The sequence below is a fragment of the Nicotiana tabacum genome, chromosome 9, assembly GCF_000715075.1.
Source record: "Nicotiana tabacum cultivar K326 chromosome 9, ASM71507v2, whole genome shotgun sequence".
NCBI lineage: Eukaryota > Viridiplantae > Streptophyta > Magnoliopsida > Solanales > Solanaceae > Nicotiana > Nicotiana tabacum.
The window spans coordinates 93,804,223-93,876,311 of NC_134088.1; the positions used below are offsets into that span (position 1 = coordinate 93,804,223).

The 72,089-nt window shown below is 37.5% G+C and overlaps 1 protein-coding gene and 1 long non-coding RNA gene across 7 annotated transcripts; one reads left to right on the forward strand and one right to left on the reverse strand.

The window, feature by feature from the left end:
* Window positions 1–7,551: 7,551 nt before the first annotated feature.
* Window positions 7,552–12,441, reverse strand: LOC107759800 (short-chain dehydrogenase/reductase 2b-like). Of its 3 annotated transcripts, none has more exons than XM_016577810.2 (6): window positions 12,246–12,441; window positions 10,459–10,539; window positions 10,093–10,336; window positions 9,831–9,908; window positions 9,305–9,487; window positions 7,552–8,097 (listed from the first exon to the last, which is right to left on the reverse strand). In XM_016577810.2, exons 1-6 carry the CDS (start codon window positions 12,422–12,424, stop codon window positions 7,720–7,722), a joined length of 1,143 nt encoding a protein of 380 aa, XP_016433296.1. In that variant the 5' UTR covers window positions 12,425–12,441; the 3' UTR covers window positions 7,552–7,719. The 3 variants fall into 3 exon arrangements, with proteins under 3 accessions (XP_016433296.1, XP_016433297.1, XP_075077971.1); XM_016577811.2 differs by having other exon boundaries at window positions 10,459–10,535; window positions 12,246–12,386; XM_075221870.1 differs by lacking the exon at window positions 12,246–12,441 and adding an exon at window positions 12,085–12,208.
* A 2,042-nt stretch (window positions 12,442–14,483) lies between these two features.
* On the forward strand, window positions 14,484–17,976 carry LOC107759799 (uncharacterized). Of its 4 annotated transcripts, none has more exons than XR_012694965.1 (3): window positions 14,484–16,311; window positions 16,451–16,523; window positions 16,824–17,976. It is a non-coding gene; the product is annotated as an uncharacterized LOC107759799 (long non-coding RNA). The 4 variants fall into 4 exon arrangements; XR_012694966.1 differs by having other exon boundaries at window positions 14,484–16,270; window positions 16,824–17,975; XR_001642247.2 differs by having other exon boundaries at window positions 14,484–15,698; window positions 16,146–16,270; window positions 16,451–17,960.
* The last annotated feature ends 54,113 nt before the right edge of the window (window positions 17,977–72,089 follow it).

Genomic DNA, 72,089 nt, shown 5'->3' on the forward strand with positions numbered 1-72,089 from the left:
AAATCTTCAATTAAAGTTTATGAAGATTTCTACCATTTTCAACCCAATCTTTACCCATTTGAACTTAACAATCTTTCCACCATCTTATTGGTATGTATACATAATACTCTTACACCCAAGAATCATACTATTAATCACCCATATTTACTCCAAACCCAAAATTGAAGAATTAAGGAAAGAAATTCTTACCTCTTTGAAGCCCTAGCAAGATCCTTGTGAAATCTTCAAACCTTGAACAAGAAATTGATGGATAAATGACTAAGTCTTCACTTTCTCTCTCTAAAATGCTCTCACCTCTCTCTAAAATATCAGATGAAACCCTTCAAAATGACCCCCAATAGTATTTTATAAGAATGGGGTCGGATTTATAAAACCAGAAAAATGAAGATCCGGAACAGGTTCTGCAGCCGCATATGCGATCGCATAATGGTTATGCGGACCGCATATCGGTCGCATAATCGGTGTCCAATACTGGCAAATATTTGTCTGTGTATGCGGTTACTATGCGGCCCGCATACCTGTTCTGCGATCGCATAGTGACCACAGAATAGTTATGCGGTCGCATAGTCGACCGTAGATTTCATCCAAACTGGCCCTCTTCTGCCTCACTCCTGCGGCCATTATGCGGCCCGCAGAGTGATTATGCGTTCGCATAATGGACCGCAGAAATGCATTTTTCTGCCAAAAATTTTCCTTTACTTTTCGGTGCATTGTTCAACGCAAAAAGTCCGAGCCTACCTCGACACCACAAAACCTTAATTTTTCTGAGCAAAAATTCTCCGGGTCACTACACATACGTCAACATCTGGTCAACCTTTTCAACTAAATTTCGAAACCTTGGAACTAGGTGTTCCAAATTATTTAAAAACCTCACCAGACCCGAAATAATTACCCCCGGTAAGTTACATAACAAATGTAAAGCATAAATTGAGCAGTAAATGGGGAAACAGGGTTATAATACTCAAAACGACCGGCCGGGTCATTACAGATTATATATAGACATGTTCTCTTATGGTGGATGCCGCCATTTCAGGTTTTAATCTGAAAATACAAGAAAAACGTGATATGTGTATAATGGAAATCATTAAAGGATTTAAATTGTTCTGAAGCATATTAAGGTTTTCAAGAAATTTAGTAAATAAAGCTTTAAAAATTCTTATACATATTGAAACAATCAGGGCGCATGTGGTATAATTGTCTGAGTGAGTACTTGTTGAAAGAAGGGTACAAGAATGATTCAATTTATCCCTGTGTCTTTATAAAAAGATCTGGATCTAAATTTGTTATAATCACCATGTATGTTTATGATTTAAATATCATTGGAACTCCTAGGGAGCTTCCTAAAGCAGTAAACTATTCAAAGAAAGAATTTAAAATGAAAGATCTTAGAAAGATAAAATTTTGTCTTGGTCTACAAATTGAGTATATGAAAGATGTAATTTTTGTCCATCAATCAGCATACACTAAAATGATTTTAAAGCGATTCTATATGGATAAAGTACGTCTATTCCGACCTCATGAAAATAATGAAGAACTTCTTAGTCCCGAAGTACCATATCTTAGTGCAATTAGTGCACTAATATATCTTTCTAATATTACAAGGTCTGACATAACTTTTTCAGTTAATGTCTTAACAAGATATAGCTCTGCTCCTACAAGGAGACATTGGAATGGAATCAAATATATATTACGGTATCTAAAAGGGACTACCAATTTGGGATTATTTTATGGCAATGATTGCAGTCCCGATCTTATTTGTTATGCTGATACTGGGTATTTATATGACCCATACAAGGCTTGATCTCAAACGGGCTATGTGTTTATATATGGAGGCACTGTCATATCTTGGCGATCGACTAAGCAATCAATCGTGGCTACTTCATCTAATCATGTTGAGATAATTGCTATTCATGAATCAAGTCGAGAATGTGTATGGTTGAGGTCTATAATATACCTTATTCGAGACAAATATGGTTTGAAGTGTGACAAATTACCCACAATTTTGTATGAAGATAATGCAACATGCATAGCCCAATTGAAGGGAGGATTCATAAAGGGGATAGGACAAAGCAAATTTTACCAAAGTTATTTTTCACACATGATCTTCAAAAGAATGATGATATCAATGTGCAACAGATCCATTCAAGTGATAATATGGCTGATCTGTTCACCAAATCTCTACCGACATCAACCTTCAAGAAACTAGTGTACAAGATTGGGATGCGAAGGCTCAAGGATGTGAATTGATACTCTCATCAGGGGGACTTAATACGCGTTGTACTCTTTTTCCCTTGCAAGATTTTGTCCCACTAGATTTTTCTTACAAGGTTTTTAACGAGGCAACTAAAAGGCGTATTTCTAAACATGTGTACTCTTTTTCCTTCACTAGGATTTTTTTCCCATATGGTTTTTTCTAATAAGGTTTTAACGAGGCACATTATCTATGGACATCCAAGGGGGAGTGTTATAAGAAAAATCAAATTATGGTGGATGTCTACTCTTCCTTCATGATCTTCTCATATGCTTAATGACATATTCAATGACATATTTCTATGCTTAATGACATATTCAATGACATATATTTCTTCACTTCATGCCTATATAAAGGCCTTGTAATAGATAAGAAAATACACACAATTGAAGAAGAAAATCTCTTCCTTCTCTCTATCTCCATTTCTTATTTATGTTTTACTAAATTACTTTTATTTCATAACAACATTTCTTGTTCATGTTTTACTAAATTGCTTTTATTTTATAACAAGTACTATATTTTTGGTAAGCTACATGGCTGCATTACAAGTAGCTAGCATTACTAGTACTAGTTTGTAGCCCAATGTCAATAAGTGCATAATCGAAAAAGTTCTCCATTTTTTTATTCTTCAAATCTTCGGCGTGAAATATATGTGAGTTTCCCTTTTCCATCTTCCTCAAGTTTATACATGCCTATCCCAACTACAAAAACGCAAAAATAGACGCGAGAAACCTAAAATTGCATCTTCTCCCATGCTAATTTTTTTAATTTTCGAATATGATTTTATGAGAAATTTGGAGTGGGTAATGTTTAGATTTGTCAGGAAGTCTAAGGAGGTTGTATACAAATTTTGAAGTCATTTAATTGAGATTTGGACTAGTTTTGAATAAGAATACTACGTTTATATACTTTTATACAATGTTATACACTTTTATACGTGGAGGCACAATATGTATATAGTTGGATGAAATTGTATAAAGATGTATAAGCACAACAATGAATATGTCAGTGTAGCAGTATATAATAATAATAATAATAATAATAATAATAATAATAATAATAATAATAATAATAATAATAATAATAATAATAATAATAATAATAATAATAATAATAATAATAATAATAATAATAATTAAAAAAAATAATGAAGTGTGAGAAATTTACCAAATACCTATAAATAATGTATCAACCTTGTATAAAATAATGTATAAGAGGTGTTTATACAGTATTATATAATATTAAATATTGTTATACGAATAAAACCTATTAATGGAGCTTCACGGGCTCTTCTTCATTCTTGAGTCTCTTCTGAAATTTAACTTGAATCTAGCTCAAATCTACTCCAAATCATTTCAAATTTAAATTTGAACTCCTTTTGATGATTCTAATCAATTGGGATAACATCCAATTCAAACAACTACCAAACTCGAAAAATTTAATTTTTGAAATCGAAGCTTCAAACGACCTTTAATGGTGACTTCTATTTTTCGAGTTTTTAATTAACCACTATGATTGAAATTACATGTGGAATGAGGATAAGACTGAGAGAATGCCAACACCGTATTTCTAGTTTGATGACTAATAACCTATCAAGTGAATCTCTTTAGTTCATGACAGTAAATAACTAATTCCTTTATATATTGTTGGATCAACTTTGAATATGGAAGAAGAATTGAATAAGAATAACAATGGCACAGGAATTTAGGGGGTGCAAAGTCATGACGGGGGAGAAGAAGAATGAAGAAGAAAAAACAATTATAAGGGGTGGGCTAATGGGTGAAACGTAATATTCATGTTATGTGTAACCTGGGTCACACTTTGTGGGCTCAAACTTGGCCATTTTTTAATGGGATGTTGGACCAAGTGATAAGGCGTGTAATTTTCCCTTTAATAAATACAAAAAGTATTTTTTAACCAAATACTTATACACTAAAATCAGTCAAAACTCATAATCTCTAATATCTCTTGTCCTTCCCAAGATACTCTTTCCAAAACAAAATCTTAATTTCCTCTCCGTTCTATTTCTTACCCAAACTGTCAGTCCATAAATAATTTCAACCAAAAATAGCCCAAAATAAAATATCTACCAAAAATAATCCAAATATCATTTTATAACACATTAATTTTGCTAAAACATAAAGATAGTTGAAACTTTTTGAGACTTCAGCAATATTGCAATATTATAATTCCTTTAAGTTGAAATTCAGAGAATCGAGCACCTTAAACCGATTTAGAAATCACTATTAAACATTAGTTTATTGGATTGGATCGAAATATTAAAATGAAAATGTTATGGACAAATATTGAAGCTTGCTTAAGCTTGAATTCAAAAATTTGGGTTTCCGAAATTGGAATTTATTTTGAGTGGGTGTTGTTGGAATAGATTGGGTACATCTTAAGGAGTATGAATCTCAATTTTGGGACGACTTGGTGGAGATTTTAGGCGGTTTGAATTGAAATTTGAGCCAAATTCCAAGTATACAAGATGAACATGGAAAAAGATCATACGTGTATCACATATGTATCATATGTATATCAAATATGTATCACATGCGTATACATGTGTATGAGATATATGCGTGATACATGTATCGCAGAAGAATTTTTTTAAACTCGATTTTAACTACGAATTTTGATACCAAACCAATTCAAATTACCTCCAATCTTGCTCAAATTTTGTATATTGCCTCATCTATATGTCTTCAACGAATTCAAACCATACGCATTGTAAAAAAAATTCTTTTTTGTTTATTTTTTTTAATATTGTCTATCATTCATAATGAATTTTAACTTAAAACTAGTCTGACTCGCCTTCAAACTTCGTCACACTTTATATATTGCCTCATCTATGAGTTTCAACGAATCACAATAATACTCATTGAAGAAAATCCTTTTTTGGCATATGTTTTTTGAATGTTGTATATCACTGGTAATTGTTTTAGGCTATTTTTGATAGCATGACTAAAATGGCTAGTTGTTGGTAAATAATATTTTTTTGAGTACATTCCCGCAAGATTCCCGCTTTATTTGTGAAGATACTTTTAAATTTATATCTTTTGTTTAAATAATCTAAGAGTACTTTAGTTATTTCAACAAAAATTAATTATTAATAATTTTTTCTACACATCAATTACTTATAGGGCCGTTTGTCCATAAAAAGATTTTTTTTTTTTCGATTTATTTTTTCAAAAACGTATTTGTCCATGAAAATTTTGTAAGTTTTTGGAGATAATTTGAAAATGAGTTTTTCAAAACCACTTTTTCAAAATTTTCGGAATTTTTTTCCCCACTCACAAAGATGAAATATTTTTTCAAGTGAAATGCATGTTCATACATAATTTCAAACCCAAATATCATTTTTTCAATAATTGCAATTTTAATGTCCAAACGCCAAATTAACATCAATATCCAAAGTCCAAATCTATATTATTATAAAAGTGGGAACTTCAAAAGTTAAAAATTGAATTACTAAAATGTTCTTTTAAATAACTTAAATTCCCTACCTATAAAATTATTTATTTATTACTAAATAATAGTATTAATTAAGAAGAAGAAAATTAAGTGTCTTTTATAAAAGGTTGTGTCCTTTAATGAGTAACAATCCAACCGTTGGCCAACAAAAAGAAAGTAGCAAAGCCAAATCGAAAGTCCAGGAAGCGGGATTATGTTTCAAAGAGTTAATCATTTTGCCGCCATTGGTAAAATTGTTCTCGTGTCATTCCATTGGACATTGGTATAGAGAAACTTATTCACGTTAAGATTCCCATGAATATATTTCAATTGTTTAAGGTAAATTTAATATCCATTAATCAATGAGTTATATGACGAAATAGTCTTTCGCAATATAAATAGCTTTAGAATATGGATGTTGGACGAAAGATATCGTCATATAACTTATAACTCAGCTATTCTCTTCTTCTTTCTCTTGCAGTCAAAATTCTTATTATATTTGAAAAAGATGAAATCACACATATATCTATCGTTAATTCTGTAAGTCCTATTCTATCGCGTTTACTTTGTTGCATTCCTCAAGTAACATTAATGTAGATAATATACTTCTTACAAATTGGGGCAATACATTTTTATTATATTTGGATCGTTTTAGAAATATAAAGGGACAAAGCAACACTAAAATCTCTCATTTTAATAAATATATTAATTCCTTCTACGCTTTTTTCTTATCTAATTAATTATCAATTTTTAATTCATTTTTCACCTCTTATAAGTATTTGTTTGTTGAGTTTGTGTTTATATTATCTAAGTCCAATGTAGTTAAATGGGGGAGAGGAAGGAGAGTTCCTTGTCGTGATAAACTTTATGTGAAGAAAGTATTATCGTTATATGAGGAAGATATCAAGCTCTAAAAATTTATTAAAATATTAAAAATAAATCATTTTGAATAGTACATGTGATAGATGGATCTTTTCCTTAACTCTATTTATTTGATTACCTAATTTTCATAACTAGACTAAAAAGACTCACTATGTAATTCAATCTTTCATATCCACTTATGCGATTTGGACTGGGACACTTAGATGTATAATTAAATATCACTTATAGGTGTATATGATAGAAGTTAAAAATTTTGTGCATCACATGTACCTTAAAATAGAAAAAGAGAGACTTGAATATTTTAGAAAAGAACAATCAATCCTGAAAAGGCAATTATGCCAAAGCACAATTGATAATTCTATGTGATTAAAGGATATAGAGAACATAAAAGTTGATCAAAGAATGTTGCTTCTGATATTGTGTATTCGAGCAATCAAATTTCAAAAGGGAGATGTACCAAAATTTAATTGATAGCGTGATGACTAGAAAATGGAGTTAGAGTTTGTCAAAGAGTATGCCTTTTGACTTATTCATAAAAGATATAAAGGTTACGCGAGAATGCTAGCTTGTCAATTCAAATTTGTAACATATAACTACGTAAATATTGTTCGAACATGCACTTACAATTTTTAGTATATATATTTTGTAATAAATGATCTGAGCAGCGAGACTAGTTGTTTATTAATAAATGCAATTTCAACACATGATGCTTACCTGATATTCCTTGATATTTTGACTTCTGTGTCGGATCTTATAAGTACACTTTGTTTCTTGCTATTCGGGTATTGCTTAAGTAAATAATTTTAATTGACGATTCATGAGAATGGTCTTTTACAAGTTGTATGTACAGATCATGTCATATACACAGAGATCTACATAATTTCTAGTTTATCATCCAATAAGTGTATTAGTTGAATTCATTTTGTCCTGGAGAAGCAAATAGTAATTATGATTCAAGAAACTGATTTGTCAGACTAGAAGATTAAATCAAGCAAAAACATTAATGATGTTCTAAAACAAGTCTGGGATCAATTTTATTCTTTGCTTCCCTCATAATTTCAACTACTAATACAACCACCAGACATCATCCCAGTCCCAGCTCAGAAATCCAACCAAATACTAAGAGACAGGATCTAAAACTCGGCAACTACAGTACGATCAAAGTAGCAACCAGTAGGTCCTCCATCTGGCAAAAGAGCTAGCATAACAGGGCCTTCAGCTCCTTCTTCTACAGGCATTGTACCCGTGTGCCAGTTTATATCGGTGTTGACATATCCAGGATGGACACAATTGATACAAATTTTCGGATACCTTGTTGCAAGAATTCTGGTGTAAGCATTAAGTGACACTTTTGATATGCTATATGCTGGTAGCATTATTTGCCAGCCATTTACTTCGAGAGCATCTTGTTTCAGATCATGCAAAAAATTCTGCAGGATCTTGTCAATTTTATCTTCTGTCAGGTTTTCAATATCTCTAAGCTCCTTCCTCCTCTCCTCGTTTGGAACTCGCTGCATGAGAAGAAGAAAAAAACTCGATAAGAAATATGTCATGTTAAAATATTATGATCCCATCTTGTTGTGTTGTAATTGTTGACTGTAGTTTTGCTTTGATTATTTTCATCCGGAAAAAGAAAAGGTTTTGCTTTGATTAGCTATCAAGAACAACAAAAGGATATCTGGCGGATTTAGTTTTCAGACTGAAAATGACTCAACAATTAGGAAGTTCTTGTCCTCTGGCAGTTAATTGAAATAATTAATACAACCCCTTGAAATACAACAATCTATTATTTAGAGAAATTCCATCTTGTTCTAATTATAGGAGTAATCATAATAGAAATCAAATTCGAATGGGTAATTTCTGCCTCCCTATACTTGGGCAGATGTGAAGACTTTCACCTAGTGTCGACTCTGTAGGGATTCAAACCTTGGTTTTCAAAGTTGTCATGCGAACTCTTACCGTTAAATTCACTCCTTGGGCTTAGGACATTAATACTTATATTTTTGAACTTAGCACATTACATTTTTTTAAAAAAAATCAGGTGAACTTAGCTTAGCACATTAACTTTCAATTCCTATGCATTGAACATATTTAACAAGGTCAAAAATTGGAAAAGAAATGATTAACTCACCAACTTTCCAATTCCTCCTACCATATTTTAAGTTATTTTCTTTTTCTTAAAGCCCAAAAAGATTAATTTATGCATGTGAAAAGTGAAAACCACCATTCCCTAAAAGAGGTAACAGCGTGATTATATGGCCTAAGGGAAGATTGAGGGTGAATAAGAGAGTGGTTAGCAAAGAAGTGCTAGGGGTAGGGGAAATGAAAATTTAGTTTAATTTAAAGTTTAAAAGCTGTAACAGCAAGGATAAACTATAATCACTTAACAAATTGGAGGTTTGATAATATAGGAACCAAAATTACAACTAGCTCGAAACCTAAGACTAAAAGCACAAAAAACAGGATTTTTTTTTTCTGAATGTTAAAAGTACTATATTAACCTAAGCAACAAGTGCTGTAAAATATTTCAAAATGGGCTACATTACTGATTCTATGATGAGCACAGAACAGGAATTTGTACGTGCTGATAAGCAAATTTATGGGCACGGACTTCTAACAATTGGATACTGACTTTGCTATGGCATTTCTCTAAGGAAATTCATAAAGATGCTTTATTAACATGGATTTTTCCAGAAATGACAAGAATGATGGTCTTACCTTTAATTCACTTCTAAGGGAGGAGACATTAACAATCCTCGCTGAAGGAGAATTTTGTAGCAGCGGAAGAAGAGCTTCAGTAACATTCTTAACACCATAGTAATTAGTATCCAAGCATAATTTGGCACTCTCATAGGTTGTTTTCATCGCAACTTGAACTACATTGGCAGCTTTCCCTGCTAACTGTTTATAATAATAAGTACACAGAGTAAATCCCATTTACAACAATATAGAGTAACAGTAATTACTCTGTAAAAAATAATCGCAAGTGCATGATCACTACAAATGAGAAAGCAGGAGAGAGGCTAGAAGTGGTGCAGCGATTATAGATGAGATAAGGAGGGATGGTTACAGCATAAAACAATCCCTCTATTCTAGTTCAGAGCACAACGAGAAACCAAACAAGGGGGTTATCGTCCACCTCAAATTTAAGGATCAATATTTTAATTGGATTTGGGAGTAAATCCCATATCACCCGATTACCATGTGCAATCCATCATAAAACAACACTGAAGAATTATCTTACCCAGTCTACAGGATCTATGTTCAAGGCCTTTAGCGTATCTTCATCAACTACAACTCCAGAAGCTCCAGCGTTATTTACCTGCAGAAATTTAATCAGCAATTTTTTGCACTATTTGCTTCAAGATCGAATAGAAAGCAATACACCAGAAGTCTTAGAATCTTATGCCATAAGTTTTTTATCTCACACTACGAGCTAAGATGGGGATTTATCTCCAATAAATCTAACCAATTAGCATGAGAAATTGGTCTGTTCATAATCTTACCAGAATATCAAGCCTCCCGTATTGTGTTTGTATGAACTTTGCCAAGGACTCAATGCTCTGAGCATCTTGAACATCAAGCTGATGGAAAACAACATTTGAAAAACCTTGTTTATTAAGCAAGGATGTTGCTTCCATTCCTCTCTTCTCATTTCTGGCTGTTAATATAACCGTCACACCTGAATTTGCAAGCTGCTTGACAGTCTCAAAGCCAATTCCCTTGTTTGCTCCTGTAACCACCGCATACCTACAAGTTTCTCCCATCAATTCAGTATCAAAGTTTCTAACATTTTCTCCTTTAGAATCCTGTGCGGAGAAGAAAAAAGAACAATATCCAAAAGAAGTGATATGATAGGAAGAAAGAAGTACCTTGGTGCTGCCTTCTCTACATTAACTGCCATTGCTAGTATCCTTTGAGGTTGGAAGATCTTCTGAGGAAGTGCCTTCTGACTTTCAAAGCAAAGAGTAGAATTTCATGTAATGTTCTATATTTAGTTGTATGTGCACTTTATTCAAGGACAGTAACAACTTAAGTACTGTTGTGATATGTGTCTTCATATTTCAATTTTTGTCTTCTAGTTTTTCTTGTAAATTATCGTCCAGACTGGTAAGATTTAGACATTTTCAAGTACATGACCTCCTACAAGTTTACCACATTAACTCGCCAATCTTTACTTTTAACCAGCAAAAGAAACCTGTCGATCACTATGATCTAGACTTGCTCATTAATTTCCTTTAAGTTTGGTCATGATGATGTTCCGTCCAAGAAGTAAGAGGAAAACAAGTAGGCAAATAATGTTAAGAATACCGTACCTATATCTATAGGGCAATGTGTGCAGCTGAGAATCTAGTGAAGCTTATTGAGGAGCTTTTCCCTAGCCCATGCACTATATATGCAGGAGAATATATGGATTAAACAGTTCAACTCTTTCTAATGACTTCAAAAACAAGAAGGCATCTGGAATGAGGTCTTAAAACTAGTATATTCCTTAAGCTAGCATTTGGACTAATAGGATGCTAACCTATGATTTCTCAAAACTCAAAAGCTCGGTTTCAATCAGATCACTTCCTTATACTTCCTAAAGACTGGGTTATTTTTATGTCTAAAAATATACCATGTTTTTTAGTTTTAGAAAGTTCTATTAGGAACCACTTTGGAAGCATCATTCTTTTAGATTATAAGTTTTAGCCCTCTGCCTCACCAGGCCCCAACTCCCAAGAGGTAGACTAGAAGTAGAGGAGAGATAACAACTTGGGGACCAACCATCGAATATCAACAGACTCGGGGCTTTGGTCTAGCGTTAAGCAACTAACTTATGATGTGCGACAGTGCGGGTTAGGCTTCCGTCAAGGTTTTGAGCCCTACAACACACAAAGCCTGGTATTTAAGTGGAGAAGGTTATATGAGTTACCCATCATCCACCAAGTTCTGAACCGCGGACCACTAGCCCTCGGGATTTCAAGGTTATCAAAAGAAGGATTGAATATCAATATAGACCAAACGATGAATTCTGCCTATCTGCCTAAGCCTTGATTGATAGAATTACCCCGTACCCTCTAGGAATAGCTAGTATACGGTTGATTAGTTGAGGTGTCTATAGCTGACCCAAGCATCGCTATTATTTAACACACACAACAACAACGACAATGCCTCATTCCCAAGCAAGTTGGGGTCGACAATATGAATCCTCATTACTTTCATTTAGCTCAACTCTATTTAACACACACACACACAAAAAAAAAATAAAAAAAATCTCATCATTTGCTATGTGCTATTTTCCATCTCCGGGGTCATGGCAAACATTTTTAAAAAGGACTAGAAATACTTGTACAACTCCAATTGTTCATACTGATTTATTCTTACCTTTCTTATCATTGTAATCATACAAAAGAACCGTATTGTAATGGAGATTTCACAAAGTCAACAAAAAAACTAAGTTTTACGAATAAACATATCTGAAATGAGCATGTCTTTTCACTTAAAAATTTACTTACTAGTACTTCAGAAGAAAATGGTGAGAATCCACTTATACCAAAATGTTGACCAGCAACAGTAAACTAAACTACCAAAACAAAAGATCAAACCCCATTTCAAACAGTTCATTTTTCTCAAGATCTGGAAAGAAACCAAGGCCCAGTAAAATGTATGGACTCACCTGCAAAGGGAGTTACAGAACAAATTTGGTGCAGAATCAATTGCTAAGTTCTTGAAAAATAATAGGGAAACGGGGTTAGAGCTAGTGCCACAAGTAGAATAAGTACAAGTATTAGGAAGTGAAAAAGATCTGGTGGAGTGAATCTTGGTAGCAGTTACACCAAATGCAAATGGAGCCATCAAAACTACTCTCTTTTCCTAATTTTGTGGGCCTTCACATCTGTCATTTATTGATTTATTGAGGTGATAATATCACCGCCTAGTCAGTTTTCAGATTGGTAATTGATATTTATAAAATTATTAAAAAATAACTATTATTTTGTTGCAATACAAAAAGTTTCAGCATAATATATTGGAGATTGGTGCACCTGCATATGCATTTTCAGCATAATATGTACCTGTATATGCACTTTCAGCTCTATATGGAAAGTTACAGTATAATATACATTAAAGAACATGTTATATTGGACCACTATATTATACTGAAACTCTGGTATATTATACCGAAAATGCAATGTTGGAATATTTTTCTGATTTTAAATAGTATTTTTATTCAGATTTTACACTAAAGACAAGTGTAAAATGCAGTTTCACGTTTCCGACGGGTTCATTACAAGCAGTTCTTTTTATTTTTTATTTTTATGGATTTAATAAATACCAAAAATGCTTTATTTGTTGGTCCGCTTATAAGGACCCGTTTGTCGACAAAAAAAAATTTCTTTTTTCAAAAAAAAAAAAATTTAAAAATATGTTTGTCCATTAAATTATACATTTTTTTTGAAATTTTTCGAAAATGAATTTTTCAAAAAATAAAAAGTGATTTTGAGCACTTTTTCAAAATTTTTAAAAAAAGTTTTCTTCCACTCACAAAACTGCAACATTTTCAAGTGAAATACATGTCCAAACATAATTTCAAATCTCAAATATAATTTTTGAACTCAACTCCAAATATTATTCTTTTTCAAAATTATAATTTTTATGTCCAAATGCCTACTAAGTTGGTCAAGCATAATTTGTTGTTTATTATGGATTTAATAAATACCAAAAATGTTTTCTTACAATTATATAAACTTTGAACTTTTGTGTTACTTGCTCTAACGGACTATTATTGAAATTTAGTTCTAAATTCTTTTATTTATTATTAATTTTAAATATATATTTTTTTCAGAAAAGTATTTCTCTCTCACCAACCAAACAGTGAAAAATATTTTCAGGTGTAAGCATTTTGCAAGATAGCATTTTTCATGGAAAATAAATTTTATGATCCAAGCACACCTATAATCATTTTCTTGCATTTTGCAAGAGGTGATTTTGTTCAGGAGAACCAAATAGTAATCATGATTCATGACCATAATTTATAGGATATGATGACTAATTCAAACAAAAAAGGAAAAAAAAACTAAGAGAGAACAAATTGAACCAAAAGTTAACGATGTCTCATACTAAACAAAGCTCCCGTTTGACCATAGATTTTGGCTTTATTTTCAACAAAATTTTGAAAATATTGTTTGTTTATGAATATGATGGTGTTTTGTGGGAAAAAAATCAAAAACTTTCAAGCTAAGACAGTTTTTGGGTGAAATTTTTTTTTTCTTCCACGCACAAAACCTCAAATTTTCTTCAAATAAAATGCATGTCCAGACATAACTTTAACTTTTAAAAATTATTTTTCAACACAACTTCAAAAATCATTTTTTCAAGTTTCAATCAAATATATGTCCAAACGTTAGCTAAGAGTATGATTATATGGACAAGAGTGGGTTGCTCTAGTGGTAAACACCCTCCACTTCCAGCCAAGAGTTTGTGAGTTCGAGTCACCCCAAGAGCACAAGGTGGCGAGTTCTTGAAGGGAAGGAGTCGAGTGTCTATCGAAAATAGTATCTCTATCTCCAAAGTAGGGGTAATGTCTGCATACACACCATTCTTCTCAGATCCTCTTGTGGGATTATACTGGATTGTTGTTGTTGCTGTTGTACAGAAAATCCTAAAGCAAGTAGTAGACCGTCGACATCCCTACTTGCAGACATAGGGCAGTTTGGTCTTTCTACTACTTTTGTTGCTAGGTATAATTCCTTTTGTGTCCTTGCATTTGCTTATTTGAGTCTTCCGGAGAAAATCTAAATAGGTAATTTTGCAGTCTACATTGATTGCCACTGACGATTTTGTTTCGCTTTTGGCAGAAGTGAAATTAGGGGCTTTGCTTGGTATTTTTGCAATTCCAATTAAAATAATGGTTGAATGCTTCTTGATTTTGTGAAATTCAACTGCTTGAAGAGAAATTGGTGTTTCAGCCGACTTATCTTTTCTTTGTTAATATGTTTTTCATAACAGCTCCATCTCCATAAGTGAGGACTCAAAGAAGTCATTAAAGGGAAATTAATGGGAATGAAGACAACTGATCGGGTGAGTTAAAGTTCTTTACCAGTAACTCATGTTGGTATTAGCTACTATAATTTTCCAAACAAAGTTTTAAGCTCTATTATTCAAAACTTCAGTTTTAAAGAGATGATACTATGTTATATACTTTTGCTGTCGAGTAACTACTGCTTTGTAAATCCAAATAGAAATAGTGATACCCTTGTCATATAGTTGAAGTGTTAGAAGAAATTTCTGTTTCTTATTGATGTATCCCCTCAAACTGATGTAGACTTTGTCAAAGGCTTATTTAATCAACCTATTTATATGAGCTTTTACAGATAAATCTTTGTTCTTTTAAGTCAAACTGTAATATAACTTATAAATAAACCTTATTTATAAGTTAAACATATTTACTTAAATGAAAAAGGTCTACAAATAACTATAAATTGGGATTGCCATTGTCAGCTAGCATATACTTGTTCTTGATATAGACGGAATGACAGGCTCACTGATGCAATCCATAAAATTTGAAGCTTTACTGTTCTTGATGGTGAGTTAGTATTTGTTAAGGTTTTCATAGTCATTTTCAGCTGCAACGTATACTACAGTTCTTCAATTTCAACTCCCAGTTCTCCTATTGCTATCAGAAGAGCGGTGATCTTCAAGAGGAAAACAGAGAAAATCATATTTTAGCCGTACATGTTCTGTGATGTTCTTTCTGTAAGTAACTTATTTTTAGACGATTCGTGTTCCCCTTACATTACAGGGCGATCTTAAGAATTAGCTTGTTCAAGCAAATATTGTTTCTAACACAATATACAGCACTAATACAATCATCGTGCAGAATTAGCTTGTAACTAGATTTCTTTTCTCATCTTGTTATTAATGATCTTTCTTTCCATTTCTAGATGGGTTCAGGACTACACTGGACCTACGTACTACTTCTATTCCCCTCTTAATGATATATTCCATTAGATAGATATATGTTTCCAGTGTGATAGTTGTGTTACATATGCAGATGCAGGTTAATGGACTTTCAGGTGGAGAAAAGTTCCTTTTCTTCTCTTTGTGTTGTTCTGCATGTTCATTGAGTCAGGTAGTCCTGCAGACTGAAATGCTTCCCTATGTTAGTACTACAAAGTACTGTCAGTTGCTACAGAAAGTTGCGCTATCATTTTATTTCAACCCAAAATAACATGCTTTATAACTTTGCATTTAAATGTTAGGTTGCTTATTCTCTATGGACCGAAATTAGTACCTTCATAAGTTCACTTTTACGAACTCTTTTGGTATTTAATAAGAAAACTTTTTGTAATTTATTATGTTCTTTGTTCAATCTTACTCATTTTTACCAGTAAGTCTTGTTGGTATTAGTTGTAACTTACTTTTCCAACAAAATTTTAAGCATTGCTTACTATTTTGTATTAACATATTTATCTTTACCTGTTAATTCTTTCATCTAAATGTTCATGTTTTAAAGTATATTTGGTGACTAATTGTATGTTTTTTTTGCACAATCTTGTTGATATTGTGGATCTTTAAGCCATGACTGCTGAAGGAAGCAGGATTGGAGGTAGAATGACAGACGTGGAAACTACATCAGATTTTCACTGACAATACAACCATAGTTTAAAAAGCGGCACTGCATCAGTAGAGGATTCGACCTTGGTAGATACACTATCGCTTTCCTAGATTTTGCTTTGTTTGAGGTGCCTCAAATATTGCTTTTAGATACATTATGTTATTTCCTATGAGTTTCAAAGAATACACTTGATGTCAAACTGTCTAAATTCTGGTGTTTTTTATTGTTAATGTTTTTATCTACCGTTCCAAAATTTACATGTGCAGATAGATAACCCTGTTGCCCATGTTTTGTGCTGATTACAATATCTATAATACAACTGAATGGTATATCTCTCAGGTAAAGTTTTTCTTCTCACAATCTGATATAAGGTTTCAATTTTTTCTAGACGTGGAATGGAATTGGTCTGGCTAATGAAAAGAACTTGTTGTTAGGATTATAGGGTACCAACTTGGCAAAAACTTCAGATAGGTGTGATTGGTAATAAGCAATCTCTATATTGCTTAAATGATATAATCATTGATAAGCAGGTCATTACCACATAACTTGATACATTCAACTGAATTAGATAAAACATTGCATTTCTTTCGAGTTATGGCTTAACTATGGGGATCGAGCTATGAATTGATGGAAATTTAGTTTTTGTTCTTCACTGAGGCCGAGCCTTGGCGAAGCGGTAAGAGTTATTGCTGCGTGACCAGGAGCACATGGGTTCACAGCAAGAAACATTCTCTGGAAGAAATGCAAGATAAGACTACGTATAAAACTATATAGAAATGTGATCCAGCCTTTTTTCGTTGTTCTCTGCTCTCTATTCCTCACTGCCCCCGCCAAGTTATTTGAATCCATTTTGTGGGGACAATACAGAACAACAAATGATATCAATGTGATCTGGCCTTTCCTTAAACTTGGTGCATTAGCGAGAACTTAGCGTATCGATCGGGCATTTTATTTTTATATTCTCTGTTCCTTGCTAGCCCTGCAATTTTTTTGAATAGCGACATTATAGAACAAACCAATGATATCAGTCTGCTTATCTGCATGTACGGATACAAGGGCATACTGCTTGAGTTGCTTGAAAGAAACTAACATTTTTTAGATTGATTTGCCAGAGGTCTTGCAGATGAAAACTACTGTTCTAAAAGAGGCAATCAATGAATAAAAACACCCAATACTGACAGCAAAATCATTGAAGAGAGTAAAAAAAAATTGGTTTAAAAAGCTTCAATCATCAGATTTAGAGCTAAAGAAGAATACAATGTGGGTATTAGAGGGAATCATCTACGATTTATCACACTCTCATGCAATGGAAGTACTTAATGTTATTGCAAATAACTGTGCCTCTTGTCATACAATACTTTTAGCAGATCTCATAAACAAGCAATCAACCACAATGTGCATTTCCATTTTCCATTTCTATAGTGATTAGCCTCTTCTGTTGTTGCCATCACTAGGATTTTCTCAAGTTAATTTATGCACTACAGATATCCTTCTATGCCTTTGTAAGAAATACTTACATTTGGAATGCATAGTAGCACCAAGAAAGCTAAAAGAATGCAATACCAGCTTATCTTTGTTATTGAAGGACTGTAAGCATGAGCATATTGATCTCTTTAACTTCTGGAATTATATTCTACTTCGATGTAGATCAAGGAAAATTTCATTATCTGTGATTTCAACTCAAATTAACTCTCAACCCATTAGCAATGTATACCCTGTTGCACTCTCAACAGAGAAGATACCAACTTCATTCATATCCTGGCATGTTTTTTTTATTGCTTAGGAAGTACTATCTCATCAGACTCATGGGGCAAAAGGCATTAAATGTTAATTTTAACTTTGCAACAATAAGACGCATAACTTCTTACGTATTGCAAGTGCTCCTACTTGGGAAATGTTAGTAGGAAATGTTAACAGATCTTACAAGTGATTATACGCTGGTAAATAGTATTTATTGAAATAAAACACGTTATAATCCAAAGTGTTGAGCCCGTGCTTATCCCATCTAGTTATTATAGAATCACCAACACCATCCTGGATAGGAAATCCAACAAATACTGAGAAATGATTTACAAAATACTCAACTTTGGCTAGACCTTATTTCACGAACTAATAGTCTATTTGGTCAAGTTTTTTTTCTTCTTTTTGAATAAAAATACTTTTTTCTTAAGTAAGGTGTTTGGCCAAGATTTTAACCGGACAAAAATTATTTTTGAGTAGAAGCAGAAACAATTTTTGAGAAAAAAAAAGTAGCTTCTCCCTAAAAGTAATTTTTCAAAAAAGTATTTTTGAGAAAAATTATTTAAATGTATTTTTTAAAAATTTGGTCAAACATTAATTACCGCTCAAAACTACATTTTAAATTAATTAGTCAAATACAATTGTTTCTCACGAAAATATTTTTTTAAAGAGCATTTTTGAAAAAATATTTTTTAAAATAAACTGATTTTAGAAATTTGACTGAATAGACTATAAAACTCGACTACTACTACCACAGTACCATCAAAGTAGCAACCAGTAGGTCCAGCATCTGGCAAAATAGACAACATGACATGGCCTTCAGCAATCAACACCCTCTTTTACAATCATGGTTTCTCTTGTGCCACTTCATATTCATGTTGACATACCCAAGATGGTCACATTTGATAAAGAGAGTGTATCCGAATTATATGAATTTAAGTAGCTTTTAAGCATCAACCGCTCAGTAGTACTTTTTAAGTATTGGAGCTGAATCAATGAATAAGCACGAATGTGTTTGGATGGATGTATCGGAGCTGAAAATAAGCCATTGACGTGTTTGATAAAAAAAATATATTGATAAACACTTTTTCTGTTAAAATAACTAAGATGGCCTTGCAACTATAAACATTAAGAAGTAGTTTTTAATTAATACAAGTTTATAATGTTAAATTGATACATTTAATTGGCATCTTTACATAAATAAATGACTGAAAACTGTTTATTTTTATTAGCCAATATAAATAAATTATACATTGATAATATACAACTATACACATATTATATATGGGTTATATCCAGCATATCATGCTGGAAGTTCATACACATGTGCTCCAATTTGTAATATATTATGCTGGAACTTTCCGCGTGTTGGAGTTACAACATAATATGCTGAAAGTTCATACACAAGTGCACCAATCTCCAGTATATTATGCTGGACCGGTCCGTGTTGCAGCAAAATAGTGACTATTTTTTAATGACTTTACAAATGCTGACTATTTTTTAATTACCAATATGAAAACTAGCTAACCCGTGCTATTTTTACTTGAGGGAGAAATTCAAAAATACCATCTAACGGAAGCTGTCCAGTCGCCTAAACTAATGGTTATCCCAATAGCCCTGTACCAACACAAGTAACTTTAGTCATCGGATTAAGGACTCCATAAACATTTCCTTTAACATTTGACACCTTAGAGGCCCATAAACATGAACTTTAAATAGGGGCGACAAATGGGCGGGTTGGGCAGGTTAAAATGAGTTGCATCAATAAATGGGTCATTATCCAATCAAGCCCAAAATTTACTTGGGCTAAGATGGATTGGATTAACATGGGCAAGATAATGGGTCATAATCCAATCCGCCCAACTCAACCCAATAATAAATATTCATGCCAATCCTATAGAATGCCATCAGCCAAATCGAACTCGATCTTGGTGTAACAGTTTGAATTTTGTTAATCTAGTATTGTTCCCATTTTGTAATTTAAAGAAAAATTATTAACTTTTTGTCGTAAATCAAGACTGAACGTGCCCTATAGATTAATTAAGTTTTAGTTCCATGTTAAATTTGAAATTTCACATCAGTTTGTACTAAAATTTTACGCACTTATTGTTTTATCAAACATAATTATTGTTTTTTTTTTAGTTTTATAAAATTAAATTTTTTCAAAGATATTACTCTACCAATAATAATATAAGATCACCCTTTGCACTTTTTAGTATATATTTCCTATTTGAGCCACATTTACCTCCTATAAATAATATTGGAAGTATGAAAATCAATATGAAAATCACGACCATAATGAGTCTTTATTTGCTAATGTGCTTTATAGTGTCAATTTCAATGCATTATTATATATCAAAGATCAAAAGTAAAACATAAATAATTATCACTGTTTAAAAATTAAGGGGTTCTAATGAATTTTAACGTGAATGGACATTTGATCATTCATTATGGCTAACTAATGACCTGTGACGTGAGAAATAGTGGGTGTATGTTTTGAAATCTCACGGGTCAGAGATGGGCACTTACACGGATTAATATGGTAAAAATAACACGGACTAGCTAATTTTTGGACTGCTAATTGAAAAATAGTCAGCGTTTGTAAAGTCATTGAAAAATAGCCACTATTTTGCTGTAACATGGAAAGTTCCAACATAATATACTGGAGATTGGTGCACCTGTGTATGAACTTCCAGCATATTATGCTGGAACTCCAGTACACGGAAAGTTTCAGCATAATATACTGGAGATTGGAGCATATGTGTATGAATATGCTGGACCAGTATATTATGCTGGAAGTTCACATGTAAAACATTCGAACTCCAGTATATTATACTGGAATATTTTCCGGATTTTAAACAATATTTTCGTTCAGATTTATCTTTACATGAAAAGTGGCTAAATTTCTATTAATTTTGAAACTGTGGCTATTTTTCAATTACCACTTGTAAATCTGTCTATTTTTGAATTTCACCCGTTAATATGGGCTTACATTTTTTTTATGGGTCACTTCGGGCATATCCCAAATCAGCCCAACCAACAAAATACATGTTGTCCACCCATTCCGACTTGGGCGGATTAAACGGGTCAAATGAGTTTGGATAATTATGCCATCCCTAACTTTAAATAAGCCTTGATGGCCAATAACATGTCATTTATTTCGATAAGCCTTTACCCATGTTTCATTTGAAAACTCATAATGTCATATTATTCGTAACATAACTTGAATATCATTGAAGCCATGTCTAGTTTAACATTGTACATCTTTTTCTGTTTAACATTTTCAACTCACTCCATACCATTTCTCTCAACTTCCTAACATCTTAGCACCTTTCAAACCATATCCTACTTATACTTTAATGACCAAATTATTAACTCTCATTAGCACGCCAAACAACGCATTTAGCACACATTAATTAGCATATATTAAGGATTTTTTTGGTCACTACATAAATGTTAAGACTTTCTTCTTTTGTATGGGTTATAGGGTATTTGTTTTTCCAGATAGATCACATTTGATAATTTTTCTTAGAACAATTTTAAGAGGGACCTTTTGAAATTGAACAACTTTGTCCTTCATTTAATTTTTGGTTTAAATATTACCTTGCAAAAATATTATGTTTTCCCTTCCCCTATGATGGAGTTCAAAATTAGGCTAAATTTAAAGCATAGTAAAAAATCTAGAGGTAAATTTAGATATTTTTTCTCGAAAAATTTAGACATATGAAATCTACCTTTCACGATGGAGCACCATATTGACCGAGCAAATACAAGAGACATGCTAACAGAAAGGGCATAATGGATTAAAAGTGTAATCGAATGTAAAATTAAACAATTCCGAATAGTACAAATGTAAATTTAAACTTTTTTCCTTTTAAACTTATGCTTTCGGTTAGTTAACTTTGGATGAATTTGCCATGACAACATACACAATAAATACAAATGACATAACAAATATTTCCTGTATATAATTTGCCAAGCACACCATACAATCATGCATATTCCGTAATAGACTAGATAAAATAAGCTAACATTTCAATTTCCGAGATATATATTATGTAAAATAGATTACTCAAGATTGGTTTTAAGTTATTGCTAGTTTTTTTTATTTATACTTTAGATATTTGTTTGCTTTATTCATTTGTATTACGTGAGGAGTTAACTGAATATCCATGTATTCTCTCTCTCTCTTATATATATATATATATATATATATATATATATATATATATATATATATATATATATATATAAAAAATCATATAATCATATAATTAACAAGTGAAAATGTTTCTTCTAAATCTATATATATTTAATTGAGGGACATAGAACAAGTGATGTGGCACTCTCCTAAGGTGAGATTTCTATTTATCTTTTTTCTCAATTTTTTATCATTTTCTATCTTTCTCTTTTCTATTATCTTCTATCGAACCATTTGATCGAAACCCAAAAGACACGACCTTAAATCTAAGGAGGTTATTACGATTAGTCACAACCCAAAAGGCACAGTGTTAAACTCAACCTTATTATATGTTACTTTCTCTCTCTCGCTCTATCTTCCTACTTTTTGACCCAACCCAAAAGAAACAATATCAAAGATCACCCTTATTGGCTGTTGCACGTTACTTTCTCCATCACTCTCTTACTATTTTTCGATAAGCCTATTACAGTAGTTTCTCCCTCGCCATGTCTTCTTCTTCTTCGGTTCTTCCTCCCTTAATTTCTTTTCAATTCAATGTATAATGAATGTGATATTAATGTATTATTTAAACAATATATGATCTTGCTTTCCCTATTTAAAGTCGTGCATGCTATGCTGAGAATACTAGCAATATGTAATGCATGAAGGGATGAGATTTAAGTGCAAACTTTCTTCGAGTCAGAGCAGTTAATAAATTTTTATTTTTTTATTATCTTTATTGCTTCTTTTATTTTCTTCTATCTAAGTGATTGTAGTAATATTTTGGGATATACCAATTCTTACAACAATACTCCAACAAAGGTTGGAATTTCGTCTGACCAATAACAAGGAGCTATCTCCACAACTTTGTCTGCTTTTTTCCTCGAATGGAAAACTGAAGAAATATATGAAAAGAGTGGAATGGAAAAAGGAGATAAAATGAAAAGAAGAAAAAAAGAAAAGGAGAGGTAACAGAATAGCAAATCCAAGAAGAACGAGTTAATTTTTTTTATCATTAGTATTTCTTTCTACTCCTACTGCTCTCTTCTAACTTCTTCCTACAAATATTTGTGTTTTATTTTTGCATGTGTAGATTTAATAAAAGTTAGTGTTCTTAGCATTATATTTAAAATGCTAATGAAATCAAAAATTTTTACTTCACATTGTTTTGGTTTAATTTGGATAATTGACTGATTTTACAAACGTTAGTATTGATAGTTTGTGCCGACAGTTAAGTAAAATTTTCCCTCTCAATTAATTGGGAAGGGGGGGGGGGGGGGGGGGGAATAAGAAAAGCACCATAATAATGTTTTACTAAATTGATAGCTGAATCTCTCAATTTTCAAAATATCTCTCTAAACCTAAATGACATAATATTTATTGATACTCTTGTGTCAAACTATTTCAAGCCCTTGAGTTTTTAACAAAGATGATAATTGAAATTAAGAATGGGAAGACCCTTTTGGACAACAATATATTTTGAGAAATAAACACGCTTTTGATATGATAAAATTCCAAAAACTTTTTTTAGTGCTTTCAAAGTTTTTAGGATGTGAAAATTTTGACAAGAAAGAAAACGTTCAGTTTGAAAGTAATAGTACACATTAAGGGAGGAATAAGAATTTATCACTCAAATTATTACACAGTCCAAAATTTCTGCATAAATTTAATGAAGAAGAAGGGTATACGAAATTCATTTTATTTCCGCGAGTTAGTTATTTTTTATTTTCTAGATCCTTATTCAATTTTTAAAGGTTTAGGAAGGGATGTATTAATTTTTATTACCACTCACGCCTTTCTGAGAATAAAACTTCTTATGCTGGAGAAATACATGGCAATCATCGACATGGCTTTAATCTTTCTTTTTTTTCCCTTTTTTTTGGTGATAGGCTATTTAATGTTTAATCTGATACATGATGTTTTCCAATTTTTACAGTTTTATTTTGGCAGTTAGTGAACGAATTACTAGAAAATGATGATCATTTTTACTTTTAAGATTTAAACAACATAAATTTACGAGTTAGATATTATGGATAGGTTTGAACCATGCGAAGTGTGAATAAATTAACTAGTAAGTATATATGAAAAGAATACTCAAGTCAACACTTCTAAAGTCATTTTGTTCTCAAGATTTGTATGTTCAAGAAGTTTAATATTTTTTAAATTTACAATTTCAATTTACGATCATTTTGGAATTTAGACAGATCTTTTTTAATTCTCGTGCAGTACAACAAGAGTGGAGTAGTTAGTTACCTTAAGAAAGTACGTGCTCATCAAAGTAATTGTCAAAAATTTGATGAAGTAAATAGCAAGAAAAGGGGTTTTGGAAAGCCGTTGTTGAAGAGGTTTAGGAAACGAAAATTTTATTTTTTATGTTTTCACAAGGACACCCTAATTAATTACTTGGCAAGTAATTGTCACAACCCCGATTTTCTTCCGTAGGATGTAGTGATGACACCTAATCTCTACGACTAGGTAAGTCTAATACTTACTGAATTAAATGGTAGCGATTAGCCGACAGAACTATTAAGCAGAAACCAAATATTTCTAAATGAAGCCAACATTTCCAATATGATATAATATCCCAAAACCGCTAGTACAAATTATAAACTCTAAATTAGTAGAAAGTCTTCTAAGTACAACTGTTTCGAAATAAAAATAAACAGTGCAAGTACAATATCAGAAGGTGACTACGAGGCATGCGAACACGATGGCAGGTATACCTTGAGTCTCCACAGCAAAGTCCGAATAGCTAGCTAATGTTCAACCAACTCCATAGTACCTGGATCTGCACAAAAATATACAGAAAGCGTCGCATGAGTACACCACAACTGTACCCAGTAAGTATCAAGACTAACCTCGGTGAAGTAGTGACGAGGGACAGTTAAATTCCGGTGAAAACAAGTAGAGGGAATAAGTAATAATTCAATAGGAGCAACCGCCTCCACACAAGATTTTTTTAAAGATTTCCCCGAGGTACTTCACCTCATAGTCACATTTCACGGGTCCTAATTTGTGAACCCTAATCACTTGGCATCTCGTGCCCACATTACATTTCATAACCGCATGGACGACTCACATGCCAAGGGAGTGACAATATCAAACATTCGCACGGACAACTCACGTGCCAACAATAATAATGATTCATGACCACACAGACAACTTACGTGCCAATAGAACAACTCTCACACAGAAGGCAATTAAACGAGAGTACATGTAAATGGTCATTAACATCAGGATTCATCTTCTTAAACCGATGTGGGTGATTAATTATGTGTATGCTTGTGCAAGTGTTCTATCTCAATTCAAGTCAACAAGTAAGAGTAGAGACAATGAATGGCACATAAGAAACGATCACCACAAAATGTACAAGGTATAACTCACACAATGTAGGCACACCACTACACAAATATCAACAATAACAATGCCCCCAGGCCATCACAAGTCATCACAAATCATTCCCCGACATAGCCCACCTTGTCTCTCCACGTGTGTAACAATAAAGTAAATGTCCGCCTTGTCTCTCCATACGCGCATAATAATATTCCCACCTTGTCTCGCCACATGCGCAAACCCACATATATAACCCACCTTATCACGTCGCATGTGCAAATATTAATAATAACAACAACACGGATAACTCACGTGCAAACATCCCGACAATCCTCTCAACAATACCACGTGTGCCAAAAACATAACACAATAACATGTGCCCATATGCCACAACATTTTCTCAAAAACAGTTTCAATACCATAACCACGCATAGCCCTTGGCTCAATAACACTGATTACAACAACAACAACAACAATGATAACACAAGAGTACGACAAGTAAACCAACACAAGAACTTCATAACACAAAGAAACAGAAGAACGAGCTCACAAAGAAAGACACAACAAGGAACAATGGTCTCAACAAGAATAGTTCAACAAGTGAGAGATAATGTGTAACAATGATTCCACAAAAGTACAATTCGACGATAAGAGAGATAGCATGAATCAATGACCCCAAATAAGAACATGTCAACAATGGGAGGAATAACAAAACTTCAATTAAGGCTAAACAATTACGGAAAAAATAATGTTAACTTCAATTAAGGTTACTCAGTTACAGAAGAGATAATAATAACTTAATAAAGTTTAAGCAATTACGGAAGAAATAATAATAACTTCAATTAAGGTTAAGCAATTACGAAAAAAACAACAAGACAATAAAGAGGCAACAACATTAATTAGGGCACATAAGAGTTAAATTTGGCAACAAGGGAAGAACATGAGTCAATCAATTCCAAATAAGACACGTAAGGGTGAATTTAGTAAATGGAGGATTTAACATGCTAAAACAACTTCACATCTAATGAACGTAAACACCTAAGAGCCCTAAACGGTCAAATTTTTACAAATAAGTCTGTGTACGTACTCGTCACCTCGCGTACACGGTCTTCGCATGACACAATTAGTACAAATGACTCAAATTCTAAGGGGTAGTTCCCCCACATAAAGTTAGGCAAGATACTTATCTCAACGAAGCTAGACCGATACTCTAAAGTGACCTCCTCGTGTGAAACAACCTCCGGACGGCTCAAACCTAGCCAAAATAATTTCATAACATAATTAAAACTCATAGGAACCAATTCTGAATAATAAAACTTTGGTCTTTAATTAAAACTAAAAAGTTAACCCAAAAGTCAACCCCGGGCCCACACCTCATTACCCGATAAAATTTATAAAACCCGAATACCCGTTCCGATACGAGTTCAACCATACCAAAATTATCAAATTCCGATATCGAATCGCCCTTCAAATCCTCATTTTACATTCTTGAAAGATTTTACAAAAAATTCTATTTTCATCCATTCAATTCACTAATTAATGATATACATAGTTATGGAATCATGAAATATAATCAATTTCTGACAAGGAACACTTACCCAAATCAAACTCATGAAGAATCCCTCCAGAATCGCCCAAATCCGAGGTCTAAAACTCCAATAAATAAATAAAAATATCGAACCCTCGAACTTAAGCATTCTGCCCAGCCATTTATGCATTTGCAGACAAAATTGCGCATCTGTGCATCTCGCTTTTTCGAGAAAAATCTTGCATCTACAGATTTACACTCAACAGTCAACCCTCGCACTTGCGAAACTTCTTCCGCTTCTGCGATCAAAGTCACCGCACCTACGACATCGCCGGTGCGCAACAAAACTCGCTTCTGCGATCCTTCCTCAGCCTTCCGAATTTCGCTTCTGCGCCTTCATTTCCGCTTCTGTGACCATCGCACCTGTGCCCAATGGTCCGCAGGTGCGACCACACCAGCAATGCCCAAACCAGCCTTAACCAAAATTTTCAAAATGATCCGAATTATGTCCGAAACTCTCCCGAGCCACTCGGGACCCCGTCCGAATATACCAACAAGTCCCGTAACAATACATGGACCTACTCGAGGCCTCAAATGCCATGACCCAAAATCTACTATCGGTCGTGATGGCGCTTGACGCTGCCGTCAGGTAAGCCAATGGTGATTGATCAATTTAATTACTCATTTTATTACTTTTGAAATCATAATTCTTATTAAGGAAGGAAATTTACGCTTTTAAATCCACGGGAGCATACATAATTAGTAGTTTATAAAAGAAATGAAAGGAGATAATATTATATAGCTCCATAAGCATCAACTAGCATATCCCAAAACTCGGTGTCACAAGTGCATGAACATTTACTAAGGAGTACAATAATAATACAACTTCTGTCTAGAATTTAAATGAGACATGATAAAATAAATAGTACTATGGAGACTCTGTGGACTGCGACGCGCAGCTCGGAATGCAGCTCACATAAAGTCTCATCAACTGCTCCGCCTACGCGCCAAGATGATCACCAAATGAAACTATCAGATCCTGCACATTTAGTGCAGAAGTGCAGCATGAGTACGTAAATCAACGCGTACCGAGTAAGTATCTAGCCTAACCCCGGAGAAGTAGTGACGAGGGGTCGACATCGACACTTACTAGTGGTCCAATAAATCAATATGGCAAATCATAAACAGATAAGAAGCACAACAGTAGTAGCGAGGTAAATCTGTAACTAACACAATCTTCCAAAATTTCTTTTAATGATATCAATTTCTCAATCTCGTATTCTATCTCAACAACTCAGAAATATAAAGTGCCGATATCAATCGGATAAGGAGCTACCATATAAAGTGCCAGGCAACAGTGGAAGGATAATCTCGTGAACATTCGGACTGCTAGCGATATAATGCACGATTATGCCGAGGTCGTACAGCCTGATCCCAGAAGAAATATGATACTGCCGAGGCGAATGGCCCGATCCTATCATAACGTGTATGCTGTCGAGGGTCGAGCGACACGAACTATAGATGCATCTATTATACTTCCGAGGAGAACGAACCGCTCCCATAAGAGTGTGGTAGATGATCCTGCCGAGGCGTTCGGCCTGCTCCACAAGAAAGGAAAGGAATTTTTGAATTACGAGGCACATACTTACGATACAGTATATGAACACAAAGTGAGTATAATCTTTACTGATTCTCAAATAACTTGCCAACAGCTCAAGGTGATAAGGCTCGACCTAATATATATGTAATTTTTAAGTCAAGTTCAATTATAATTTCAATTAGTTAAGCCAGCAGAATGGGTACAAATAATTCAAATATTACATGGTAAAGTTCTAATTCTACCCGAACATAAACATGCTTTAGCCAAGTACGGACTCTCGTCACCTCGTGCGTACGTAGCACCCACAACTAGTAGCACATAATAATTACATCACCTACGGGGTAGTTTTCCCCTCACAAGGTTAAACAAGAGACTTACCTGGCTCCGAAGTTCCATAGTCGGCTCTAATGCCTCTTTAACTTCTCGACTCAAAGCCAAACGATCCGAAACTAGTCAAACAATGTGCAATTCAATCAAAATATACTTCAATGCTTATAATTAATCAATTTATAACCATTCTTAACTCCACTCGAAAAGTCAATAAAGTCAACCCTCGCACTCACGTGCCCGTATTCTGAACATTTTCGAAGATAAACTTTACCCATGGTGCCATGAATTCAAATATATGATTTATTCCAAATTCCATGTCCAATTTCGTGGTCAAAATCCAAAAATACCAAATTCTAGGTTTTCTACCAAAATACGATAATTTCTACTAATTTTCATGTTTAAATCCTTATAGAATTCGTGAATTTAACTTACAATAGTTGGGAATAACTTACCTCACAATAGATGATGAAAACCTCCCCTCCAAGAGCTCCAAGAATCGCTCAACCAAATGAAAAATGTGAGAGAAATGGGCTAAGTCTCGGATTAAAAACACCCCATTGCCCAGCGACTTTCGCACATGTGGACAAATTTATCGCACCTGCGATCTCGCTTCTGCGAAGTGCAATACCCAGCTGCTCCATCGCACATGCGGCAGAATGTTCGCTTCTGCGCAAACTCAGGTGCGAGCCACCATTGCGCTTCCGCGCTTTCCATCATTTCTGCATTGCCAGAAAATCGCGTCTGCGATCACGCATGTGTGGGGATTGCTTTGCACCTGCGACCACTGCCTTGTCCCTTCCCTATCCGCTTCTGTGACCTTCATCTCGCTTCTGCAAAGTCGCTTCTGTGACCAAGGCTTTGCAGAAGCAATTGCACCAGCAACAGAAATTCCAACAGCTTCAACAAAGCTCAAATAGATTCGAACCCCGTCTAAAACTCACCCGAGCCACTCGGGGCCTTAACCAAATATACCAACACATCCCAAAATATGATACGAACGTAGTCGAAGCCTCAAATCACGCCAAACAACATCAAAACTATTGGATCGACGATCGAAACCTTTCTTTAAACTTTCAAACATTTAAACTTCGCCAAACACATCCGAATTATACTTAAACATTCCGGAATGATGCCAAGCTTTACGCACAAGTCATAAATCACAACACGAACCTATTCCAAGGCTCGAAATTCCAAACGGACATCGATAACATCAAAATTTACTTCAAGTCAAATTTAAGAAATTCTTAAACTTTCAAAATGCCCACTTTCCATAATATGCGCCGAAATACTCCCAAACCACCCGATACTCAACCCGAACATACGTCCAAGTTCGAAATCATCATACGAACCTATTGGAATTGTCAAATACCGATTCCGAGGTCGTTTAATCAAAAGTCAAACCTTAGTCAATTCTTCCCACTTAAAGTTGTTGAATTTAGTATTTTCCATCCGAATCAATTCTGAACTTCCCGAAATTCGATTCCGACTATGCGTACAAGTCATAAAACATGAAGTTAAGCTACTTAAGGCCTTAAATCGCCGAACGACATGGTAGATCTCAAAACGACCGATCGGGTCATTACATCAAATAACGTCAAAACTACGAATCGCACCTCGAATCTAACTTATGAATTTTCAAATCTTCCAACTTCTAAAACTCGTGCCGAAACATATCAAAACAATCCGGAATGAACCCAAATTTTTCACACAAGTCCCAAATGATATAACAGAGCTAATACAACTCTCAGAGTCGAAACCCGAGCCCCATATCAACAAAGTCAACCCCCGATCAAACCTCAAAATCTTCCAAAACTTTCGGCGCGCTCCACAAGAAAGGAAAGTAATTTTTGAATTACGAGGCACGTACTTACGATATAGTATATGAACACAAAGTGAGTATAATCTTTACTGATTCTCAAATAACTTGCCAACAACTCAAGATGATAAGGATCGGCCTAATATATATGTAATTTTTAAATCAAGTTCAATTATAATTTCAATTAGTTAAGCTAACAGAATGAGTTCAAATAATTCAAATATTACATGGTAAAGTCCTAAGTCTACCCGAACATAAACATACTTTAGCCATGTACGGACTCTCGTCACCTCGTGCATATGTAGTACCCATAAATAGTAGCACATAACAATTACATCACCTAGGGATAGTTTCCCCCTCACAATGTTAGACATGAGACTTACCTCGCTCCGAAGTTCCATAACCGGCTCTAATGCCTCTTTAACTTCTAGACTCATAGCCAAACGATCCGAAACTAGTCAAACAATGTGCAATTCAATCAAAATATACTTCAATGCTTATAATTAATCAATTTATAACAATTCTTAACTCTGCTCGAAAAGTCAATAAAGTCAACCCTCGAACCCACGTGCCCGAATTCTAAAAATTTTCGAAGATAAACTTTACCCATGGTGCCAGGAACTTAAATATATGATTTATTCTAAATTCCATGTCCAATTTCGTGGTCAAAATCCAAAAATACCAAATTCTAGGTTTTCTACCAAAATCTGACAATTTCTACTAATTTTCATGTTTAAATCCTTATAGAATCCGTGTATTTAACTTACAATAGGTGGGAATAACTTACCTCACAATAGATGATGAAAACCTCCCCTCCAAGAGCTCCAAGAATTGCCCAACCAAACGAAAAATGTGAGAGAAATGGGCTAAGTTTCGGATTAAAAGCACCCCACTGCCGAGTGACTTTCGTACATATGGACGAATTTGTCACACTTGCGAGCTCACTTTTGCGAGACAAAGCTTGCTTCTGCGAAGTGCAATACCCAGCTGCTCCATTGCACCTGCGACAAAATGTCCGCTTCTATGCAAACGCAGGTGCGAGCCACCATTGCGCTTCCCATCATTTCTGCGTTGCCAGAAACCGCGTCTGCGATCACGCAGGTGCGGGGATTGCTTCACACCTGCGACCACTGCCTTGCCCCTTCCCCAGCTGCTTCTGCGAGCTTCATCTCGCTTTTGCGAAGTCGCTTCTGCGACCAAGGCTTTGCAGAAGCGATTGCACCAGCAACAGAAATTCCAGCAGCTTCAACAAAGCTCAAATCGATCCGAACCCCGTCTGAAACTCACCCGAGCCACTCGAGGCCTTAACCAAATATACCAACGCATCCCAAAATACGATACGAACATAGTCGAAGCCTCAAATAATGCCAAACAACATCAAAACTATCGGATCGACGATCAAAACCTTTCTTTAAACTTTCAAACATTCAAACTTCACCGAACGTGTCCGAATTATACTTAAACATTCTGGAATGACGCCAAACTTTACTCACAAGTCATAAATCACAACACAAACCTATTCCAAGGATCGGAATCCCAAACGGACATCGATAACATCAAAATCCACTTCAAGTTAAATTTAAGAAATTCTTAAACTTTTAAAATGCCCACTTTCCATAATATGCGCCGAAATACTCCCAGATCACCCGATACTCAACCCGAACATATGTCCAAGTCCGAAATCATCATACGAACCTATTGAAATTGTCAAATACCGATTCTGAGGTCGTTTACTCAAAAGTCAAACCTTAGTCAATTCTTCCCACTTAAAGTTGCCGAATTTAGAATTTTCCATCCGAATCAACTATGAACTTCCCGAAATTCGATTCCGACTATGCGTACAAGTCATAAAACATGAAGTGAAGCTACTCAAGGCCTTAAATCACCGAACGACGTGCTAGAGATCAAAATAACCGGTCGGGTCATTACATCAAATCACATCAAATAACGTCAAATCTACAAATCGCACCTCGAATCGAACTTATGAATTTTCAAATCTTCCAACTTTTAAAACTCGTGCCGAAACATATCAAATCAATCCGGAATGAACCCAAAATTTGCACACAAGTACCAAATGACATAACAGAGCTAATCCAACTCTCAGAGTCGAAACCCAAGCCCCATATTAACAAAGTCAACCCCCTGTCAAACCTCAAAATCTTCCAAAACTTCAACTTCTAATCTTTTCACCAAAATGCATCAAATTATCATACGGACCTCCAAATCCAAATCCGGACGCACGCCTAAGTCGAAAATCACCATACGAAGCTACTGGAATCATCAAAACACCATTCCGGAGTCGTCTGCATAAAAGTTAAACTCTAGTCAACTCTTACCACTTAAACTTCTTAAACAAGAATCCTTATTCCCGAATCATCCGAAATCCGAACTCGATCACACACGCAAGTCATAATACATAGTACGAAGCTGCTCGAGACCTTAAGCCACCGAATGGGATGCTAATTCTCAAAATGACCGGTCGGGTCGTTACCTTCTCCCCCTCTTAAACAAACGTTCATCCTCGAACGTGCTAGGAACTGTTTTGAAGTTATCAAATCACTGAATGTACTCATCACACATATACTCGCGGGTGATCCCTCGTCACCCCAATCCATATAGGCCCGACAACAACATCTCAACTAAAAATTATTCCTTCCACCCACACTGGTAAACCTTAAAACCAAATTTCTCACCCATCCAATCATTTCCAAAAGACTCGATTCCCACGTCAACACACGATATCAACCTCAACCGGCTACAACAAGTCATGCCTACCCGCCACAAGGTACCACACGACGTAACACATCACACATATTCCCATAACAACATCTCTGATTATAATAGCTGCCCGTAATCAAATCCAGCACCCACAATTAGCCCCATATCAACTAGAACCCTGATCCAAACCTTCATGACACTGACAACGATGCAAGAAACGTGAAGACCTCGTAACTATTCACCCAAATCAACAAGTCACATCTAATACCACCTGGGTACACACTTCGCGAGCTAAAACCCAATAAAAACAACCCGAAAATGACTGAGTTTGCAAAGAGAAACACATGAAAGAACTATCAAACAAGCCCGACAGGCACCACTACCTATTAGTACCATACTATGAATCAAGTTCACAAGGAGGAATCACGGTATATGAACACATCGCAAGAATCTCATCCTAATATAACTTCACCGCGGCCCGCAGCCCGGTTTAACATATTAAATCACATGAAGATGCGGGATCCCATCCTCATCTTTGAATCACAAGTAGTATACATATCATACCAACTGAAACCTTCCACTAATTCAATTATTCCAACAAAATCACAACACATACTGAACTCCCACACTAGTAGAGCATCTAAATCACAAGTCGTAACCAATCACCCAGAAATCACATTAAAACCTGCCGTAATGGGTAGCAAAAAGTCACTTCTAATCTCATAGCTCTCCATAACGAATGAAATGAAATGATAGACATGGTCTACCACTATAGAATATCCAACATGGGTAAACACATAAGTAGAGTACAAAAATCATGAAACTCACATATATGTGAAGCAAAATAGGAGGGCTCACCCCGATAAGTAGAACTGAAACAAAATACGAATGATGCTCCTCTACAACAAACCGAAACCATACATGTGCGGCAATATCTGGTGCAGTGGCCTCAACCCTACTGTAGAAAGCATATCAACGGGCCGGGCCTCCCCCTTTTGGGTGCCCTCTACCCGCCTGACCTACACCCGCCTGACCTACACCCCTAGCTGGCGGTGCAGGGATAGCAACAACTAGAGCAAAACTCATTGTCTGAATCCTGCTATGATACATCTGTCCGGAGTCTGGGACAATCTCTCACTATGTGGCTAGTATCTCCTCACTTAAAGCAACCTCTCCACTGACGTGGCTGTGGAAGCTGCTCGGTACGGGTACTCTCAGACCCATAGGTATCTGAAATACCGTACGAAGTCTGAAGTGCAAACTGAACTGGCTGACCCATTAAACCTCTACCATGCCGTACCCTGCCTCCAAAATAGGGATCAATAGATCTTCCCGGTCTACGAGGCCTCTTAGCCTCCCTGACCCCTCCTTCTTGACCCCGCATGTCCTCTCTATCCTGGTCCCTCATGCCCTCTAATCGGCGAGCGATTTCTACCACCTGCTAAAATGGCACATTCGTATCCAACTCCCGAGCCATGCTGAATTGGATATCATGACTGAGCCCCTCAATAAACCTGTAGACTTGCTCTCAAACTGTAGAAACCAAAGCAGGTGCATGTTTGACAAATTACTGAATCTAATGGCATACTTGGACACTGACATAGTGCCATACCGCAGCTGCTCAAACTCTGCGCGCCGGGAACCCCGAAAAGTCTGGGGAACAAACTTTCTCAAGAACATCTCTGAGAACTGAGTCCATGAAAGTGAAGCTGCATCGGCCTGGCTACCCACCTCGTATGCTCGCCACCATTGGTATGTCGCTCCCTTAAGCTGGAATGCAGTAAAATCAACCCTACTCGTCTCCACAATGCCCATAGTGCAGAGAATATGATGGCACTCGTGTAGGAACCCATGCGCAGCCTCTAAAGCCAAACTACTGAAGGTAGGAGGGTAATACTTTTGAACCTCGCAAGTTTAAGCTGTTCCTCCACATATGCCGCTGCCCTAACCACGGGCTGAACGAACAACATGCAATGTCGGCATGACACCTAGGATCTGATCAACGTGGACTCGCTACTCCGGAGTACGGGCGGCGGGAGTTTGAGCTCCTCCCCCGGTCTGTGAAGTAGTTGGTGCAACCAGAATCAACCCCGCCTAGGCCAATGTGACAAACATGCTCAGGAACTGTGCTAGAGTCTCCTGAAGTCCTGGGGTAACAACAGGCACCTCTGGTACCTGTTACCCAACCGGAGCTACTGGCAGCTCCTCAACTGCTGCTCTGATAGGTGCCCTAGCTGCGGCATGTGCTCCTCCTCGGCCTTTGCCTTTGCCTCAGCCTCGGCCCCTAGCAACACCGGCTCTGGGGACAGCGTCATCAGTAATTACAGCTCATGTCCTCACAATCTGTGAAAGAATAAAATGACAAAGGATCAAACTCCGAGATCAATACATTTGCACGATAAGAATGAAAGAAGTGAAACTGTTCTAATAGTTCTGTAGCCTCTCAAAGATAAGTACAGATGTCTCCGTACCAATCCGCAAGACTTTATTAAATTCGCTTATGACTCATAGCATCTATGAACCTAGAGCTCTGATGCCAACTTGTCACTACCCCGATTTCCATTTGTAGGATGTCGTGATGACACCTAGTCTCTACGACTAGGAAAGCCTAACACTTTCTGGATTAAATATTAGCGATTAACCAACAGAGCTATTAAGCAGAAACCAGATATTTCTAAATAAAACCAACATTTCCAATATGATATAATATCCCAAAACCTGTAGTACAAGTCATAAACTCTACTGAATTTACTAGAAAGCTTTCTAAGTACAACTCTTTCGGAATAGAAATAAATAGTGCAAGTATAATATCAGAAGGTGACTCCGAGACCTGCGAACACGACGACAGGTATACCTTGAGTCTCCACAACAAAGTTCGAACAACTAGCTAATGATCAACCAACTTCATAATACCTGGATCTGCACAAAAATGTGCAGAAAGCGTAGCATGAGTATACCACAACGGTACCCAGTAAGTATCAAGACTAACCTCGGTGAAGTAGTGATGAGGGACAGTCAAGACACCTACTAGATCAAATAACATGTACAAGTATGAATGTGAAACTAACAGGGAACAATATCAAAATAAAACTAAGCATGATAACAATAACAAACAATGCTTGTATTAGGAAACTAAGAGCAACAATTAGCAACAGGGAAACGACAGGTAATAACACCGTGGAGTAAGCTGAATGCAGTTAAAGTCCGGTGAAAACAAGAAGAGGGAACAAGTAATAATTCAATAGGAGAAACCGCCTCCATACAAGATCTGTTCAAAGATTTCCCCGAGGTACCTACATCACAGTCACATTTCATGGGTTCCAATTCGTGAACCCTAATCACTTGGCATCTCGTGCCCATATTACAACTCATAATCGCACGAACAACTCACATGCCAAGGGAGTGACAATATCAAACATCTGCACAGACAACTCAAGTGCCAACCATAATAATAATTCATGACCACACGGACAACTCACATGCCAAATAGAATAACTCTCACACAGAAGGCAAGTAAACGAGAGTACATGTAAATGATCATTAACATCAGGATTCATCTTCTTAAACCGATATGGGTGATTAATTATGTGCATTCTTGTGCAAGTGTTCTATCCCAATTCAAGTCAACAAGTAAGAGTAGAGACAATGAATGTGACATAAGAAATGATCGCCATAAAATGTACAAGGTATAACTCACACAAGGTAGGCACACCACTACACAAATATCAACAATAAAATGCCCCCACGACATCACAAATCATCACAAATCATTTCCCGACATAGCCCACCTTGTCTCGCCACGTGTGCAACAATAAAGTAAATGCCCGCCTTGTCTCGCCACACACACATAATAATATTCTCACATTATCTCGCCACATACACAAACCCCTATATATATCCCACCTTGTCACACCGCATGTGCAAATATCAATAATAATAACAACACGGATAACTCACGTGTAAATACCCCGACAATCCTCTCAACAATACCACGTGTGCCAAAACATAACACAAAAATATGTGCCCATATGCCACACTATTTCCTCAAAAACAGTTTCAATACCACAGCCACGCATAGCCCTCGGCTCAACAACACTGAGTACAACAACAACAACAACAACAATGATAACACAAGAGTACAATAAGTAAACCAACACAAGAACTTCAGAACATAAAGAAACGGAAGAACGAGCTCACAAAGAAAGACACAACAAGGAATAATGGTCTCTACAACAATAGTTCAACAAGGGAGAGATAATGTGTAACAATGATTCCACAAAAGTACAATTCGACGAAAAGAGAGATAGCATTAATTAATGACCCCAAATAAGAACATGTCAACAATGGGAGGGATAACAAAACTTCAATTAAGGCTAAACAATTACGGAAAAGATCATGATAACTTCAATTAAGGTTACTCAGTTACAAAAGAGATAATAATAACTTCAATAAAGGTTAAGCAATTACGGAAAAAATAATAATAACTTCAATTAAGGTTAAGCAATTACGAAAAAAACAACAAGACAATAAAGAGGCAACAACATCAATTAGGGCACAAAAGAGTTAAATTTGGCAACAAGGGCAGAACATGAGTCAATCAATTCCAAATAAGACACGTAAGGGTGATCTTAGTAAATGGAGGATTTAACATGCTAAAACAACTTCACATCTAATGAACGTAAACACCTAAGAGCCCTAAACGGTCAAGTTTCCACAAATAAGTCTGTGTACGTACTCGTCACCTCGCGTACACGACCTTCACATGACACAATTAGCACAAATGACTCAAAGCCTAAGGGGTAGTTGCCCCACACAAAGTTAGGCAAGATACTTACGTCAACGAAGCTAGACCGATACTCTAAAATGATCTCCTCATGTGAAATAACCTCCGGACGGCTCAAATATATCCAAAATAATTTCATAACATAATTAAAACTTATAAGAACCAATTTCAGATAATGAAACTTCGGTCTTTAATTAAAACTAAAAAATTAAACCTGGGCCAGGACCTCGGAACCCGATAAAATTCAAAAACCCGAACACCCATTCCGATACGAGTTCAACCATACCAAAATTATCAAATTCCGATCTCTAATCGCCCTTCAAATCCTCATTTTACATTATTGAAAGATTTTACAAAAATTCTCATTTTCATCCATTCAATTCACTAATTAATGATATAAATAGTTATGGAATCATGAAATATAATCAATCTCGAACAAGGAACACTTACCCAAATCAAACCTGTAAATTGAAGAACCCCTCTAGAATAGCTCAAAACCGAGGTCTAAAACTCCAAAAATGAATATAAATGTCGAACTCTCGAACTTAAGCATTCTGCCCAACCATTTCTGCATTTGCATACCAAATTGCGCATCTTGCTTTTGCGAGAAAAATCTCGCATCTGCTGATTTCCACTCAACAGGCATCCCTCGCACCTGCAGAACTTCTTCCTCTTCTGCGCAATCGCAGGTGGGAGACAAGCTTCCGCTCATGTACTGCCTTCCGCTTCTGCGATCGAAGTCACCGCACCGGCGACATCGTAGGTGCGCAACAAAGCTCGCTTCTGCGATCCTTCCTCAGCCTTGTAAATTTCGCTTCTGCGCCTTCATTTCCGCTTCTACGACCTTCGCACCTGCGCCCAGTGGTCCGCAGGTGCAACCCTACCAGCACTCCCCAAACTAGCCTTAACCAAAAATTTCCAACAATACACGAACCTACTTGAGGCCTCAAATCACATCAAATAACGTCAAAGCTACGAATCGCATCTCGAATTGAACTTATGATTTTTCAAATCTTCCAACTTCTAAAACTCGTGCCGAAACATATCAAATCAATCCGGAATGAACCGAAATTTTGCACACAAGTCCCAAATGACATAACAGAGCTAATCCAACTCTCTGAATCAAAATTCGAGCCCGATATCAACAAAGTCAACCCCCGGTCAAACCTCGAAATCTTCCAAAACTTCAACTTCTAATTTTTTTGCCAAAATGCATCAAATTATCCTACGGACCTCCAAATCCAAATCCGGACATACGCCTAAGTCCAAAATCAGCATACGGAAATATTGGAATCATCAAAATACCATTCCGAAGTCGTCTGCACAAAAGTCAAACTCCGGTCAACTCTTACTGCTTAAACTTCTAAAACAAGAAATCTTTATTCCAAATCAATCTCGAATCATCCGTAATCCGAACTCAACCACACACGCAAGTCATAATACATACTACGAAGCCACTCGAGATCATAAGCCACCGAACGAGACGCTAATTCTCAAAATGACCGATCGGGTCGTTATAGTAATTAACCCATTAGGAAAACAAAATAAAATGAAGGCATATTCTATATATTAAGAGGTGAAAACAACCGACTATGGTACTTTCTAAAATACTCTAGGGCATGCATTATATAAGCAAGAAGGTTTCTAACGAATTAAGTAGCCAGAGAAGTCGTCATCTACTTTTGTTAATTGTGTAAGGGTTACGTACTAAAGAGAAAGAATTTAGTCACAGAATTAAAGCCTGCATTCTATTGTCATTGCTAGGGTTAAGAATACGTTTACATAGACAGAGAAGGAAAAGTCATTAAAGAAGGATGTACTGGAAAAAGCTGAAGGTATTGGGTGCGGGTTCTTACGGAACGCTATCTCTTGCAGAAGTGAAATTTGCGGCAGTGAAATTTACGGAAGTGAAGCATTCGTCTTCGCTTTCAATGGAAGGAGGAATATTGGATGCTCTGAAAAGGTCTCCATACGTAGTTCAGTGCTTAGGGATGACAATGGGTCGGGGCGGGTGCGACGGATTGAAATGGAAAATTTTCAAATTCTAGCGGTTGCGGGTGGAAATCTATTTCTCCTACGCTAAATACAAAACTGAAGTTGCATAATCTATTCTTTCTATTTACAATTAACTTTTATAAGGGCCTGCTACCTAATTGCTAAAACCAAAGGAAAACATGTTACGAGGCTACAATGATGGAAAATAACAAGTTTGCTATAATATATTTGAATAATTTGATTCAACGACTGCAAATAGATGAAACAGAGTAATTTCTGATTGTTATTCCATAGAATAAAAAGAATAGTTTCTAAGGTATATCCATTACAACATTACATTTAGTTGAATTTTTAATGTTTGATTGAGTATAAAAGTAACTAACATATGTATGGTATATATAAATGGAGCATTATAGAAGATAAGTATTCTGGTGGTAGTTTTGAGTATTATGGTTCACAATCAATCTATTTATTGACTGAAAAAAATTATATATGGCATAATTTGAATATTTGTATAGGAGAATGATTTCCAGTAATAATTAACAATTTTTTTTTGTTAGACACACGTTGTTTAGAAGGAAACAAAGCAAAAAAAAAACGAAAAGCAAAGAAGAAATACAGAAAAAAATAATAACAAAATAAAAAAGGAAAAAAGAAGAAGACTTGATGCTGGGCGGGGGCGGGGCGGGGCGGGTTAGAAACAGATAAAAATGCTATGCGGGACGGGACGGATTGAAAGTTTTGCGGGTTCTGCGAAACCCGCCCCGCACCAGCCCCATTGCCATTCCTACTTCGGAGAAGATGTAAGCGTCGAGAAAACGGTAAACACACTTATAATTAACCTCTTGCTTGAATATGCTGCCGGTGGCATTTTGCATGATTTAGTTGATATCTACTCTAAGTCTAAGATGACACTCGAAGAATCGGAGGTCGCATACTATGCTTTTCAGCTTTTTAACAGGGATTTCTCATGTTCATCGCAAAGGGTTTATTCACTGCGATCTGAAACCGAGTAATATAATATACTTGTTTTTCCTACTATTGATCACGACTATGATAGTATTGTGTATGTGCGCCTCAAGTTGGCCGATTTTGGACTGTCTTTGAGAGCGGTAGAAAGCGAAACACATGCATATTGGGATAGAGGCTCAAAGAAGTGTCGTCATAATAGAGGGACTCTGCTTTATTCGTCCCCAGAATCTGTAACTTGTGGGATTCATTGTAAAGCTGTTGATATTTGGGCACTTGTTTGCATAGTTGTAGAGATGATCACAGGGAGACAATTATAGTCATGTTGTGAAGGTGTTGATGAATTGACTTCAAGATTACACAAGAACCTGTGATTTCGAGTAACGTTTCTAAGGACTTTCTGACCAAGTATTTTGAAAGGAATCATAGTTGTAGATGGACTGCAGATATGCTACTCAGTCGTCCATTCATCAAGAGTGCTACGTCTAGTAAATATTATCTAGAAGATCATGGGCTGATCAGTAATAAGGTTATTCTTAACCATTTTAGTCATGGCCGCAGAAGTTGGGTTTCTAAGCAGCACTAGTTTTCAACGTGTTTTCATGTGCCTTCAAGTGATAACTTCAGATCAGGATATGCTATTTTTCCAGCAGGGAATGCACAGTCTAGTAATAAGCTAGCATGCAATTGATCAGTTTAATTTCTCTTTGATGTAAAAGAACTAAGCGGGGCTCGATCAGTAATATGTTTGCTTGCCACTTCAGACATTTCGCAGGAAAAGAGACTTCTTGCTATTGTTAGTTATGGGACACTCAGCATATAGTAGTTGGCTTTTCTTTGTTGACATAAATATTTATCAACGTACGTAGTTTTGTTATTGATACTCATTAAAGCAATTAGTGGTGAATTATTTTTGATTTAGTAATAATGCAATCCTATGTTATTTGAACCACCACCTGCAGAAGCCATAAACTTCTTCCAAGTCCTTTTTTTTTATTCTGATTCAGTTGTAATTCATAGTTAATTAGCATCTTATTGGTACAGATCATTACTTTACTTTTACTAAATATTAGAAGTGAGAGTTAGGTGTACGAACATGGCTATAATAAATTGTACTATGTGCTGATGAGATCTAGAGGATCAAGGCTATTTTAGTTATTTTTTAAAAGGTTCTTCTTAGTCACTTTGTAATAAAACACGTGTGCGTTTTTCTAGAAGTAGTTCTGCATCTGTAAACCACGTGTTTTTCCATTTTATGTAAACAGTACTAGTAAGGAGTATCCCAATGCACTGTGCTAAACATTTTTTATTATAAAAGAACGCTTATCTTAGAGGTCATCTCTAAACAATCTTAAAGTTAATCTTAAATAGTCTAAAATCAGTAAAAGAAAAAATTACCATAGTATTGTTGGTCCCAACTGTTAGTTAAAATTAAAGTTTAAAAGGAGCTTGTTTCACGACAATATTGCGCTAATTAGCATGAGTAAACTTTTTATTTAAATATATGTATTGACAAAATAATTTTTCATTTACACTGTGAAGTCATTAATTAAAATAGTTCTGCACAGATACTCAGATAACACAAACTCTTGTTCTTGGTTTTTCAAAGCAACATTTATTTTCCAAAATTAATTTAGCTAAAATGTCACTTACGTTCGATACAAAGCCAAAGGGATATACTTTTTAAAGATATTTAAATATGCACATATAGAAAATAACATTATGGGCAAGGTGGATACTTGTTGTTCTTTTTCAAGTCAAGTTGGACTCTCGTTTACTCTTACCAAAATTATTTCTCAAAAAAGACTTCTACATGATTTTTATACAATTTGAATATACTATGATGGAAAAGAAAGATCACTTTTAATTTATAAAAATGAGCTTCTTTTATTTACTGATGTTGGGCATATTTCGATATGTGTTGATGTTACTTTACCCATGTTTTAACCGCTTTTTGATGCTATTTGATCTTTAAAATGCCCAACATGCTTTAATTATTGGTTTTATGACTAATTGAGTTGTGCGTGATGAATTAGGGTGTTTGGAGTACAAAAATATGAAGAAAAGGTGCTCTAGGTAGAGGAAGAGGGGTTGGATTTCGTGCACCCTTAGCAGTGAAGTCGGCCCATAGCATCCGCCATAGCATCCGCACCTGGGCAAAGCTGAGAAGGAGGAACAAAGGGTGGATGCGACGCATCCACCCTAGCATGCGAAGCTGAGAAGTGGAGGACGAGGTGGATGCGACGCATCCACCCCAGCATCAATCCCTGTAGCCAAGTCGGATTAGGAATAGGAGAACTTTGGCCCACGACTTTTGTACGCAATATATAAGCCAAAAACGCCTCTTTTAGGGCATCTAACATATTGGGAAGAGGAGAAAAGCCACGACAAAGCTGTGGAGGCCGGAATTCATCAAGTTCCATCTTTCTCCTACCAAACTTAGTAATTTTTATGTTTCTTTGTATGATTTGTTGTTTGGCTACCATGTCTATATGGAGCTAAACTTCACGTTCTAGGGTTGTGGTTCTTTCATGACTATTGTTATTCGGATATTGATTTTGACTTCTTGATTTATCATATTAGTTTATTTATTCAATCTTGCGCTTAATTATTTAATTGCTTGATCACCAATTGAATATAATCTACGAATCTAGAATTGAACTCGAAAGTGGGAATTCTATATTGCATATAGGATTGAGTAGGGAAAGTTCTTGAACTCGGACATCGGGGAACGGATTCGTGGTTAGGATAGACATATACCTGATTGCCTTGCTTGGTTGATTTGCAGAAATTATAAATGCGTTCTTGTTGATTCTAACTCCATAGACATATAGGCGTTAGGTTAGCTTGAATAGGCGAGTAAGAACTCGACAGATTCTTATGAGCAATATTAACCCTGTCAACCAATAAGCTAGATAAATTAGTCGGTCAATTCAATTGAAGAATACAATAGGATTGTTAGATAGCCCATAACCCTAGATCGTTTTCATTACATTGATATCATAAAAATCTGCTCTTTCTCTGTTCAAAGTTCATTATTTATATTTTTTTATTTAATTAGTTTAGAATCAAATATTTTTAAACTAATTATCTAAATAAGAATTAAACCTAAAAATAAATACTACAAAATAATAAAAATAAAATAAAATAAAAAGTAAACAAAAATAAAAGAAAGCAGTAAAGCTGGGTTGCCTCCCAACAAGCGCCTGATTTAACGTAGCGGCACGACGTGAACCACTTTTTGCCTCCACCTCGAACTTATGAATTGAGCCCCTAACATGGCATCCAGTTTGCGGCTACGCTCCAGTGGTGGGGCTACAAAGATAACCAGGCCAAGTAATAAATTTTTCACTCTACACTTCTCGGCCTTTAGATGAGGAATGTATTTTTTGCTTTTTGGCATGACAAATTCAAGAATACAAGCACTCTCATCCTCACTCTTTGACTCCCCCATAGGCTCAGATGGCTTGATTACTATCTTACTATCTAAACACAATGTGAAAAAATGATTGGAATGAGGACCAATACGCCCTAACTCTAGAATTGTATTACTCTTTACATCCTCATATTTACATACACAAGAATCTTCAAATATAACATTATCTACTTCCTCACATGGCTCTAGTGTACTTTTCTCAACATGGGCATCATCAACAAAAATATGCTCGAGTGATTGGCTCTCCACTTTTAGCTCCTCAATTTGGTGTATAAGCTCATTTTTAGCTTTACACAACTCATTACTGTTTTGTTGGGCGTTAGACACATCAACCTTTGTATTTAATTGAGCCTCTATGTCGTGAATAGTAGTGCCAAATTTATCGATCTCTTGTCCCAATTTGGTTCTTCCTTCAATAAAGTATCTTATCTCATTTGTAATTTCCTCACGTTGAGCCTCATATATTTCTAATCTTTCAGATTGTTCCACCAGCGACATATGGCTCAAAATCTCCACTTTTTCAAAATTATCTTCTTGATGGTACTCGCTCTCTTCATTCAATTCTTCCATATTGGCCTTCATTCTTGTGATTGCTGCCCTCATTCTTTTCATATCTTTTTTGAGTTCATCCTATTGCTCTGCTACTTGCCTCAGAATATCCCTAATATATGCATCAGATTCCATATCCTGCACTTCATTGCCCCTATCAAACTCAGAAACATCATTAGAAAGATCGTAATAAGGGCTCAGAGAAGGATGAACAGGATTAGGACAACCATCCCAATGGCCATCTTGAACACCACACATATTACAAATATTCCACTCAAAGGATTGAGATTGTGCGAATAAATCGGTCCCGAGAATATTCTGACAATTTTTCCACCAGTGGGGTCCTCTACAATATGGACAAGGATCATCAAAATAAGAATAACCATTATTCGAATAATTTTCATTCCAAGATGCTATGTTAAAATAAATAACAAATACTAACTAAACTAAAAAAAATGAATAGATAAAAAAAAATGTCTAATCTAGAAAAATAGCTAATTTCTAAGGCCCCGGCAACGGCGCCAAAAATTTATTGCGACCAAACACACTCACGCAAGTATACGCGGTCGTCAAGTAATAAAGTGACTAAAAGTCGGATGTCGAACCCACGAGGACTTATGATTAACTATTAACTAAATTAGACTATCCTAATTATCTAAACAAGAATTAAACCTAAAAATATTTGATTCTAAACTAATTAAATAAAAAATATAAATAATGAACTTTGAACAGAGAAAGAGCAGATTTTTATGAGATCAATGTAATGAAAACGATCTAGGGTTATGGGCTATCTAACAATCCTATTGTATTCTTCAATTGAATTGACCGACTAATTTATCTAGCTTATTGGTTGACAGGGTTAATATTGCTCATAAGAATCTGTCGAGTTCTTACTCGCCTATTCAAGCTAACCTAACGCCTATATGTCTATGGAGTTAGAATCAACAAGAACGCATTTATAATTTCTGCAAATCAACCAAGCAAGGCAATCAGGTATATGTCTATCCTAACCACGAATCCGTTCCCCGATGTCCGAGTTCAAGAACTTTCCCTACTCAATCCTATATGCAATATAGAATTCCCACTTTCGAGTTCAATTCTAGATTCGTAGATTATATTCAATTGGTGATCAAGCAATTAAATAATTAAGCGCAAGATTGAATAAATAAACTAATATGATAAATCAAGAAGTCAAAATCAATATCCGAATAACAATAGTCATGAAAGAACCACAACCCTAGAACGTGAAGTTTAGCTCCATATAGACATGGTAGCCAAACAACAAATCATACAAAGAAACATAAAAATTACTAAGTGTGGTAGGAGAAAGATGGAACTTGATGAATTCCGGCCTCCACAGCTTTGTCGTGGCTTTTCCCCCCTTTCCAATATGTTAGATGCCCTAAAAGAGGCGTTTTTGGCTTATATATTGCGTACAAAAGTCGTGGGCCAAAGTTCTCCTATTCCTAATCCGACTTGGCTACAGGGATTGATGCTGGGGTGGATGCGTCCTCGTCCTCCACTTCTTAGCTTCGCATGCTAGGGTGGATGCGTCGCATCCACCCTTTGTTCCTCCTTCTCAGCTTTGCCCAGGTGCGGATGTTATGGCGGATGCTATGGGCCGACTTCACTGCTAAGGGTGCACGAAATCCAACCCCTTTTCCTCTACCTAGAGCACCTTTTCTTTATATTTTTGTACTCCAAACACCCTAATTCATCACACACAACTCAATTAGTCATAAAACCAATAATTAAACCATGTTGGGCATTTTAAAGATCAAATAGCATCAAAAAGCGGTTAAAACATGGGTAAAGTAACATCAACACATATCGAAATATGCCCAACATCATTTACTCAAAAAAAGAGCTCTACTATTATTATTGTTCAAAGATGGAAGGCCTAAATTTTTGAATTTAAATTCAGGCAGATACGTTATATAATCTTTATGAGTTCCGTTTATGGAATTTGTTCTCAAAAATCCAGTTATTACCCTTTGAAAATCATACAAAGTTTGTTCTGTGTGGGGGAAATGAAAAGAATTTTCTCCCATTAAAGTAGGTATGTCACGACCCAAAATCCAATTAGTCATGATGACACCTAACCCAATCCGTCAGATAAGTCAATTAAAAACTATCCAATTTAATGAGATTTATTAAGAAAAGAAATGATAATACAACTGCTTTTATACAAAAATTTCCGAAGGACAGGTAGTACAAATCATGAGCTTCTAAGATATAGAGTTTACAAAGCTGGCTGGTTTAAAATAAAATAGATCATCTGTTTGAAATATACATGAACAAATATGAAATACTAAAGCTACCAAGATCAAGAGGCAGCTATGACTGGAACGCAGGTACATCTTCAGATCCAGCTCCCGCCATACACAGCTACATCGGCATCCAACATCTGCACGCAAGGTGCAGAAGTATCGTATGAGTAAAACCGACCCCATGTACTCAATAAGTAACAAACCTAACCTTATGTTGAAAATAGTGACGAGCAAGGGTTAGAGTCCAACTCTGTAACGACCCGACCGGTCGTTTTGAGCATTTGCGCTCCTTTCAACTATTTGAAATCTTGAATAACTTATTACGAGGTATTATGACTTGTGTTAATTGTCGGTTTTGGTTTTAAGGTATTTCAGAGTTAGCTTGGAAGAATGAATTTTCATGTTGGAAGCTTAAGTTGAAATAGTTGACCGGATATTTACTTATGTGTAAACGACCTCGGATTTGAATTTTTATGATTCCGATAGCTCCGTATGGTGATTTTGGACTTAGGAGCGTGTCCGAAATTATTTTTTGAAGTCCGTAGTGGAATAAGGCTTGAAATGCCTAAAGTTGAATTTTAAGGAAGTTTGACCGGGGGTTGACTTTTTGATATCGGGGTCGGAATCCGATTCTAAAAAATTGGAATACCTCCGTTATGTCATTTATGACTTGTGTGCAAAATTTGAGGTCAATCAGACGTGATTTGATAGGTTCCGGCGTCGTTTGTGGAAATTGGAAGTTTTAAAGTTCATTAGGCTTGAATATATGTGGGATTCGTGTTTTTAGTATTGTTGGATGTGATTTGAAGACTCGACTAAGTTCGTATGATATTTTAGGACTTGTTGGTATATTTGGTTGAGGTCCCGGGGGCCTCGGGTGAGTTTCAGATGGTTAACAGATCAAATTCGGACTTAAAACCACTGCTGGAATTTTTATTTCTGGTATTTTCGCCCCTGCGGAGATTTGATCGCAGGTGCGAAGCCACATGTGAGCACCAGCCATCGCAGAAGCGAGCTTTCCGCAGAAGCGGAGTTAGCCTCGCAAATGCGAGCCCGCAGAAGCGGCTCCTAGCTTGCAGAAGCGGCTCCAGTGGAGGCTTGACGAAATCGCAAAAGCGGTTGAATTCTCGCACCTGCGAGACCGCAGAAGCGGCTAAGTGAGTTGCAGGTGCGTAACCCCTGGACAGTATACAGGGGTTCCGAGTTTTGCCATTTTGGACCTTCAAGCACGGTGTTTGGGGCGATTTTGAGAGAGAATTTGAGGGAAACTTGAGGTAAGTCCCTGGTGATCATTTCTACTCCACAATATTGAATTATCATCGAATAATCCGACTAGATTACATGTTTTTGAGGTGTAAATTGGGGGTTTGAACTTAGGGTTTGGAAAATAAGATTTGAAGATTTGGAGGTTGAGTTGAGGTCGGATTTTGATAAAATTGGTATGGTTAGACTCGTGGTTGAATGGGCTTCCGGATTTTATAACTTTTGTCGGGTTCTGAGATGTGGGCCCCACAGGCATTTTTTGAGCTAAATTTCGGATTTTAATGGAAAATTAGCATTTTCTTATGGAATTAATTCCAATAAATTTTATTGACTGAATTGAATTAATTGTGGCTTGATTCGTGGCGTTTGGAGGCCAATTCACGAGGCAAAGGCTTAGTGGAATAAAAATTTTACGGTTTGAGGTTGGTAACAGCTTTAAATCTGGTCCTGTGTCACGACCCAACTGGAGGGTCATGACTAGCACCCGGGCCATACTTGCCGAGCACCAACGTACATTTTATCTAACCTTCCTTATTATCTTTAAGGGCCGACAAGATCAATATAAATGGTAGACATGGATCATGAACATCCAATAATGAAAGATAATGTCATGAACATACATAACATGGGACGACAAGACTGTCAAGAAACTATATATAAGGTACGAGCTACCATGAGTCGACACCTGTCTATGAGTCTCTAAAAGAACATAAGTGCTACAACATTGCCGGAACAGGGCCCCGACATACCCATAATGTCTATAACAAAAATGCATACCAAGACCACGGCAAGTCCGGAGAAAGGATCTTGCCAATAACGCTGAACCGGATAGCCTACTGTGATGGGGGAGCTGCGTCTACCCGTCTATCAGGACCTGCAGCACGACATTGCAGCGTCCACAAATAAAAAGGACGTCAGTACGAATAAAGTACTGAGTATGTAAGGCAGAATAGCATAAGTAAGAACAATAATGTAAACAGTGATAGGGAATATACAACCTGTGACATATGGGTACCTCTGAGGGCTACTGACATGAAATACATGATACATACATATATATATACATATACATATATATATATATATATACATAAACGTTTAAAACATATGCCTTTGTGGGCATCATCATCATCATATCGTACCCGGCCATAATAGGCTCGGTAAAACGTACCCGGCCATCATAGGGCTCGGTAGAATCGTACCCGGCCACGTGGAGCTCGGTAAAACCCAACTGATCAGTGGTTGCACAATAGGTGCCATACCCGGCCGACTATAGCGCGGCTCGGTAGAGTAAAATAGATACATATATATGATGCATGCTGGACTCATTGGAATCACATTTTGAACCTTTCGGAGTGACGTAAGGTCGGTATCCTTCGTACACGTTATTAGGATTAACTCTTCATCAAGAATATTATTAGAATCAGGAACTACCAACAATATTGATAATATAAGAATAAGAGAAGTAACATCAATATCAATCGTTTCATAAGAAGGGCAGCAATGTAAGTACTGCTAGCTTCTAAGAGTAGAGTATCTTTGGGAGCTCGTTCATTACATTATGTACAATCAGAGTCGTGCAAAAGAATGAAGGGGATAGCCTCACATACCTTGTATATACTGCCCAACCTCAAGCTATGCAAATATCACGACTCCTTAGTCTACAATAAGATAAATGACACTATCATTATCGTTTAAGCGTCGTAACTATTATGTATCGACCACAACCTATTTTACGATGAAACGGACAGCACCTCCCCTATTTATATGACTTCCCACAAGTCAATACAATCACCAAACAGCCCAAACAACATCATTAATAATCATATTGAGCCTCCAAAACAGTCCACCAACCAACAACATTACTACCAAGCTTTTCGATATATATTTCACAAGTTCTAGCTTCAACGACTTAGCTGCAACTTGGATAATCTTAAATATATATAGATTAAGAGGTTACTTACCTTTAAACAGAAAGAACAACTCCAATTTGACCTTAATTTTCTACGAAATATCCCTTCAATTCTGCCACAAGAACAAGGAAGCGAAACTAGCAATTAATTCGGGTTTTTCGGCACTAGAATTACTTTAGAAGACTTGAAATCACCTAGGGTTGATATTAAAAACTTGAAGGTGTATTTACAGAACATAAAGCACTTAAAACAACCTCCCACACGAGCTGGAACAACACAAAAATCAGCAACAACAAGAAAAACAAGAAACTTACTAGCACCACGGGATTCCCGACATTTGATTTGTGTTGTTTGCCCTTTGTTTGGGTCTTGGATCATGAGAGAACCTTGAGAGAATGTTTTTAGGGTTATAAGGTCTGAATATACTGAAAAATAATGACTTAAAACGGGGTTGAGTTATCTTATATATGTCCAAATGTCTTAAACCGCCTTTGTGGGCCCCATAGAGAGCAGCTTGGCGCACTCTCGCGAAAACGCGAATATCTCTCTATTCCGAGATCGTATCGACGAACGGTTTAATGCGTTGGAAACTAGACTCATAGATCTTCAATTTGATAGGTATATCACCCCATAATTCCAAGCACATTGGGAGTAAAATGCAGTAACATTTGACCTAAAGTTTAAGTAAAATTATAAACCTAAGTTGCGACAACTTTTATCGACTTTTATTTCATAACTCGCTTGACTTCAAGACTTATGATGCGGATATTATATGATTCAAATACATTAAAACAAGACCTCTTGGGACAGTTAATCACCTCTAGTGTTATCTGAAAATACGGGTTACAACATCCTTGATTAGCTTAACTTCAAATACTTGTTAACCACTCTTATACACCCTTGTATCGTTTAAGACCAATAGGATTAACTTATTATCATCTCAAAGATAATCTCTTCTTGGATTTACGTCGACTACCTTACGGCATGATCTATGATATGCGAATTTGGGTTGTAACATCCTCTCCCCCTTAGGAACATTCGTCCTCGAATGTAAGGGTTTATGGGGTGTCTAACTCATCGTGGATTCCGACGGAGATTTCTGGCTGAGTTTCCCTTATAAAATGGACACTAGCCAAACTTGCAAGCAGTTAAACCCAACCTATGGCCATACAAGACTATACAAAGCATTATGGATATGTACATTATCTGCATATCACCATTTTGTATTAAAAAAAGAGTATTCACAAGCTATTGCTTATCTCATAGAGCCGTTTCACCTTATAATGCGTCCTTCTTTCCCCCGACATCCTCGTTATCTTCACTCTGGAATAGGTAAGGGTATTTAGACTTCATCTTCTCTTCTGCTTCCCATGTCATTTCTTCTATATTCTTGTTCCTCCATAATACTTTCACGGAAGCTACATCCTTTGTTCTCAGCTTGCGGACTTGTCGATCTAATATAGCCACTGGCACTTCATCATATGATAGATCCTTTGTAACTTGTACATCTTTGATAGGGACGACCCGAGAAGGGTCTCCAATACATTTCCTCAACATAGATACATGGAATACCGGGTGGACAAATTCCAATTCAGATGGTAATTCTAACTCGTATGCAACCTGTCCAATTCGTCGAAGAATTTTGTACGGCCCAATATACCGCGGACTCAACTTACCCTTTTTCCCAAAACGCATAACACCCTTCATCGGCGAGATCTTCAGGAAAACCCAATCACCAACCTCAAATTCCAGATCACGACGTCGGACGTCGGAATAAGACTTTTGCCTGCTTTGTGCCGTCCTCAGTTGCTCTTGTATCACTTTCACCTTCTCAATGGCTTGGTGAATCAAATCTGGCCCATATAATTCTGTCTCACCGACTTCGAACCATCCAACTGGTGATCTACATCTCCTCCCATACAGTGCCTCATACGGGGCCATTTTAATACTGGAATGATAGCTATTATTGTAGGCAAATTCTATAAGTGCCAGATGGTCATCCCAATTCCCCTTGAAATCTAGAACACATGCTCGTAGCATATCTTCAAGCATCTGGATGGTACGTTCAGCCTGTCCGTCAGTCTGCGGATGGAATGCAGTGCTGAGATTTACTTGTGTGCCTAAACCCTTCTGAAAAGACCTCCAAAAGTTAGCCGTAAATTGAGCTCCTCGGTCTGATATAATAGATACTGGCACACCATGAAGCCTAACAATCTCCTTGATATACAACTTCGCATAATCTTCAGCCGTGTAAGTTGTCTTAACTGGTAGAAAATGGGCAGATTTTGTAAGTCGATCAACTATCACCCAGATGGAGTCAAACTTATGATAAGAGCGAGGTAATCCAATAATGAAGTCCATATTAATCACCTCCCATTTGTAGGTCGGAATCTCTATATTCTGAATCAATCCACTGGGTTTCTGATGCTCGATCTTTACTTGTTGATAATTAGGACACTGGGCTACAAATTCTGCAATAGACTTCTTCATGTTATCCCACCAATACTGCTCCTTAACGTCATGATACATCTTTGTCGAGCCAGGATGGATAGAATATCGGGACTGGTGAATCTCAATCATAATCTTCTCTCGCAACCCTGCCACACTAGGTACACATAATCGGCCCTGGTATCTTAGTGTCCCATCTCCTCCGATCTTGAAAGCTGTAATCTTACACTGCTGAATTCCCTCTCTCAATCTTACTAAGGTAGGATCTTCATATTGCCGTGCTTTTACCTCGGCTACCAAAGATGATTCTGCTGTATTCTGTACAGTAACACCTCCGTCATCAGAGTCCAACAATCTGATTCTCATATTGGCCAGCAGGTGAAGCTCTTTGGTCAACCCTTGTCTACCTGCCTCAATATGTATTAAGCTTCCCATTCACTTACGGCTGAGAGCGTCTGCCACAACATTGGCTTTACCAGGATGGTGCAATATCTCGATGTCGTAGTCTTTCAGTAATTCAAGACACCTACGCTGCCTCAAATTCAACTCCTTCTGCTTGAAGATGTATTGTAAACTCTTGTGATCTGTGTAGATGTCAACATGGATGCCGTATAAGTAGTGCCGCCATATCTTCAAAGCATATATTACTGCAGCCAATTCCAAATCATGAGTCGGGTAATTCTTTTCATGCTTCTTCAATTGTCTTGATGCATAAGCAATCACCTTCCCACGTTGCATCAATACGCACCCCAAACCTATACCTGAGGCATCACAATATACCACATAACCTTCTGTTCCTTCTGGGAGAGTGAGCACTGGCGCGGATGTCAATCGATTCTTTAGCTCCTAAAAACTATGTTCACAAGCATCAGACCACTGGAACTTAGTTTTCTGTGTTAACTTAGTCAATGGTGCTGATATAGAGGAAAACCCTTCTACAAACCGCCTATAATATCCTGCTAGCCCCAGGAAGCTGCGGACTTCTGACGGTGTTGTAGGTCTCGGCCAATTCTTCACTGCATCGATCTTCTGAGTGTCGACACTAATACCCGCATCAGATATCACATGGCCAAGGAATGCTACTGAGTTCAGCAAGAATTCACATTTAGAGAGCTTAGCATATAACTTATGATCCTGAAGGGTCTGGGCATAAGCCTGAATACGGGAAATATCCATGCCCTCTACCAAGGAGGCTGTTGTGCACTCATTTATCAGATGTGGTCCCAACCCGTTCACGAACAGATGCACCCTATCACTCATCTCTGACACCATATGGGGAGCATACCTTGCTAAAGAATCAAACTGTATACTATACTCTCGTACACTCATATTACCTTGTCGAAGGTTCAAGAACTTATCAGCTCTAGCTCGTCGTATCTCAACTGGCAAGTAGTGATGAAGAAAGGCCTCAGAAAATTCCTTCCACACGGCTGGAGGAGCATTCGGACCCCTAGATCTCTCCCAACTATCATACCAGAAAACCGCTAAATCCCGTAACCGATAAGAAGCCAACTCTACTGCCTCTGTATCACTAGCATGCATAACCCGCAATGTACGATGAACCTGATCAATAAATGTTTGCGGGTCCTCCTTGGGGTTTGATCCGGTAAACACTGGAGGGTCTAGATTAATAAAATCACGAACTCTCACACTAACCGGTTTATCAGCAGCACCGGTATTCTGCCTCTGAGCCTGAGCAGCTACTAAGCTACTCAACAACTGCACTGCACTGTGCATATCGTGGTCTGTAGTGCCAGAAAACTGGATGAACTGGGTGCCTCCTAATATCCTCTGGAGGAGACAGAGAGGTATGAGACGGCATCTCACTCTGAGGCTCACTTTGGCCTGCTATGGCTGGAGGCACCTGAATGTTACCCTCTCCTACAGCTGTATCAAGCCGTTTACTAATCGCTTGCTTCCTAGTCGAAGGCATCGCTAAAAGAAAACAAGGTGAATATTAGATATGAACACTTACGACTCAACTCTACGCACGATCTAGATTTAGGAAGAAGGTAACAACCCTAGATGTCATGTAGTCTCCTGATTATAAATGTGGCGCGCTACACATCCATAATCAAAACTCTACTAGACACGGCTCATAGACAACCCCTAGGACAGACTTGCTCTGATACCAAGTTTGTCACGACCCAACTGGAGGGTCATGACTAGCACCCGGGCCATACTTGCCGAGCACCAACGTACATTTTATCTAACCTTCCTTATTATCTTTAAGGGCCGACAAGATCAATATAAATGGTAGACATGGATCATGAACATCCAATAATGAAAGATAATGTCATGAACATACATAACATGGGACGACAAGACTGTCAAGAAACTATATATAAGGTACGAGCTACCATGAGTCGACACCTGTCTATGAGCCTCTAAAAGAACATAAGTGCTACAACATTGCCGGAACAGGGCCCCGACATACCCATAATGTCTATAACAAAAATGCATACCAAGACCACGGCAAGTCCGGAGAAAGGATCTTGCCAATAACGCTGAACCGGATAGCCTACTGTGATGGGGGAGCTGCGTCTACCCGTCTATCAGGACCTGCAGCACGACATGCAGCGTCCACAAATAAAAAGGACGTCAGTACGAATAAAGTACTGAGTATGTAAGGCAGAATAGCATAAGTAAGAACAATAATGTAAACAGTGATAGGGAATATACAACCTGTGACATCTGGGTACCTCTGAGGGCTACTGGCATGAAATACATGATACATACATATATATATATACATAAACGTTTAAAACATATGCCTTTGTGGGCATCATCATCATCATATCGTACCCGGCCATAATAGGCTCGGTAAAACGTACCCGGCCATCATAGGGCTCGGTAGAATCGTACCCGGCCATGTGGAGCTCGGTAAAACCCAACTGATCAGTGGTTGCACAATAGGTGCCATACCCGGCCGACTATAGCGCGGCTCGGTAGAGTAAAATAGATACATATATATGATGCATGCTGGACTCATTGGAATCACATTTTGAACCTTTCGGAGTGACGTAAGGTCGGTATCCTTCGTACATGTTATTAGGATTAACTCTTCATCAAGAATATTATTAGAATCAGGAACTACCAACAATATTGATAATATAAGAATAAGAGAAGTAACATCAATATCAATCGTTTCATAAGAAGGGCAGCAATGTAAGTACTGCTAGCTTCTAAGAGTAGAGTATCTTTGGGAGCTCGTTCATTACATTATGTACAATCGGAGTCGTGCAAAAGAATGAAGGAGATAGCCTCACATACCTTGTATATACTGCCCAACCTCAAGCTATGCAAATATCACGACTCCTTAGTCTACAATAAGATAAATGACACTATCATTATCGTTTAAGCGTCGTAACTATTATGTATCGACCACAACCTATTTTACGATGAAACGGACAGCACCTCCCCTATTTATATGACTTCCCACAAGTCAATACAATCACCAAACAGCCCAAACAACATCATTAATAATCATATTGAGCCTCCAAAACAGTCCACCAACCAACAACATTACTACCAAGCTTTTCGATATATATTTCACAAGTTCTAGCTTCAACGACTTAGCTGCAACTTGGATAATCTTAAATATATATAGAGTAAGAGGTTACTTACCTTTAAACAGAAAGAACAACTCCAATTTGACCTTAATTTTCTACGAAATATCCCTTCAATTCTGCCACAAGAACAAGGAAGCGAAACTAGCAATTAATTCGGGTTTTTCGGCACTAGAATTACTTTAGAAGACTTGAAATCACCTAGGGTTGATATTAAAAACTTGAAGGTGTATTTACAGAACATAAAGCACTTAAAACAACCTCCCACACGAGCTGGAACAACACAAAAATCAGCAACAACAAGAAAAACAAGAAACTTACTAGCACCACGGGATTCCCGACATTTGATTTGTGTTGTTTGCCCTTTGTTTGGGTCTTGGATCATGAGAGAACCTTGAGAGAATGTTTTTAGGGTTATAAGGTCTGAATATACTGAAAAATAATGACTTAAAACGGGGTTGAGTTATCTTATATATGTCCAAATGTCTTAAACCGCCTTTGTGGGCCCCATAGAGAGCAGCTTGGCGCACTCTCACGAAAACGCGAATATCTCTCTATTCCGAGATCGTATCGACGAACGGTTTAATGCGTTGGAAACTAGACTCATAGATCTTCAATTTGATAGGTATATCACCCCATAATTCCAAGCACATTGGGAGTAAAATGCAGTAACATTTGACCTAAAGTTTAAGTAAAATTATAAACCTAAGTTGCGACAACTTTTATCGACTTTTATTTCATAACTCGCTTGACTTCAAGACTTATGATGCGGATATTATATGATTCAAATACATTAAAACAAGACCTCTTGGGACAGTTAATCACCTCTAGTGTTATCTGAAAATACGGGTTACAACATCCTTGATTAGCTTAACTTCAAATACTTGTTAACTACTCTTATACACCCTTGTATCGTTTAAGACCAATAGGATTAACTTATTATCATCTCAAAGATAATCTCTTCTTGGATTTACGTCGACTACCTTACGGCATGATCTATGATATGCGAATTTGGGTTGTAACATCCTGAGGGTGTGAAACCCCGGATTTTGTATCATGTGATTATTTTGGAGATGACGCACATGCTAGGTGACAAGCGTGTGGGCTTGCACCGAGAGAATTCTAACTTGGTCCATCCCACGAAACTAGAAAGTTGATTAACTTGTTGTTAGCTATATGCTCTCTATGTGTTGAAGAAATTTGACTGTAAATCATGTTAGAAATCATGTTTAGGCTATGTGATAGTACTGTTGGGATCCGCAGAGGTCGCGTACTTGTTGAATTAATTACTAATTGTTGTCTTGTACTCGGTCATGATTTTACTTCCGTATCATACCTCAGTCTTTCTTAATTTTGTTGATACACTATGTTATCTTTGTTTGGGCTGATCTTTGTGATTTCCGAGAGACGAGAGACTAGGGAGATTGAGGACTGAGTAAGGCTGAGGGCCTGTCGGTGAGGTAAGGATACTATGGCACGTGAGTTGTCTGTGCAGGATATTATAGCACGTGAGTGCTTGGGCTGTAGGAGCCCCTCCGGAGTCTGTACACCCCCAGTGAGCACGGGTACCCATTGAATGTGAGTGTTGAGGGCTGGGAGCCCAGTGAGTGATTGTTGCCCTGAGAGGCTCGACTTGCTTTTCATTTGTTGTTACACTTAGTTGCTATTTGTCATTGTTGTGAAATTTTCTGAAAGATTTTATATCCAGATTACATGAATTTGAACTGTATAAATTGATTTGACTTAAACTGCTGGATTTGAAAGCATGTCTACTCTCTGTTGGAATTACTGAAAATGAACTATAACTGTATAACTCGTCATTATCTCGAGTTCCTTATTTATTATTGTTACTTACTGAGTTGGTTGTACTCATACTACACGCTGCACTTCGTGTGCAGATCCAGGTGTTCCCAGACATAACAGGTGTTGATTTCTTTCGCACAGTTGATTTTTCGGAGATTCAGAGGTAGCTGCCGTGTTTCGCAGACCTTGCCTCTCCTTCCTTATCTCCTTATTTACTGTATTTGGTCTCACACTATTATAGACCGTATTTTCCAGACTTGTATTCATAATAGATGCTCATGTACTCAGTGATACCAGGTTTTGGAGAGTGTTGTATCAGTATTTTTGAGATTTTGTATTGTATTTAAATATTATATTTTTTCAAACTTAAAGGAAATTGGGGGTTATTGATGTTATCGTCTTGCCTAGTATTGAGATAGGCGCCATCACGATAGGTCAGATTATGGGTCGTGACAAGTTGGTATCAGAACTCAAGGTTGAATAGGTCTCACGAGTCATGAGCATGTTTAGTAGAGTCTTGCGGATCGGTACGGAGATGTCTGTACTTATCTTATTGAGGCTGCCGAACCCTTAGGAAAATTTAACTTTCTTGTATTCTATCGTGCGTAATTGATTCAGCTTAAAACATAACTCTTTAAATTCCTTCCATGCATTTCGTATGCGTATATGAGCGCTCGGTTTTCAGCTGTGCATCGCCGTCTTGGGATTCTATGAACGAGGTTCAATATATGTATTTTGTGTTTTCGTGATGGGCCAGTCTGGAGGACTTGAGGCCAGGTTTAGACAGCAACTTAGGCTCGGTAGCTTCAGTTGTAACCTGTACATTTGGACTCATATGTCCAGTAATGTACCTACGAGAGGAATTTGTGGCTCGATGAACGGTGGAATAGCTTTGTAATGAGTATGATGTAACCGCGGGATGTGTTAAGACAATTTGAATGTTCTTTTATTCCAGCTCAGTATCTGTATTTTTTTTAATGATTTCGAGACTGTGCACGGGTTTCTACGATGGCTATGCGTTGTTATCGCACAATATTGGTGTAATGGTAAGGTGCTCGTTATGTGTTGAGGTGGTGAATGGCTCGAAGAGAGGATTTCTCAGTACATGATTAAGGGGTTCATCAATTAATTCCAACGGAGGAAAGGCAGTTGGACTATAGCTGTCCAAGTTTGGTTGTTAAAGTAACAAGACTTGGTATTTGCGAGCATGGTCAAATTTTCATTGTGATGCTGTGTCGCCGCCTTGTTTGAACGCATTATGGTCCACCAGTGTTACGGTCTTCTTGGATTTTGCCTTCGGGTCAGGGTGTTATGAAATAGTGCATGAGGGGTGGTTGCTAGAGATAGCTCTGTGCAGCGGTTCAGTATCGAATGGGCATTTCTAATGTTGATGGCTCGAGAAAGATGATCTTCGATGAGGCTTAGGGTCGGTAACAATTTATTGGTTCATGTGCTACAGAGATGCATTTTGATATGATGCAACAGTTGGGGAGCAAATTATGAGGGAAGACATGACGGGAAGTGTTTCACGGTGGTACTAGCAGGCCAAGTAGGAGAAGTAGAGGTTGAGAAGTTGCTTAAAGGAGATGGTTTTACCGAAATAAGAGTGGCAGATTAGCATATGGATTCTGCGGTAGGGTAGTCGCGCGCCTTGAGAAAGTGTAGAACGGGTTGGAATCATTATAGAATGTGATTTGGCCTAGGGACTTTATTTGGAGTTAGGGTTACTGTACGAAGAAAGATTGAATATGACAGAAAGGAGTTTGTTTGAAATGAAGAGGGATGTGAAGATCTGATTATCTTTTCAGGCGCAATATGACTTGAGTTCAGAAGGTACTGTTGAACTTTCAGTTGATGTCAATAGGGAAAGTGAAGACTTATACAAATGGTGGGCGAGCATGAGCTCAGGAGAATTTACTGATTACGTGGTCGTTGCACCCAGTGCAGCGTCGTTGGAAGGTGTCGGTAAGGAATTCCACATGTGGGTTATCTCTTGTGAGCAGTTAGCGGTGACGTGATGTTGATGAAGCTTCTGCGAGGAATATTACTTGCTACCCGGTAAGAGGTCGAGTGTGTGATTGTGAGTGGTGATTCAGAATATTCATGAAAATCTTAACAAAAGACTTCGAGAAGTCTGGCGGGTTAACGATGCACGATCATGGTAATTAAGAAGGAGAAATTTGCGGGTTCTAAGTTTATATAATTGCAGTTTAAAGCTAAGTGGGGGAGCCTGCTATTGACAATTTGATTTCATGGTTATGTGTTAAATTTTAGTTTTGGTCGGAAACATACTTGTGGATCAGTTATGACTTGCAGAGATGGAGATCGAGGATGACTCGATTAAGGAAATTCCTGAATACAGGTTATATGGCACTTTATAGGAATACGGAAATCATGGAATGATTAAATTGTTATTTTTCAGAACGTAGTACACACGAAGTATGAATTTGATTGGTGGTGTTAAGGCATGGTTACTCCTTTGGGGGTTGTAGTGCTAATGAGGCTTGTGCCTTTCGGCCCGTTTGGGCGGTGCAATTTAGATCTGAGCAAAGTGGGTAGCTCCAGAGAAAATTCTAGTGGGTTTGAGAATTATTTATAGCAATTGAGAATGTTTCCGGACTTGTGTATGGATAAAATCTGAGATTTGCATTTGAAGGTGTCAGGACTTGCGGTAATTTTGTATGACTATAGATTATATATTTCAGTATAAGAAAGGAAAGAAGAGTAATTTTAAATTCATATAAGGTATTTTTAGAGTGAGTGTTACGGTTGTGGTATTTATGGGGTAATTATGATGTTGTGAGGCCTTACAGAAATTTTGGTGGCAATATTCTTGGGTTTGGTGACCTGCGTGGCTTAGTCGAGTTAGAGGGATTCAGTTTTGATAGCTTGGTTATGTGCAAATGGATTTCAAAGTGTTCTTAATGGTTTCTACCATGGGTTGAACCAGATATTTTCTACTGGTGTGGGAAACATGTTGTGTATTGTGATTTCCTCCTGGAAGGAAGCAAGAAGAAGGTTTCTAATTAACCGGGTATGTAATTTGCTTGTGACTCAGAGTTGATAATGGGATTCTTGTTCTTGTCACATGATGGCATAATAGATGTGGTGTGTTGTGCGGGATTAAGATTTACATCTACAAGGTGACAATTCAGTCTTGAAGAGAAGGTAAAAAATGTTGGACAGCATGGTCAATTTAAGATATTTCGATGAATGTTATAACTGCTCGGTAATTTCTGAGAAGGGTGCGCATTTCAGAAGGCGCGTTGTTGTCACGCCCTGAGCCTGGGGGCAAGACCGGCACCAGGTGCCTCATACCACTTTTTTCACGCCCCGAGCCTGAGGGCGATACCGGCACCCGGTGCCTCATCTATCCTTGGGTACCAACTTGCGACTAAGGGACTCTCGACATATAATGTCATACTTTGGCCAGGGGCCACATTGCAAGACAATTTGAAAGGCAAAATATAAAACTGAATGGAAACTAACACTAACTAAATGTCAATATAAAGCTCGGCCGGCAACTCCAAAAGTCGTGGAGCTTATCGATAAAGCTGAACTCGGGAAACACCTACTGAGGAGGTCTACCCGTCTGTCTGTCTGAACCTGCACGCATGAAATGCAGCATCCCGAGAAAAGGGGACATCAGTATGAAATAATGTACCGAGTATGCAATACAATAAAATAATTGAAAGCTACAATTGAACTGATAATATAATAACTGAAGGTAACTGGGAGTCAAAGATAATCTGGAGGTATACTTACTTGCTGATACTAACTCAACTCTCTCAATATAGTAAGTAAAATAAATGTACAGCCTTATAAGGCTTAGTATATATATAACTGCTCTGCTGTAGTAGGCTCGCTCATAGGCGCTCGGCCAGACTAGGCTCTGTATCTCGACCAACTGGGCTCGCTCAGAGGCGCTTGGCCATAGTAGGCTCGGTATATAGCTTACCATCTGATCATAGGTTGCCCAATAGGGGCCTGCCCATCGATTATAACTCGATGGTAATGAAAATACTGTAATACTGCATATATAGGCTCTCTTCTCTCTTGACTAGAACAAGACAATATTCAATTGAATATGAAGTCCCGATAAGGAGAATATTGTAACTTACGAGACTAGGAAAATATACATAAATTCCAGAATATGAATTTCTCTTTATGTCTCGTTATCAAACGCATGTAATTACGTGATCTTGCCAAAATGAAGGAAGGGCTTAGCCTTAGCATACCTGGAGTAGGGAAACATCCGTGTGATATTCTTGAGAAGGATTACACCGTACTCCCTTAAAATTACAAAATCTCACGTTGCTTAAGATACTATGAAATCTCTGTTTGAATTATTGAAGATCCGTACCCTTCTACGTTAGCTTCAGATTGCCTTTTACGTTAGCTTCAGATTGCCTTCTACGTTGGCTTCAGATTGCCCATATGTAGAGCCTTTGCTATTCTGTTAAATGTTGAAAGATATGTATCTTTTAATTGCTAAAAGATATGTAGCTTTCTTTAAATTACAAGGCTTATGTTTGAATTGGTTTCCACATATCCCAATATGACTAAGAGTCATATGTTTTGGTAGTGGCTTGCTTCCACATGGAGATGGTTAATTATCGGGTAACTGGATATTACCTAATTAACTAATAAGTTATGGGATAAGATTAAAACCCCTCATCCCCACGTGGCAGCAAGCCACTACCAAAACATATGACTCTTAGTCATATTGGGATATGTGGCAACCAATTCAAACATAAGCCTTGTAATTTAAAGAAAGCTACATATCTTTTAGCAATTAAAAGATACAAATCTTTCAACATTTAACAGAATAGCAAAGGCTCAACATATGGGCAATCTGAAGCTAATGTAGAAGGTAATCTGAAGCTAACGTAGAAGGCAATCTGAAGCTAACGTAGAAGGGTACGGATCTTCAATAATTCAAACAGAGATTTTATAGTATCTTAAGCAACGTGTGATTTTGCAATTTTAAGGGAGTACGGTGTAATCCTTCTCAAGAATATCACACGGAGTTTTCCCTACTCTAGGTATGTTAAGGCTAAGCCCTTCCTTCATTTTGGCATGATCACGTAATTATATGCGTTTGATAACGAGACATAAAGAGAAATTCATATTTCGGAATTTATGTATATTTTCCTAGTCTCGTAAGTTACAATATTCTCTTTATCGGGACTTCATATTCAATTGAGTGTTGTCTTATTCTAGTCAAGAGAGCAGAGAGCCTATATATGTAGTATTACAGTATTTTCATTACCATCGAGCTATAATCGATAGGCAGGCCCCTATTGGGCAACCTCTCATCAGATGGTAAGTTATATACCGAGCCTACTATGGTCGAGCGCCTATGAGCGAGCCCAGTTGGTCGAGATACAGAGCCTAGTCTAGCTGAGCACCTATGAGCGATCCTACTACGGCAGAGCAGTTATATATATACCGAGCCTTATAAGGCCGTACATTTATTTTACTTACTATATTGAGAGAGTTGAGTCAGTATCAGCAGGTAAGTATATATCCAGATCATCTTTGACTCCCAGTTACCTTCAGTTATTATATTATCTGTTCAGTTGCAGCTTTCAGTTATTTATTGCCTTGCATACTCGGTACATTATTTCGCACCGACGTCCCTTTTTCTGGGGATGCTGCATTTCATGCGTGCAGGTTCAGACAGACAGACGGGTAGACCTCCTCAGTAGGTGTTTTCTGAGTTCAGCTTTATCGATAATCTCTACGACCTTCGGAGTTGCCGGGTCTAGAAGTTTTGTATACATCTTGTATATATGTATATAGGCTATGGGTAGGTTGGGGCCCTGTTCCGATCACAATACATCCATCAGTAGAGGCTTGGAGACATATCCTGTCAGTTAGTGCAATATGTTGGGCTTGTAGGCCATGTATGTATATTTTGTTGGCTTGTCAGCTGTAGTAGTTATGACTGCCTTTCCTGCCTAGCTTTATATTGACATTTAGTCAGTGTTAGTTTTATATTTTGCCTCGCAAATTGACTTGCAATGTGGCCCCTGGCCAAAGTATGACATTATATGTCCAGAGTCCCTTATTCGCAAGTTGGTACCCAAGGATAGATGAGGCACCGGGTGCCGGTCTCGCCCCCAAGCTCGGGGCGTGACAAAAGTGGTATGAGGCATCGGGTGCCGGTCTTGCCCCCAGGCTCGGGGCATGACAAAAGTGGTATCAGAGCGGTTCTTTCCTAGGGAGTCTACAAGTCGTGTCTAGTATGGTCTTATTTATAGATGTGTAGTGCACCACATTATATAAGCAGGGGACTACACGGCATTTAGGAGTTGATTACCCTTCTTTCAAATCTAAATCATGCTGTAGAACTGAGTTATAGGAAATTTGAGTTAAACTTACGTGTTGGCATTAGCATACACAGATGACGGTGACTAGGAAGACTACGGCTAGCCAGAGGAGAGATACAGCAGTAGGTGAGGGGACTAGCAGGGTACCCCAAGTAGATGGGGCCCAATATAAGGCCGAGGGAGAGAACCCTACTCAGCCATTACCGGCTCCTCCACCATCTGAGGAGATTCCTAGGGAGACCGCACATCCAGTTCCCCCTCTGCTTCCATCAGATCAGGACTTGAGGTGTGCGGTGCACTTGTTGACACAGTTGGTGGCTACCCAGCAACAGGCTAGGGCATCTGCTAGTGCAGGATCTTCTGAGGGTCTGGGAGTTGAAGGGTCCGAGAGTTTATTACTTTGAGTCCCCTAGAGTTCACGGGGACAAATCAGAGGGAAAACCCGCAGGATTTCATAGATCAGCTTCACAGGATCTTTCGGGTTATGCATGCCACGGAGAAAGAGGCAGTTGAGTTAGCAGCTTTTCGACTCCGAGATATAGTCATCCTTTGGTACGAGAGATGAGAGAGTTCCAGGGGACGTGATGCACCTCCAACTATTTGGGAGAATTTTTTAGATACCTTCCTTGACCAGTACTTACCGCGGGAGATCCGACAGGCTCGAGTCGATCAGTTTCTAGCCCTCAAGCAGGGCAATATGAGTGTTCGAGAGTATAGTCTCCATTTTGACTCATTGGCCAGATATGCACCATCCATAGTTGCTACTATGCAGGACAGGATTCACAAGTTTATAGCAGGGTTGGCCCCAGAGTTGACCGAGGCATGTGCCACCGCTGCATTGCAGGATAGTATGGATATCTCCCAGATTCAGGCATTCGCCCAAAATATAGAAAGGGGTAGGCATCGATATCAGGGTATAGAGAGGACTGAGTCAGGACAGCGTAAGAGGATGAGGTTTGCCAGGTCTCAGGAGTAGTCTCAGGGTAGTTATAGGCCCCAATACTTCAAACGTCCACCTAGGCCTCTGCCACCTCAGCTACAGGGTTACAAGTATGACCGCTATACTCAGTTAGGACCAGGTGAAAGCTCCCGGGCGTCAGGTTTGTAAAGACATCGAGGTTCAGGGCAGACATGGCCATTTTTGCCGCGGTGTGACATCTGTGGTAGAGGACACTTGGGCCAATGCCGAGCCGGTTTTGATGCTTGTTATACATGTGGACGTCCGGGGCATATAATGCGAGATCGCCCAAATAGAGATTCTGGGGGTATGGCACAAATAGCGAATTCAACAACAGGATCATCTATGTCCGTGCATCCTTCAGGGCGCGAGTCTCAGTCTTCGGCTGGTAGAGGCCGAGGCAGAGGTAGAGGTTCCAGTTTAGGTGGTAACCAGAATCGTAGCTATGCTTTAGCGGGTCGACAGGACCAGGAGTCCTCACCAGACATTGTGACAGGTATGTTGACCATTTACTCTCACGATGCTTATGCCTTAATAGACCCAGGATCTACTTTATCATGTATTACCCCATTTGTCACGGGGAAGTTTGGTATAGTGCCTGAAATACTAAGTGATCCTTTTGCGGTATCTACACCGGTCGGAGAATCGATTATTGCTAGATGGGTTTACCGAGGTTGTACGGTGTCAGTTTGTGATCGTCAGTCCTTAGCCGACCTAGTTGAGCTAGAGATGTTGGATTTTGATGCTATCATAGGCATGGACTGGTTGGCAGCTTACTATGCCACAGTTGATTGTCGAGCAAAGATAGCTAGATTTCATTTTCCGGGTGAGCCAGTCCTTGAATGGGTAGGTAATACAACGACACCCAGAGGTAGGTTTATTTCTTATCTGAAGGCGAGGAAGATGATCGCCAAAGGGTGCATTTATCATAGTGTGCGAGTTAGAGATGCAGATGCTGAGATACCTACACTTCAGTCTATTCCAGTAGTCAAAGAGTACGCATATGTATTCCCAGATGAACTTTCAGGTATTCCTCTAGAGCGAGAGATTGATTTTGGCATCGATTTGCTTCCGGGAACTCAACCAATATCCATCCCTCAGTATAGAATGGCACCTGCCGAATTGAAGGAGTTGAAGAAGCAGTTAAAAGATTTGCTGGAGAAAGGTTTCATCAGGCCCAGTACCTCACCTTGGGGTGCACCAGTACTATTTGTACGAAAGAAAGACGGCTCGCTGAGGATGTGTATCGATTATAGGCAACTGAACAAGGTAACTATTAAGAATAAGTATCCATTTCCAAGGATAGATGACTTGTTTGATCAGTTGCAGGGAGCTAGATGCTTTTCAAAGATAGATTTGAGGTCGGGGTACCACCAGATCAGAGTTCGGGAGAAAGATATTCCCAAGACAGCCTTCAGAACCCGATATGGCCACTTCGAGTTCCTTGTCATGTCCTTCGGCTTGACAAATGCACCTGCCATATTTATGGACTTGATGAATAGCCTATTCCGGCTATTTTTAGATCTGTTCGTGATAGTCTTTACTGATGATATTCTGGTTTATTCACATTCAGAGGATGAGCATGCGGACCACCTGCGAGCAATACTCCAAACCCTCCGTGATAGTAAATTGTATGCTAAGTTTTCTAAATGTGAGTTCTGGTTGAAGTCTGTAGCATTCTTGGGGAATATTGTATCCGATGGAGGTATAAAGGTAAACACTCAGAATATTGAGGCTGTGAAATCCTGGCCTAGACCTACCACTCCGACAGAGGTTCGTAGCTTTCTAGGCTTAGCAGGATACTACCGGAGGTTCATAGAGGGTTTTTCTTCCCTTTCGGCACCATTAATGAAGTTGACGCAGAAAGCAGCTAAGTTTCAGTGGACAGAGGCTTGCGAGCAGAGTTCCCAGGAGCTTAAGAATAGGTTGACCTCAGCGCCAGTTCTAGCACTTCCAGAGGGTCCGGATGGTTATGCCATGTATTGTGATGCCTAAGGTGTCAGGTTAGGATGTGTCCTGATGCAAAATGGGAAAGTAATTTTGTATGCTTCAAGGCAGTTAAGGAAGCACGAGCGGAATTATCCGACCCACGACCTTCAGAGTTTCCAGGTCTAGACATTTTGTGTACATCTTGTGTATATATGTATATAGGCTATGGGTAGGTCGGGCCCCTGTTCCGATCACAGTACATCCATCAGTAGAGGCTTGTACACATATCCTGTCAGTTAGTGTAGTATGTTGGGCTTGTAGTCCCTGCATGTATATTTTGTTGGCTTGTCAGCTGTAGTAGTTATGACGGCCTTGTCGGCCCAGCTTTATATTGGCATTTAGCCAGCGTTAGTTTCCATTCAGTTTTATATTTTGCCTCGCAAATTGTCTTGCAATGTGGCCCCTTCCCAAAGTATGACATTATATATCCAGAGTCCCTTAGTCGCAAGTTGGTACCCAAGGATAGATGAGGCACCAGGTGCCGGTCTCGCCCCCAGGCTCTAGGTGTGAAAAAAGTGGTATGAGGCACCGGGTGCGGGTCTCTCGCGCATTTCAGAAGGCGTGTTGTGTTTTGACTTACAGATGTTCATCGGTATTGCAGTACTCACCTGGTTGATAGACTGCTGATATTCAAATTATTGCTATGTGGCACGGAAGAATTATGAAAGTATTCCTCATGGGATTATCGTGAATGGAAGATGTGTTAGTCATTTTAGCGCTGGAGTTGGGGTCAGTTATGATGATTCATGTGTTCGATGAATTTGGATACTGGGATTTCTCAGAAGTATATTGTTTCGGGGTTGCGACCTATTTGAGGTGACTATTTTATTTAAAACTCGGTGGAGGCACTAGTTGCGCTAATTATTTTTGATAGCTATGCGCTATGAGTGCGCATATATGTGAGGTTTGAGCCAATGTGCGAGCATCAAGGCAAGTATTCATACTCGAAAGAATTCTTAGGCTATGATATGCCTAGAGTTGACTGTTAAGCGTAAAGTTATAATGTTTCTCATGTCCATACCTTTGTTGAAAACTATCTGGGCTACATTTGAGGTTACAAAGAGGCTAATTTCCTTGAATAAACGGGGTAGTTACTATTTCTGCGTTAAATTGTCGATTTGAAGTGTGATAGCGGACTTTGCACATGCTTACACTATGGCGTGTTATTTATACCAGTCCAGGAGCATGAGAATCGTATTTCATTATCATATACAAGTGTACTTGTTTAATTGCTCCTGTATGATATGCTGATACTGGAGGCCTGTGACCATGCCGGGTGATTCATATTATTGGCACGTGAGTCGTCCGTGCCATGTGTGGGAATTTTATTTCTATGATAATTTATCTGATTTATTAATTTCCTTCCTCTATAATTGTGCATATGTGCCTACGGTAATTATCTTCATGAAATTTTAGGAGTTGGTTGTAACATTGCGGTTGTAGTGGTGTTTGTTGAACTTGCAATACGGTTCTCTTCCTTGAGACATCTCCCATATTTGGGTACACAAATTGCGCAGTTGTGGCTTGAGTTATATTGATGTGACGTGTCTATGGGATAGTTGTGTTTAATAATATAAGGTCATTGGACCTAGAATGGGTACTATCAGGTTTGATTACGGTATATTCGGGAGGATAATATTGAAAGTCGACTTAGAAAGTGATTATGGTTCTAGTTGGGGCGAGAGAGCTCCATGACTTGTTGCTCTGATAAGGGGTCATGATATTTATGCATGTTTCTTTTATTATCAGTAGTGTACAAAGGTTTTTGGAACAAGGTTTGGCTTAATATGAGGTTTTATACTAGTACTTAGTTGGTTTTGAGTAGTTACTGTGATCAGAAATGGTGTTACGAGTATACGAGCTATGTAGTATGTTATGCGATTATATCTGAGATTATGCTTATGGCTGGATACATCTTGTTCAGGCTTATACGAAGTGTAGATGTGAGATTCGGGTCTTGAAAAGAATTCTGGATATTAGAAATTTGGCTCCAAGGTTTTTGGGATAAGGTAAAATTTCACGTGAGTTGTCCGTGCAGATTATAGCGCTTGGGCTGTAGGAGCCCCTCCGCAGTCTGTACACCCCCAGTGAGCGCGGGTACCCATTGAGTGTTAGTGTTGAGGGCTGGGAGCCGAGTGAGTGATTGTTGCCCTGAGAGGCTGTATTTGCTTTTAATTTGTTGTTGCACTTAGTTGTTATTTATCATTGTTGTGAAATTGTCTGAAAGATTTTATATCCAGATTACATGAATTTGAACTGTATAAATTGATTTGACTTAAACTGATGGATTTGAAAGCATGTCTACTCTCTGTTGGAATTACTAAAAATGAACTATAACTGTGTAGCTCGTCATTATCTTCAGTTCCTTATTTATTATTGTTACTTACTGAGTTGGTTGTATTCATACTACACCTTGCACTTCGTGTGTAGATCCAGGTGTTCCCGGACATAGCGGGTGTTGATTTCTTTCGCACAGTTGATTTTTCGGAGATTCAGAGGTAGCTGCCGTGTTTCGCAGACCTTGCCTCTCCTTCCTTATCTCCTTATTTACTGCATTTGGTCTCACACTATTATAGACCGTATTTTCCAGACTTGTATTCATAATAGATGCTCATGTACTCAGTGACACCAGGTTTTGGGGAGTGTTGTATCAGTATTTGTGGGATTTTGTATTATATTTAAATATTATGTTTTTTTAAACTTAAAGGAAATCGGGGGTTATTGATGTTATCGGCTTGCCTAGTATTGAGATAGGCGCCATCACGACATGTCAGATTTTGGGTCGTGACAAACTCCAATAACCAGCAACAGTTCATAACAATATAATAAAAGGGTACATGAAAATAACTTAGAGTTAAGATGCCCAACTCGTTTGCAGTTACGGAAAAATAGACATGTTGTTCAAGCATAACTGTAATCCCAAATCTTTCGCCGAAAACCCCAAAGCATATGAGTAAGTTTGAAAACTGTGATTTCTCTAAAATTCTTTCAACAATAAATAAGATGTTTCATTTTCAGATATCATGTGAAAAATACATCTCTATGCCTACATGTCAATATACAGGTGAAATCATGAACGTCACCAAAATCGGGTAGCAGAAGGGAATGCATCTCTATGCATGTATCTCAAGTACGCATGTCAAATGCAATGTATCTCACTGATGAACTCATGTACTCACACTCTCAGAGTACTCAATCTCACTGCCTCATATTCTCTCTCACCATTCTCAATACTCAGCACATTCTGTCACTCCGCACTGTACAATACCTACTGCGGCGTGCATCCCGATCCACATATAGCCATAAGGCCTGTTGCGGTGTGCAACCCGATCCACATATCTATAGCAATAAGGCTTGTTGCGGCGTGAAATCCTCTCCACACACATATAGCCATAAGGCTTGTTGTGGCGTGCAATCCGATCCAAATATATATGTAGCCATAAGGCTTGTTGCTGTGTGAAACCCGATCCACATATATATAGCCATAAGGCTTGTTATACACACACACACACACACACACACACACACACACACACACACACATATATATATATATATATATATATATATATATATATATATATATATATATATATATATATATATATATATGTGTGTGTGTGGCGTGTAACCCGATCCCCACACACACACACATATATATATAACACTCACAACACGACACTCAGGCCCCAACTCAGTCACCAATCTCTCTTGTCTCTCGGGCTCACAACGCTCATAATAAGCAGTCCTAATCAATGATACGAGATCTGACAATATATAATAACATAGACTGAGATATGATATGAAATGATGAATAAGATTAAGTACATAACTGCAATTAAGCAAAGAACTCAACATCGAAGAACGACCACTGTTGGTCCCAATAGTGCCAACATATAGCCTAAACATGATTTCTAGCATAAATTACAGCTCAAGTGCTCTAACACATAGTGTACAATAAAAATATTCAGATACGATGGCTACACAATTCCATGGAATCGACTAAATCACAATTAACACATTGCACGCCCACACGCCCATCACCTAGAATGCGCGTCACATCAACATCAATCACATAACATGTAATTCAGGGTTTCATACCTTCAGCACCAAGTTTAGAAATATTACTTACCCCGAACAAGCCAAATCCAATACCGAGCAAGCCAAGCGATGCTCAAAAAATGCCATCCCACGCGTACCGACCTCCGAACGGCTCGAAACTAGCCAAAAGCAACTCAAATACATCAAATAATGCCAAAGGAAACAAGCCCAATCGATAAAGGTCGAATCTTTAATCAAAAGCCCAAAATCAACCCAAAAGGCAACCCGGGCCTGCATCTCTGAACTCGACGAAACTTATAAAATTCGATAACCCATTCA

Excerpts from the sequence above, each read along its gene's own strand:
- LOC107759800 (XM_016577810.2), bottom strand. The coding sequence starts at position 12,424 with ATGGCTCCATTTGCATTTGGTGTAACTGCTACCAAGATTCACTCCACC. Across the intron at positions 10,337-10,458 it reads GTAGAGAAGGCAGCACCAAG|GTATGCGGTGGTTACAGGAG; the intron begins GTACTTCTTTCT and ends AGAAACTTGTAG. Across the intron at positions 8,098-9,304 it reads CCCTTAGAAGTGAATTAAAG|CGAGTTCCAAACGAGGAGAG; the intron begins GTAAGACCATCA and ends CTTCTCATGCAG.